Below are 72,089 nucleotides of genomic sequence, written 5' to 3'. Positions count from 1 at the left end.
AAGCATCAAGCTAGCGAACAATAAGCCAGCGAACAATAAGAAGCATCAAGCTAGCGAACAATAAGCCAGCAAACAATAAGAAGCATCAAGCCAGCGAAAAATAAGCCAGCGAACAATAAGAAGCATCAAGCCAGTAAACAATAAGCCAGCGAACAATAAGAAGCATCAAGCTAGCGAACAATAAGCCAGCGAACAATAAGAAGCATCAAGCTAGCGAACAATAAGCCAGCGAACAATAAGAAGCATCAAGCCAGTGAACAATAAGCCAGCGACCAATAAGCCAGCGAACAGTAAGCCAGTGAACAATAAGCTAGCGAACAATAAGCCAGCGAACAATAAGCCAGTGAACAATAAGCCAGCGAACAATAAGCTAGCGAACAATAAGCCAGTGAACAATAAGCCAGCGAACAATAAGCTAGCGAACAATAAGCCAGCGAACAATAAGCCAGTGAACAATAAGCCAGCGAACAATAAGCCAGCGAACAATAAGCTAGCGAACAATAAGAAGCATCAAGCTAGCGAACAATAAGAAGCATCAAGCTAGCGAACAATAAGCTAGCGAACAATAAGCCAGTGAACAATAAGCCAGCGAACAATAAGCTAGCGAACAATAAGCCAGCGAACAATAAGCCAGTGAACAATAAGCCAGCGAACAATAAGCTAGCGAACAATAAGCCAGCGAACAATAAGAAGCATCAAGCCAGCGCACAATAAGAAATACGCGCCAAACTGATCACGCATAAAATCCGATGACTTGCAATAACACCAAACGTTCATTGAAATCTAATGACAATCATTCCTAGTAGGAAGACCATTTTAACATAAAACAAAGTTAATTCGTTATTCCTGTATCTAACCAAAAAAAATCCGGGCATCTAAAATTCCATTATAGATAATGAATAATTTAAAGTTTTTCTTGTCGTAGAACACACCGAGGGGTGTCAGGAATGATCAAATGAAAGACCGACCGTAGGGAGGTCTTTCTTAGAGCAATCCTGACACCCCGAGGTGTGTACTACGACAAGAAAAACCTTAAAATATGCATTATCTGACTTATATACCATCAAAAAAATATCATTTTTTATAAAGATTTGCAAAATTTAGTATCCTATTTTAACACTAAAGTGGGATATTCCTTTCTAATGCGTTCATGTTTTAATACGCCCTACGGCTCATTGAGAATGTGAAATAAAACTCACTAATGAATCTAGATATAAACCTTTTAAAAAATATTATCTATACTCAATAACAATATTACTGTAACTGCATGAAGTAAGACACAAATGTATCGTTACCATCCGATAACGGTGTATGACAAATACAAGACACATTGTAAGTAATTTATTGTACCACTTAGTGTATGGAAAAGGGGGAGGGGTATGTTTTTCTTTTTATTTGCAATGTCATTTCTATCACGGAAAAGTGGTTATTTTTTTAACGATTTTAATTGAATCGAATGAAAAATTCAGAAAGATTGTCTTTTGAAAAGCAATACATTTTATTAACAGATAATCAGGATATAAGTATATACCCTCCGCACCTGACCCTTTTCTGAGGTACGTTAATGTTATTCAATAGAATATAAGATTATCTTATTAGTTGACCATTTGATAGAGTAAAAGGTATACATTTATTTAAAAAAGTTAAGAACTGACACGAAGACGAATATAAATACATGTAGGTCACAGTATGATTTCCTATTCGGCGTTTATCGTCCTGAACATGCATGAAATATTTGCCACTGGACGTTAAGCAAGCAACCAAAAACCAATCAACCTATTCAGTGTGACTCAATAATATTTTCAAAATCTAACAAACGAATATGTTAAATCTGGCTTTTTATTTATGAAAGTCTATATTAAAATCCATCTCACATATATGATAATGTTTCTTTATTGTAGCGATAAATTAACAAAACTTCATGTTACTTGTTTCTAAAATTAAAATGCGGGCAATGAATGTTTCTTTTTACATCTATCATCGATTGAACTTTAAAAAATAAATTTCCAAATCGGCAACAAAAAACTATCAGACGAATTAAATTTTGAAGTAAATTATAGATTGCATTTTTATCAAGGAAAACAATGACCTAACACAGGTCATTATTTTATGCCTTTGAGCATATTTCATTGAAACATGGTATCGTCCATGTTGATTCTGAAAAAGAATGACCTGTCGTTCTGAAAAAAAATAACTCCATATAGGTATATAAGTTTAGCTTATCCTTTCTCTTTTTGGTGTTCTCCGATTAGATGTTGGTTTTTTATAATTGTGTTTGCAAATAGATAACAAAGGTTCACACTGAACTAGTATAACGATACAATATAATCTTCTAGCTTATATATGCATTTGAAAAGAAAAGAAACAAAACCCGACTTGTTTGGGAACCACAAGTATTTTTTGTTGTTAGATTTCAATTAGAAATGAAAGCTGGCAACTATATTACGAGCAATTTTCTCTTTTGTAAGGGAACTTTTTTCTATTTAATCAAAAAGCATATCGTCACACTGAGAACTTATTTGTTGTATTTCGATAGGAAGAATGATTAGTTTAAGTGAGATATACAAAAATAACAAGAAAGGAATTAACATCATAATTTTTGTTAATCTAAAAGACCATTTTTTTTTTGCTCCAAGATTTTGTTAAATCTGGACTCAACCACCTCTCTTCTTTAATTCATAGAAAAATCCCTACGGCAACAATTTTGTCTCCACTAGGTAAAATGATAGGCAATTGCATAAGGTTCCCTTAACCTTAGGAAACGCTCGTTGATTTGATTTGGTTCTGACTGGTACGGTTGATAATTGAAAATATGTAAACAAATACAAAAATAATGACGTTTTCTCGCATAAAAAATAGAAGTAAGCAGTTGAGATGTTTTAATTTTGTTTCTTATGAGTTTATACACAGGCAAACTTAGTTCACATCAATTTCACGTGAATCTCACGTGAAATTTACATGAATTTTACCTCAAACGAGCTTATACATTAAACGCGCGTCAAATCAGTGTATGTGAGACCGCGCTGAAGTACGTCAATTATTCATAGTTCATTATTCATTATTCAATAATGAATAATGAAATAGTTCACTATTCACTATTCATTATTAACAAATGAATATTGAATAATGAAATAGTATATGTTTCAGTATTCAAATTGAAGCGGTGAATAGTGAAATAAATATAAAAAAAATTAACTGTGACACTATAGCTATATCTTGATTCGCAATGCCCATAAGAGGGTTTACGGAGGACCTAAATGCCACAATATGCGTTAAAATGAGAAAATAGCCAATTTGAATAATGAAATGGATATTTTGAATAATGGAATGGACTGCTATGACCTTTCAGTCCCTAATTACTGATATCTATAATACCTCAATCGAAAGCTTATCAAGAGAGGAACAAAAGGTATATAGTCAATATGTTCCGCAACGCATATTAGCATGATTAGAGGAGTAACGAAGGACTTAAATATCGAAATACGCGTGAACATTGAGAAATAGCCAATTTTGAATAAGGAAATGGTTATTTTGAATAATTATATGGACTGCTATGACCCTTCAGCCTCTAATAACATATATATTATATACCTCAATCGAAAGCTTATCAAGAGAGGAACACAATGTATATAGTCAATATGTTTTGCAACGCATATTAGAGGAGAAACGAAGGACTTAAATATCAACTTACTCGTGAACATTGAGAATTAGCCAGTTTTGAATAATGAAATGGATATTTTGAATAATGGAATGGACTGGTAGGACCCTAAGGCCCCTAATTACAGATATATATTACTAGTCTACCTCAATCGAAAGCTTATCAAAAGAGGAACAAAAGGTTTATAGTCAATATGTTCCGCAACGCATATTAGAGGAGTAACGAAGGGCTTAAATATCGAATTACGCGTGCAAATTAAGAAATAGCCCATTTTGAATAATGAAATGGATATTTTGAATAATGGAATGGACTGTTATGACCCTTCAGCCTCTAGTTACAGATATATATATTATACCTCAATTGAAAGCTTATCAAGAGGGAAACAAAAGGTATATAGTCAATATGTTTTGCAACGCATATTAGAGGAGAAACGAATGACTTAAATATCAACTTACTCGTGCAAATTAAGAAATAGCCCATTTTGAATAATGAAATGGATATTTTGAATAATGGAATGGACTGTTATGACCCTTCAGCCTCTAGTTACAGATATATATTATACCTCAATTGAAAGCTTATCAAGGGAGAAACAAAAGATATATAGGCAATATGTTTTGCAACGCATATCAGAGGAGAAACATAGGACTTAAATATCAACTTACTCGTGAACATTGAGAAATAGCCAATTTTGAATAATGAAATGGATATTTTGAATAATAGAATGGACTGGTAGGACCCTTCAGCCTCTAATAACATATATATAATATACCTCAATCGAAAGCTTATCAAGAGAGGAACAAAATGTATATCGTCAATATGTTTTGCAAAGCATATCAGAGGAGAAACATAGGACTTAAATATCAACTTACTCGTGAACATTGAGAAATAGCCAATTTTGAATAATGAAATGGATATTTTGAATAATATAATGGACTGGTAGTACCCTTCAGCCCATAGTTACAGATATGTATTGTACCTCAATCGAAAGTTTAACAAGAGAGGAACAAAAGGTTTATAGTCAATATGTTCCGCAACGCATATTAGAGGAGTAACGAAGGACTTAAATATCGAATTACGCGTGCAAATTAAGAAATAGCCAATTTTGAATAATGATATGGGTATTTTGAATAATGGAATGGACTGCTATGACCCTTCAGTCCCTAATTACACATATATATATTATACCTTAATCGAAAGCTTATCAAGAGAGAAACAAATGGTATATAGTCAATATGTTCCGCAACGCATATTAGAGGCGAAACGAAGGACTTAAATATCGAATTACGCGTGAACATTGAGAAATAGCCAATTTTGAATAATGAAATGGATATTTTGAATAATGGAATGCACTGGTAGGACCCTTCAGCCTCTAATAACATATATAAAATATACCTCAATCGAAAGCTTATCAAGAGAGTAACAAAATGTATATAGTCAATATGTTTTGCAACGCATATTAGAGGAGAAACGAAGGACTTAAATATCAACTTACTCGTGAACATTGAGAATTAGCCAATTTTGAATAATGAAATGGATATTTTGAATAATCATATGGACTGCTATGACCCTTCAGCCTCTAATAACATATATATATTATACCTCAATCGAAAGCTTATCAAGAGAGGAACAAAATGTATCTAGTCAATAAGTTTTGCAACGCATATTAGAGGAAAAACGAAGGACTTAAATATCAACTTACTCGTGAACATTTAGAATTAGCCAATTTTGAATAATACAATGTATATTTTGAATGATTGAATGGACTGGTATGACCCTTCAGCCCCTTATTACAGATATATATTATACCTCAATCGAAAGCTTATTAAGAGAGAAACAAAAGGTATATAGTCAATATGTTCCGAAACGCATATTAGAGGAGTAACGAAATACTTAAATATCAAATTACGCGTGAACATTGAGAAATAGCCAATTTTGAATAATGAAATGGATATTTTGAATAATGGAATGGACTGCTATGACCCTTCAGTCCCTAATTACAGATATATATTAAACCTTAATCGAAAGCTTAGCAAAAGAGGAACAAAGGTATATAGTCAATATGTTCCCCAACGTATATTAGAGGAGTAACGAAGGACTTAAATATCGAATTACGCGTGCAAATTAAGAAATAGCCAATATTGAATAATGGATTAGACTGCTATGTCCCTTCAGCCCCTTATTACAGATATATATTATACCTCAATCGAAAGCTTATCAAGAGAGGAACAAAAGGTATCAAGTCAATATGTTCCACAACGCATATTAGAGGAGAAACGAAGTACTTAAATATCAAATTACGCTTGAACATTGAGAAATAGCCGATTTTGAATAATGAAATGGATATTTTGAATAATGGAATGGACTGGTAGGACCCTTCAACCCTTAATTACAGATATATATTATACTTCAATCGAAAGCTTATCAAGAGAGGAACAAAAGGTCTAGAGGCAATATGTTCCGCAACGCATATTAGAGGAGTAACGAAGGACTTAAATATCGAATTACGCATGCAAATTAAGAAATAGCTAACTTTGAATAATGAAATGGATATTTTGAATAATAAAATGGACTGCTATGACCCTTAAGTCCCTAATAACATATATATAATATACCTCAATCGAAAGCTAATCAAGAATGGAACAAAAGGTATATAGTCAATATGTTCCGCAACGCATATTAGAGGAGTAACGAAGGACTTAACTATCGAATTACGCGTGCAAATTAAGAAATAGCCAATTTTGAATAATGAAATGGATATTTTGAATAATAAAATGGACTGCTATGACCCTTAAGTCCCTAATAACATATATATAATATACCTCAATCGAAAGCTAATCAAGAATGGAACAAAAGGTATATAGTCAATATGTTCCGCAACGCATATTAGAGGAGTAACGAAGGACTTAACTATCGAATTACGCGTGCAAATTAAGAAATAGCCAATTTTGAATAATGAAATGGATATTTTGAATAATCCTATGGACTGCTATGACCCTTCAGCCTCTAATAACATATATATATTATACCTCAATCGAAAGCTTATCAAGAGAGGAACAAAATGTATCTAGTCAATAAGTTTTGCAACGCATATTAGAGGAAAAACGAAGGACTTAAATATCAACTTACTCGTGAACATTTAGAATTAGCCAATTTTGAATAATACAATGTATATTTTGAATGATTGAATGGACTGGTATGACCCTTCAGCCCCTTATTACAGATATATATTATACCTCAATCGAAAGCTTATTAAGAGAGAAACAAAAGTATATAGTCAATATGTTCCGAAACGCATATTAGAGGAGAAACGAAGTACTTAAATATCAAATTACGCGTGAACATTGAGAAATAGCCAATTTTGAATAATGAAATGGATATTTTGAATAATGGAATGGACTGCTATGACCCTTCAGTCCCTAATTACAGATATATATTAAACCTTAATCGAAAGCTTAGCAAAAGAGGAACAAAGGTATATAGTCAATATGTTCCCCAACGTATATTAGAGGAGTAACGAAGGACTTAAGGTTACAATGTACCAAATAAAATTACATGGGCGCAGCCATTTTATGAAGGGAACATGACATAGAGATAAAAATAGATGGCTCTCTGTGATTGGTTGTTATATCTTTTATAATTTTTTCTTCTGGAAAGCATTATGAATGAAGTTTCATGCAAGCACAAATTTGTCCTAAAATGTATAGTATGAAATGCCGAAAATATTTTTTTTATGTTGCTCAAAATTAGGGAAAATTTTCTGCGAAATCGTCAGGTATCGTGAAAAACCCCAAAATTCACCAAGAAAAGCCATGGGACCATATATATTTGAGTGCGGTAAAATCACAAATAGATATAGAGCTTCAATTAGACAACAACAGATTTTCCATAATTAGTTTAATGAAAACGCCTTATTAGGAGATAATTGCTAAAAATAGCATTGCCGGCAACGGGGCCACCATTTAGTTCTTTATATCCTATAATGGTCTCAAAATATGTCAAAAATTGTATTTACAGAAAGATTTAGACATCAAAAACGCTTTACTAGTGTTGTGATTTGTGTGAATAATTCCGTTTTCATGCTATAGTCTGTTTCTTATTTGCTTTCAAAATACGGGTAGGTACAGGATTTCATCGCCTTGGTGTGTCTTTTTTTTTTTTTCCAAAATTTGTCTTACAAGCTTGATAGCCATACATAGGCCTAACTTTTGGCGATACTTGTTTGATCTTGTCACATCACATGACACAGAAATCTTCGGATTTAACCCTCCCCTTTTTTTGGTAAAAACGGCTCCAAGGGTATTTGCATACGCTTAACGATTTCGCATCATTCAAAACATTTACCATACTATTTGTATAGCTAATATAGACCACCAGAAGATGTTTTTTACGAAAAGAAGCTAAAATGTGCACATGTATCCGATTTATAAAGCTATAGTCCGTTTCAAAATAGTGAATTTATTTCATATTGAACTGGTCCGAATTTTTTATTTGTTTTTCAGTACAGTGTCACTCAAATTAAATTTTCTGTTGATCAATATCAGAAGCACATGATTACTTCGAAAAGGCAATACTAACAAAGAGGCAAAATATTACACCTGCAACAAACAGTACCGTAATGTCTATAAAAATCAGTGTAATCTTTTACCAATTTTTAAACAGGGGTAGGCTCCAGAAATTAATTCCTGTGTATTATACAGTTAACAATGAAATATTTTGCATAGTAGAATGAAGTCAAGCCATGTTCAAGTAACTAATGCGGCAAAAAAAAACAAATTTCAAAAATTGTTTATTACCGTATAGGTTACAATGTACCAAATAAAATTACATGGGCGCAGCCATTTTATGAAGGGAACATGACATAGAGATAAAAATAGATGGCTCTCTGTGATTGGTTGTTATATCTTTTATAATTTTTTCTTCTGGAAAGCATTATGAATGAAGTTTCATGCAAGCACAAATTTGTCCTAAAATGTATAGTATGAAATGCCGAAAATATTTTTTTTATGTTGCTCAAAATTAGGGAAAATTTTCTGCGAAATCGTCAGGTATCGTGAAAAACCCCAAAATTCACCAAGAAAAGCCATGGGACCATATATATTTGAGTGCGGTAAAATCACAAATAGATATAGAGCTTCAATTAGACAACAACAGATTTTCCATAATTAGTTTAATGAAAACGCCTTATTAGGAGATAATTGCTAAAAATAGCATTGCCGGCAACGGGGCCACCATTTAGTTCTTTATATCCTTAAATATCGAATTACGCGTGCAAATTAAGAAATAGCCAATATTGAATAATGGATTAGACTGCTATGTCCCTTCAGCCCCTTATTACAGATATATATTATACCTCAATCGAAAGCTTATCAAGAGAGGAACAAAAGGTATCAAGTCAATATGTTCCACAACGCATATTAGAGGAGAAACGAAGTACTTAAATATCAAATTACGCTTGAACATTGAGAAATAGCCGATTTTGAATAATGAAATGGATATTTTGAATAATGGAATGGACTGGTAGGACCCTTCAACCCTTAATTACAGATATATATTATACTTCAATCGAAAGCTTATCAAGAGAGGAACAAAAGGTCTAGAGGCAATATGTTCCGCAACGCATATTAGAGGAGTAACGAAGGACTTAAATATCGAATTACGCATGCAAATTAAGAAATAGCTAACTTTGAATAATGAAATGGATATTTTGAATAATAAAATGGACTGCTATGACCCTTAAGTCCCTAATAACATATATATAATATACCTCAATCGAAAGCTAATCAAGAATGGAACAAAAGGTATATAGTCAATATGTTCCGCAACGCATATTAGAGGAGTAACGAAGGACTTAACTATCGAATTACGCGTGCAAATTAAGAAATAGCCAATTTTGAATAATGAAATGGATATTTTGAATTATAAAATGGACTGCTATGACCCTTAAGTCCCTAATAACATATATATAATATACCTCAATCGAAAGCTAATCAAGAATGGAACAAAAGGTATATAGTCAATATGTTCCGCAACGCATATTAGAGGAGTAACGAAGGACTTAAATATCGAATTACGCGTGCAAATTAAGAAATAGCCAATTTTGAATAATGAAATGGATATTTTGAATAATAAAATGGACTGCTATTACCCTTTAGTCCCTAATTACAGATATATATTATACCTCAATCGAAAGCTTGTCAAGAATGGAACAAAAGTTATATAGTCAATATGTTCCGCAACGCATATACTAGTAAGAGGAGTAACGAAGGACTTAAATATCGAATTACGCGTGCAAATTAAGAAATAGCCAATTTTAAATAATGAAATGGATATTTTTTAAAATAATGGAATGGACTGATATGACCCTTCAGTCCCTTATTACAGATATATATTATACCTTAATCAAAAGCTTATCAAGAGAGGAACAAAAGGTATATAGTCAATATGTTCCGCAACTCATATTGGAGGAGAAACGAAGGACTTAAATATCGAATTACGCGTGAACATTGAGAAATAGCCAATTTTGAATAATGAAATGGATATTTTCAATAATGGAATGGACTGGTAGGACCCTTCAGCCTCTAATAACATATATATATAATATACCTCAATCGAAAGCTTATCAAGAGAGGAACAAAATGTATATAGTCAATATGTTCCGCAACGCATATTAGCATGATTAGAGGAGTAACGAAGGACTTAAATATCGAAATACGCGTGAACATTGATAAATAGCCGATTTTGAATAAGGAAATGGATATTTTGAATAATGATATGGACTGCTATGACCCTTCAGCCTCTAATAACATATACATAATATACCTCAATCGAAAGCTTATCAAGAGAGGAACACAATGTATATAGTCAATATGTTTTGCAACACATATTAGAGGAGAAACGAAGGACTTAAATATCAACTTACTCGTGAACATTGAGAATTAGCCAGTTTTGAATAATGAAATGGATATTTTGAATAATGGAATGGACTGGTAGGACCCTTCAGCCCCTAATTACAGATATATATTGCTAGTATACCTCAATCGAAAGCTTATCAAAAGAGGAACAAAAGGTTTATAGTCAATATGTTCCGCAACGCATATTAGAGGAGTAACGAAGGACTTAAATATCGAATAAAGCGTGCAAATTAAGAAATAGCCCATTTTGAATAATGAAATGGATATTTTGAATAATGGAATGGACTGTTATGACCCTTCAGCCTCTAGTTACAGATATATATATTATACCTCAATTGAAAGCTTATCAAGAGGGAAACAAAAGGTATATAGTCAATATGTTTTGCAACGCATATTAGAGGAGAAACGAATGACTTAAATATCAACTTACTCGTGCAAATTAAGAAAAAGCCCATTTTGAATAATGAAATGGATATTTTGAATAATGGAATGGACTGTTATGACCCTTCAGCCTCTAGTTACAGATATATATTATTCCTCAATTGAAAGCTTATCAAGAGAGAAACAAAAGGTATATAGTCAATATGTTTTGCAACGCATATTAGAGAAGAAACGAAGGACTTAAATATCGAATTACGCGTGAACATTGAGAAATAGCCAATTTTGAATAATGAAATGGATATTTTGAATAAAGGAATGGACTGGTAGGACCCTTCAGCCTCTAATAACATATATATAATATACCTCAATCGAAAGCTTATCAAGAGAGGAACAAAATGTATATCGTCAATATGTTTTGCAAAGCATATCAGAGGAGAAACATAGGACTTAAATATCAACTTACTCGTGAATATTGAGAAATAGCCAATTTTGAATAATGAAATGGATATTTTGAATAATAGAATGGACTGGTAGTACCCTTCAGCCCATAGTTACAGATATGTATTGTACCTCAATCGAAAACTTAACAAGAGAGGAACAAAAGGTATATAGTCAATATGTTCCGCAACGCATATTAGAGGAGTAACGAAGGACTTAAATATCGAATTACGCGTGCAAATTAAGAAATAGCCAATTTTGAATAATGATATGGGTATTTTGAATAATGGAATGGACTGCTATGACCCTTCAGTCCCTAATTACACATATATATATTATACCTTAATCGAAAGCTTATCAAGAGAGAAACAAAAGGTATATAGTCAATATGTTCCGCAACGCATATTAGAGGCGAAACGAAGGACTTAAATATCGAATTACGCGTGAACATTGAGAAATAGCCAATTTTGAATAATGAAATGGATATTTTGAATAATGGAATGGACTGGTAGGACCCGTCAGCCTCTAATAACAGATATATTATATACCTCAATCGAAATCTTATCAAGAGAGTAACAAAATGTATATAGTCAATATGTTTTGCAACGCATATTAGAGGAGAAACGAAGGACTTAAATATCAACTTACTCGTGAACATTGAGATATAGCCAATTTTGAATAATGAAATGGATATTTTGAATAATCATATGGACTGTTATGACCCTTCAGCCTCTAATAACATATATATATTATACCTCAATCGAAAGTTTATCAAGAGAGGAACAAATTGTATCTAGTCAATAAGTTTTGCAACGCATATTAGAGGAGAAACGAAGGACTTAAATATCAACTTACTCGTGAACATTTAGAATTAGCCAATTTTGAATAATGAAATGGATATTTTTAATAATGGAATGGACTGGTAGGACCCTTCAGCCCCTAATTACAGATATATATATTATGCCTCAATCGAAAGCTTATCAAAAGAGGAACAAAAGGTTTATAGTCAATATGTTCCGCAACGCATATTAGAGGAGTAACAAAGGACTTAAATATCGAATTACGCGTGCAAATTAAGAAATAACCAATTTTGAAAAATTAAATGGATATTTTGAATAATGGAATGGACTGCTATGACCCTTAAGCCCCTAAAAACATATATATATATTAAACCTCAATCGAAAGCTTATCAAAAGAGGAACAACAGGTTTATAGTCAATATGTTCCGCAACGCATATTAGAGGAGTAACAAAAGACTTAAATATCGAAATACGCGTGAACATTGAGAAATAGCCAATTTTGAATAATGAAATGGATATTTTGAATAATGGAATGGACTGCTATGACCCTTTAGTCCCTAATTACAGATATATATTAAACCTTAATCGAAAGCTTAGCAAAAGAGGAACAAAGGTATATAGTCAATATGTTCCCCAACGTATATTAGAGGAGTAACGAAGGACTTAAATATCGAATTACGCGTGCAAATTAAGAAATAGCCAATATTGAATAATGGATTAGACTGCTATGTCCCTTCAGCCCCTTATTACAGATATATATTATACCTCAATCGAAAGCTTATCAAGAGAGGACCAAAAGGTATAAAGTCAATATGTTCCACAACGCATATTAGAGGAGAAACGAAGTACTTAAATATCAAATTACGCTTGAACATTGAGAAAAAGCCGATTTTGAATAATGAAATGGATATTTTGCATAATGGAATGGACTGGTAGGACCCTTCAACCCTTAATTACAGATATATATTATACTTCAATCGAAAGCTTATCAAGAGAGGAACAAAAGGTCTATAGGCAATATGTTCCGCAACGCATATTAGAGGAGTAACGAAAGACTTAACTATCGAATTACGCGTGCAAATTAAGAAATAGCTAACTTTGAATAATGAAATGGATATTTTGAATAATAAAATGGACTGCTATGACCCTTTAGTCCCTAATAACAGATAAATATTATACCTCAATCGAAAGCTTGTCAAGAATGGAACAAAAGGTATAGAGTCAATATGTTCCGCAACGCATATTAGAGGAGTAACGAAAGACTTAACTATCGAATTACGCGTGCAAATTAAGAAATAGCCAATTTTGAATAATGAAATGGATATTTTGAATAATAAAATGGACTGCTATGACCCTTAAGTCCCTAATAACATATATATAATATACCTCAATCGGAAGCTAATCAAGAATGGAACAAAAGGTATATAGTCAATATGTTCCGCAACGCATATTAGAGGAGTAACGAAGGACTTAAATATCGAATTACGCGTGCAAATTAAGAAATAGCCAATTTTGAATAATGAAATGGATATTTTGAATAATAAAATGGACTGCTATTACCTTTTAGTCCCTAATTACAGATATATATTATACCTCAATCGAAAGCTTGTCAAGAATGGAACAAAAGTTATATAGTCAATATGTTCCGCAACGCATATAAGAGGAGTAACGAAGGACTTAAATATCGAATTACGCGTGCAAATTAAGAAATAGCCAATTTTAAATAATGAAATGGATATTTTTTAAAATAATGGAATGGACTGATATGACCCTTCAGTCCCTTATTACAGATATATATTATACCTTAATCAAAAGCTTATCAAGAGAGGAACAAAAGGTATATAGTCAATATGTTCCGCAACTCATATTGGAGGAGAAACGAAGGACTTAAATATCGAATTACGCGTGAACATTGAGAAATAGCCAATTTTGAATAATGAAATGGATATTTTCAATAATGGAATGGACTGGTAGGACCCTTCAACCCTTAATTACAGATATATATTATACTTCAATCGAAAGCTTATCAAGAGAGGAACAAAAGGTCTATAGGCAATATGTTCCGCAACGCATATTAGAGGAGTAACGAAGGACTTAAATATCGAATTACGCGTGCAAATTAAGAAATAGCTAACTTTGAATAATGAAATGGATATTTTGAATAATAAAATGGACTGCTATGACCCTTTAGTCCCTAATTACAGATATATATTATACCTCAATCGAAAGCTTGTCAAGAATGGAACAAAAGGTATATAGTCAATATGTTCCGCAACGCATATTAGAGGAGTAACGAAAGACTTAACTATCGAATTACGCGTGCAAATTAAGAAATAGCCAATTTTGAATAACGAAATGGATATTTTGAATAATAAAATGGACTGCTATGACCCTTAAGTCCCTAATAACATATATATAATATACCTCAATCGAAAGCTAATCAAGAATGGAACAAAAGGTATATAGTCAATATGTTCCGCAACGCATATTAGAGGAGTAACGAAGGACTTAAATATCGAATTACGCGTGCAAATTAAGAAATAGCCAATTTTGAATAATGAAATAGATATTTTGAATAATAAAATGGACTGCTATTACCCTTTAGTCCCTAATTACAGATATATATTATACCTCAATCGAAAGCTTGTCAAGAATGGAACAAAAGTTATATAGTCAATATGTTCCGCAACGCATATAAGAGGAGTAACGAAGGACTTAAATATAGAATTACGCGTGCAAATTAAGAAATAGCCAATTTTAAATAATGAAATGGATATTTTTTAAAATAATGGAATGGACTGATATGACCCTTCAGTCCCTTATTACAGATATATATTATACCTTAATCAAAAGCTTATCAAGAGAGGAACAAAAGGTATATAGTCAATATGTTCCGCAACTCATATTGGAGGAGAAACGAAGGACTTAAATATCGAATTACGCGTGAACATTGAGAAATAGCCAATTTTGAATAATGAAATGGATATTTTCAATAATGGAATGGACTGGTAGGACCCTTCAGCCTCTAATAACATATATATATAATATACCTCAATCGAAAGCTTATCAAGAGAGGAACAAAAGGTATATAGTCAATATGTTCCGCAACGCATATTAGCATGATTAGAGGAGTAACGAAGGACTTAAATATCGAAATACGCGTGAACATTGAGAAATAGCCAATTTTGAATAAGGAAATGGATATTTTGAATAATGATATGGACTGCTATGACCCTTCAGCCTCTAATAACATATACATAATATACCTCAATCGAAAGCTTATCAAGAGAGGAACACAATGTATATTGTCAATATGTTTTGCAACGCATATTAGAGGAGAAACGAAGGACTTAAATATCAACTTACTCGTGAACATTGAGAATTAGCCAGTTTTGAATAATGAAATGGATATTTTGATTAATGGAATGGACTGGTAGGACCCTTCAGCCCCTAATTACAGATATATATTGCTAGTATACCTCAATCGAAAGCTTATCAAAAGAGGAACAAAAGGTTTATAGTCAATATGTTCCGCAACGCATATTAGAGGAGTAACGAAGGACTTAAATATCGAATAAAGCGTGCAAATTAAGAAATAGCCCATTTTGAATAATGAAATGGATATTTTGAATAATGGAATGGACTGTTATGACCCTTCAGCCTCTAGTTACAGATATATATATTATACCTCAATTGAAAGCTTATCAAGAGGGAAACAAAAGGTATATAGTCAATATGTTTTGCAACGCATATTAGAGGAGAAACGAATGACTTAAATATCAACTTACTCGTGCAAATTAAGAAAAAGCCCATTTTGAATAATGAAATGGATATTTTGAATAATGGAATGGACTGTTATGACCCTTCAGCCTCTAGTTACAGATATATATTATACCTCAATTGAAAGCTTATCAAGAGAGAAACAAAAGGTATATAGTCAATATGTTTTGCAACGCATATTAGAGAAGAAACGAAGGACTTAAATATCGAATTACGCGTGAACATTGAGAAATAGCCAATTTTGAATAATGAAATGGATATTTTGAATAAAGGAATGGACTGGTAGGACCCTTCAGCCTCTAATAACATATATATAATATACCTCAATCGAAAGCTTATCAAGAGAGGAACAAAATGTATATCGTCAATATGTTTTGCAAAGCATATCAGAGGAGAAACATAGGACTTAAATATCAACTTACTCGTGAACATTGAGAAATAGCCAATTTTGAATAATGAAATGGATATTTTGAATAATAGAATGGACTGGTAGTACCCTTCAGCCCATAGTTACAGATATGTATTGTACCTCAATCGAAAGCTTAACAAGAGAGGAACAAAAGGTATATAGTCAATATGTTCCGCAACTCATATTGGAGGAGAAACGAAGGACTTAAATATCGAATTACGCGTGAACATTGAGAAATAGCCAATTTTGAATAATGAAATGGATATTTTCAATAATGGAATGGACTGGTAGGACCCTTCAGCCTCTAATAACATATATATATAATATACCTCAATCGAAAGCTTATCAAGAGAGGAACAAAAGGTATATAGTCAATATGTTCCGCAACGCATATTAGCATGATTAGAGGAGTAACGAAGGACTTAAATATCGAAATACGCGTGAACATTGAGAAATAGCCAATTTTGAATAAGGAAATGGATATTTTGAATAATGATATGGACTGCTATGACCCTTCAGCCTCTAATAACATATACATAATATACCTCAATCGAAAGCTTATCAAGAGAGGAACACAATGTATATTGTCAATATGTTTTGCAAAGCATATCAGAGGAGAAACATAGGACTTAAATATCAACTTACTCGTGAACATTGAGAAATAGCCAATTTTGAATAATGAAATGGATATTTTGAATAATAGAATGGACTGGTAGTACCCTTCAGCCCATAGTTACAGATATGTATTGTACCTCAATCGAAAGCTTAACAAGAGAGGAACAAAAGGTATATAGTCAATATGTTCCGCAACGCATATTAGAGGAGTAACGAAGGACTTACATATCGAATTACGCGTGCAAATTAAGAAATAGCCAATTTTGAATAATGATATGGGTATTTTGAATAATGGAATGGACTGCTATGACCCTTCAGTCCCTAATTACACATATATATATTATACCTTAATCGAAAGCTTATCAAGAGAGAAACAAAAGGTATATAGTCAATATGTTCCGCAACGCATATTAGAGGCGAAACGAAGGACTTAAATATCGAATTACACGTGAACATGGAGAAATAGCCAATTTTGAATAATGAAATGGATATTTTGAATAATGGAATGGACTGGTAGGACCCTTCAGCCTCTACTAACAGATATATAATATACCTCAATCGAAAGCTTATCAAGAAAGTAACAAAATGTATATAGTCAATATGTTTTGAAACGCATATTAGAGGAGAAACGAAGGACTTAAATATCAACTTACTCGTGAACATTGAGAAATAGCCAATTTTGAATAATGAAATGGATATTTTGAATAATCATATGGACTGCTATGACCCTTCAGCCTCTAATAACATATATATATTATACCTCAATCGAAAGTTTATCAAGAGAGGAACAAATTGTATCTAGTCAATAAGTTTTGCAACGCATATTAGAGGAGAAACGAAGGACTTAAATATCAATTTACTCGTGAACATTTAGAATTAGCCAATTTTGAATAATGAAATGGATATTTTTAATAATGGAATGGACTGGTAGGACCCTTCAGCCCCTAATTACAGATATATATATTATGCCTCAATCGAAAGCTTATCAAAAGAGGAACAAAAGGTTTATAGTCAATATGTTCCGCAACGCATATTAGAGGAGTAACAAAGGACTTAAATATCGAATTACGCGTGCAAATTAAGAAATAACCAATTTTGAAAAATTAAATGGATATTTTGAATAATGGAATGGACTGCTATGACCCTTAAGCCCCTAAATACATATATATATATATTAAACCTCAATCGAAAGCTTATCAAAAGAGAAACAACAGGTTTATAGTCAATATGTTCCGCAACGCATATTAGAGGAGTAACAAAAGACTTAAATATCGAAATACGCGTGAACATTGAGAAATAGCCGATTTTGAATAATGAAATAGATGTTTTGAATAAAGGAATGGACTGTTATGACCCTTCAGCCTCTAATAACAGATATATATTATACCTCAATCGAAAGCTTATCAAGAGAGGAACAAAAGGTTGATAGTCAATATGTTCCGCAACGCATATTAGAGGAGTAACGAAGGACTTAATTATCGAATTACGCGTGCAAATCAAGAAATAGCCGATTTTGAATAATGAAATGGATATTTTGAATAATGGAATGGACTGCTATGACCCTTCAGTCCCTAATTACAGATATATATATTATACCTCAATCGAAAGCTTATCAAGAGAGGAACAAAAGGTATCTGGTCAATATGTTCTGCAACGCATATTAGAGGAGAAACGAAGGACTAAAATGTCGAATTACACGTGAACATTGAGAAATAGCCAATTTTGAATAATGCAATGGATATTTTGAATAATTGAATGGACTGGTATGACCCTTCAGCCCCTAATTACAGATATATATTATACCTCAATCGAAAGCTTATCAAGAGAGGAACAAAAGCTATATAGTCAATATGTTCCGCAACGCATATTAGAGGAGTAACGAAGGACTTAAATATCGAATTACGGGTGCAAATTAAGAAATGGCCAATATTGAATAATGAAATAGACTGCTATGTCCCTTCAGCCCCTTATTACAGATATATATTATACCTCAATCGAAAGCTTATTAAGAGAGAAACAAAAGGTATATAGTCAATATGTTCCGAAACGCATATTAGAGGAGTAACGAAGTACTTAAATATCAAATTACGCGTGACCATTGAGAAATAGCCAATTTTGAATAATGAAATAGATATTTTGAATAATGGAATGGACTGCTATGACCTTTCAGTCCCTAATTACAGATATATATTAAACCTTAGTCGAAAGCTTAGCAAAAGAGGAACAAAGGTATATATAGATATAGGAAGATGTGGTGTGAGTGCCAATGAGACAACTCTCCATCCAAACAACAATTCAAAAATTAAACCATTATAGGTTAAAGTACGGCCTTCAACACGGAGCCTTGGCTCACACCGAACAACAAGCTATAAAGGGCCCCAAAATAACTAGTGTAAAACCATTCAAACGGGAAAACCAACGGTCTAATCTATATAAACAAAACGAGAAACGAGAAACAACACGTATATATTACATAAACAAACGACAACTACTGTACATCAGATTCCTGACTTAGGACAGGTGCAAACATTTGCAGCGGGATTAAACGTTTTAATGGGCCCAAACCTTCTCCCTTTTTCTGAAACAATAGCATAACATCACAACATATAAAAACATACGATAAAATATCAATTGGCAGACTTAACTCAATCAAAAAACGTATGATTACACAATGAACGAAAAAATTTGATCTGCGATATCTGAATACAAATGCACAGTTAATTAAATATTAGAGACAAACATTCATGACCAAAAGGCTAACAAACAAATTCAAACACACTAAGGAATATTTAACCAATCAATGTTCACTTTAGAAAAAAACCGTATATAGTCAATATGTTCCCCAACGTATATTAGAGGAGTAACGAAGGACTTAAATATCGAATTACGCGTGCAAATTAAGAAATAGCCAATATTGAATAATGGAATAGACTGCTATGTCCCTTCAGCCCCTTATTACAGATATATATTATACCTCAATCGAAAGCTTATCAAGAGAGGAACAAAAGGTATAAAGTCAATATGTTCCGCAACGCATATTAGAGGAGTAACGAAGGACTTAAATATCGAATTACGCGTGCAAATTAAGAAATAGCCAATTTTGAATAATGAAATGGATATTTTGAATAATAAAATGGACTGCTATGATCCTTTAGTCCCTAATTACAGATATATATTATACCTCAATCGAAAGCTTATCAAGAATGGAACAAAAGGTATATAGTCAATATGTTCCGCAACGCATATTAGAGGAGTAACGAAGGACCTAAATATCGAATTACGCGTGCAAATTAAGAAATAGCCAATTTTGAATAATGAAATGGATATTTTGAATAATAAAATGGACTGCTATGACCCTTTAGTCCCTAATTACAGATTTATATTATACCTCAATCGAAAGCTTGTCAAGAATGGAACAAAAGTTATATAGTCAATATGTTCCGCAACGCATATAAGAGGAGTAACGAAGGACTTAAATATCGAATTACGCGTGCAAATTAAGAAATAGCCAATTTTAAATAATGAAATGGATATTTTTTTAAATAATGGAATGGACTGATATGACCCTTCAGTCCCTTATTACAGATATATATTATACCTTAATCAAAAGCTTATCAAGAGAGGAACAAAAGGTATATAGTCAATATGTTCCGCAACTCATATTGGAGGAGACACGAAGGACTTAAATATCGAATTACGCGTGAACATTGAGAAATAGCCAATTTTGAATAATGAAATGGATATTTTCAGTAATGGAATGGACTAGTAGGACCCTTCAGCCTCTATTAACATATATATAATGTACCTCAATCGAAAGCTTATCAAGAGAGGAACAAAATGTATATAGTCAGTATGTTTTGAAACGCATATTAGAGGAGAAACGAAGGACTTAAATATCAACTTACTCGTGAACATTGAGAAATAGCCAATATTGAATAATGAAATGGATATTTTGAATAATAACATGGACTGCTATGACCCTTCAGCCTCTAATAACATATATATATAATATACCTCAATGGAAAGCTTATCAAGAGAGGAACAAAATGTATCTAGTCAATATGTTTTGCAACGCATATTAGAGGAGAAACGAAGGACTTTAATATCGAATTACGCGTGAACATTGAGAAATAGCCAATTTTGAATAATGAAATGGATATTTTGAATAATAAAATGGACTGCTATGACCCTTTAGTCCCTAATTACAGATATATATTATACCTCAATCGAAAGCTTATCAAAAATGGAACAAAAGGTATATAGTCAATATGTTCCGCAACACATATTAGAGGAGTAACGAAGGACCTAAATATCGAATTACGCGTGCAAATTAAGAAATAGCCAATTTTGAATAATGAAATGGATATTTTGAATAATAAAATGGACTGCTATGACCCTTTAGTCCCTAATTACAGATATATATTATACCTCAATCGAAAGCTTGTCAAGAATGGAACAAAAGTTATATAGTCAATATGTTCCGCAACGCATATAAGAGGAGTAACGAAGGACTTAAATATCGAATTACGCGTGCAAATTAAGAAATAGCCAATTTTAAATAATGAAATGGATATTTTTTTAAATAATGGAATGGACTGATATGACCCTTCAGTCCCTTATTACAGATATATATTATACCTTAATCAAAAGCTTATCAAGAGAGGAACAAAAGGTATATAGTCAATATGTTCCGCAACTCATATTGGAGGAGAAACGAAGGACTTAAATATCGAATTACGCGTGAACATTGAGAAATAGCCAATTTTGAATAATGAAATGGATATTTTCAATAATGGAATGGACTGGTAGGACCTTTCAGCCTCTATTAACATATATATAATGTACCTCAATCGAAAGCTTATCAAGAGAGGAACAAAATGTATATAGTCAGTATGTTTTGCAACGCATATTAGAGGAGAAACGAAGGACTTAAATATCAACTTACTCGTGAACATTGAGAAATAGCCAATATTGAATAATGAAATGGATATTTTGAATAATAACATGGACTGCTATGACCCTTCAGCCTCTAATAACATATATATATATAATATACCTCAATCGAAAGCTTATCAAGAGAGGAACAAAATGCATATAGTCAATATGTTTTGCAACGCATATTAGAGGAGAAACGAAGGACTTTAATATCGAATTACGCGTGAACATTGAGAAATAGCCAATTTTGAATAAGGAAAAGGATATTTTGAATAATGATATGGACTGCTATGACCCTTCAGCCTCTAATAACATATATATAATATACCTCAATCGAAAGCTTATCAAGAGAGGAACACAATGTATATAATCAATATGTTTTGCAACGCATATTAGAGGAGAAACGAAGGACTTAAATATCAACTTACTCGTGAACATTGAGAATTAGCCAGTTTTGAATAATGAAATGGATATTTTGAATAATGGAATGGACTGGTAGGACCCTTCAGCCCCTAATTACAGATATATATTACTAGTATACCTCAATCGAAAGCTTATCAAGAGAGGAACAAAATGTATGTAGTCAATATGTTTTGCAACGCATATTAGAGGAGAAACGAAGGACTTTAATATCGAATTACGCGTGAACATTGAGAAATAGCCAATTTTGAATAATGAAACGGATATTTTCAATAATGGAATGGACTGGTAGGACCCTTCAGTCTCTATTAACATATATATAATGTACCTCAATCGAAAGCTTATCAAGAGAGGAACAAAATGTATATAGTCAGTATGTTTTGCAACGCATATTAGAGGAGAAACGAAGGACTTAAATATCAACTTACTCGTGAACATTGAGAAATAGCCAATATTGAATAATGAAATGGATATTTTGAATAATAACATGGACTGCTATGACCCTTCAGCCTCTAATAACATATATATATAATATACCTCAATCGAAAGCTTATCAAGAGAGGAACAAAATGTATATAGTCAATATGTTTTGCAACGCATATAAGAGGAGAAACGAAGGACTTTAATATCGAATTACGCGTGAACATTGAGAAATAGCCAATTTTGAATAAGGAAATGGATATTTTGAATAATGATATGGACTGCTATGACCCTTCAGCCTCTAATAACATAAATATAATATACCTCAATCGAAAGCTTATCAAGAGAGGAACACAATGTATATAGTCAATATGTTTTGCAACGCATATTAGAGGAGAAACGAAGGACTTAAATATCAACTTACTCGTGAACATTGAGAATTAGCCAGTTTTGAATAATGAAATGGATATTTTGAATAATGGAATGGACTGGTAGGACCCTTCAGCCCCTAATTACAGATATATATTACTAGTATACCTCAATCGAAAGCTTATCAAAAGAGGAACAAAAGGTTTATAGTCAATATGTTCCGCAACGCATATTAGAGGAGTAACGAAGGACTTAAATATCGAATTACGCGTGCAAATTAAGAAATAGCCCATTTTGAATAATGACATGGATATTTTGAATAATGGAATGGACTGTTATGACCCTTCAGCCTCTAGTTACAGATATATATATATTATACCTTAATCGAAAGCTTATGAAGAGAGAAACAAAAGGTTTATAGTCAATATGTTCCGCAACGCATATTAGAGGAGTAACGAAGGACCTAAATATCGAATTACGCGTGCAAATTAAGAAATAGCCCCTTTTGAATAATGAAATGGATATTTTGAATAATGGAATGGAGTGTTATGACCTTTCAGTCTCTAGTTACAGATATATAGTATACCTCAATTGAAAGCTTATCAAGAGAGAAACAAAAGGTATATAGTCAATATGTTTTGCAACGCATATTAGAGAAGAAACGAAGGACTTAAATATCGAATTACGCGTGAACATTGAGAAATAGCCAATTTTGAATAATGAAATGGATATTTTGAATAATGATATGGACTGCTATGACCCTTCAGCCTCTAATAACATATATATATTATACCTCAATTGAAAGCTTATCAAGAGAGGAACAAAATGTATCTAGTCAATATGTTCTGCAACGCATATTAGAGGAGAAACGAAGGACTAAAATGTCGAATTACGCGTGAACATTGAGAAATAGCCAATTTTGAATAATGAAATAGACTGCTATGTCCCTTCAGCCCCTTATTACAGATATATATTATACCTCAATCGAAAGCTTATTAAGAGAGAAACAAAAGGTATATAGTCAATATGTTCCGAAACGCATATTAGAGGAGTAACGAAGTACTTAAATATCAAATTACGCGTGAACATTGAGAAATAGCCAATTTTGAATAATGAAATGGATATTTTGAATAATGGAATGGACTGCTATGACCCTTCAGTCCCTAATTACAGATATATATCAAATCTTAATCGAAAGCTTAGCAAAAGAGGAACAAAGGTATATAGTCAATATGTTCCCCAACGTATATTAGAGGAGTAACGAAGGACTTAAATATCGAATTACGCGTGCAAATTAAGAAATAGCCAATATTGAATAATGGAATAGACTGCTATGTCCCTTCAGCCCCTTATTACAGATACATATTATACCTCAATCGAAAGCTTATCAAGAGAGGAACAAAAGGTATAAAGTCAATATGTTCCGAATTGCATATTAGGGGAGAAACGAAGTACTTAAATATCAAATTACGCTTGAACATTGAGAAATAGCCAATTTTGAATAATGAAATGGATATTTTGAATAATGGAATGGACTGGTAAAACCTTTCAGCCGGTAATTACAGATATATATTATACTTCAATCGAAAGCTTATCAAGAGAGGAACAAAAGGTATATAGGCAATATGTTCCGCAACGCATATTAGAGGAGTAACGAAGGACTTAAATATCGAATTACGCGTGCAAATTAAGAAATAGCTAACTTTGAATAATGAAATGGATATTTTGAATAATAAAATGGACTGCTATGACCCTTTAGTCCTTAATTACAGATATATAATATACCTCAATCGAAAGCTTGTCAAGAATGGAACGAAAGGTATATAGTCAATATGTTCCGCAACGCATATTAGAGGAGTAACGAAGGACTTAAATATCGAATTACGCGTGCAAATTAAGAAATAGCCAATTTTGAATAATGAAATGGATATTTTGAATAATAAAATGGACTGCTATGACCCTTTAGTCCCTAATTACAGATATATATTATACCTCAATCGAAAGCTTATCAAGAATGGAACAAAAGGTATATAGTCAATATGTTCCACAACGCATATTAGAGGAGTAACGAAGGACTTAAATATCGAATTACGCGTGCAAATTAAGAAATAGCCAATTTTGAATAATGAAATGGATATTTTGAATAATAAAATGGACTGCTATGACCCTTTAGTCCCTAATTACAGATATATATTATACCTCAATCGAAAGCTTGTCAAGAATGGAACAAAAGTTATATAGTTAATATGTTCCGCAACGCATATAAGAGGAGTAACGAAGGACTTAAATATCGAATTACGCGTGCAAATTAAGAAATAGCCAATTTTAAATAATGAAATGGATATTTTTATAAATAATGGAATGGACTGATATGACCCTTCAGTCCCTTATTACAGATATATATTATACCTTAATCAAAAGCTTATCAAGAGAGGAACAAAAGGTATATAGTCAATATGTTCTGCAACTCATATTGGAGGAGAAACGAAGGACTTAGATATCGAATTACGCGTGAACATTGAGAAATAGCCAATTTTGAATAATGAAATAGATATTTTCAATAATGGAATGGACTGGTAGGACCCTTCAGCCTCTATTTACATATATATAATGTACCTCAATCGAAAGCTTATCAAGAGAGGAACAAAATATATATAGTCAGTATGTTTTGCAACGCATATTAGAGGAGAAACGAAGGACTTAAATATCAACTTACTCGTGAACATTGAGAAATAGCCAATTTTGAATAATGAAATGGATATTTTGAATAATGGAATGGACTGCTATGACCCTTCAGTCCAAAATAACAGATATATATTAAACCTTAATCGAAAGCTTATCAAGAGAGGAACAAAATGTATCTAGTCAATATGTTCTGCAACGCATATTAGAGGAGAAACGAAGGACTAAAATGTCGAATTACGCGTGAACATTGAGAAATAGCCAATTTTGAATAATGAAATAGACTGCTATGTCCCTTCAGCCCCTTATTACAGATATATATTATACCTCAATCGAAAGCTTATTAAGAGAGAAACAAAAGGTATATAGTCAATATGTTCCGAAACGCATATTAGAGGAGTAACGAAGTACTTAAATATCAAATTACGCGTGAACATTGAGAAATAGCCAATTTTGAATAATGAAATGGATATTTTGAATAATGGAATGGACTGCTATGACCCTTCAGTCCCTAATTACAGATATATATCAAATCTTAATCGAAAGCTTAGCAAAAGAGGAACAAAGGTATATAGTCAATATGTTCCCCAACGTATATTAGAGGAGTAACGAAGGACTTAAATATTGATATACGCGTGAACATTGAGAAATAGCTAATTTTGAATAATGAAATGGATATTTTGAATAATGGAATGGACTGCTGCTACCTTTTAACCCCTTATTAATGTATTTTGTCAATATGTTCCACTACGATTATTAGAGGAGTAACGAAAGATTTAAATATCGCAATCCGCGTGAACATGAAGAAATAGCTTATTTTGAATGATTGAATGGACTGCTGCAACCCTTCAGGCCCTAATCAAGGCAAAATTTATACCCAAAATTAAACGTATTTATAGAGGAATAAACTGAGTATAACCAATATGTGCAGCAATGTCCATTAGAGAGGTTACGGAGGACCTAAATGCCACAATACGCGTGTAAATTAAGAATTAGCCAATTTTGAATAATGAAATAGATATTGAAAAATGGAATGGAATGCTGCTACCCTTTAGCCCCAAGTTATAGATTAACATTATATCTCATTCGAAAGCTTTTTATAAGAGGAACAAAAGGTATATAGTCAACTTGGTCCGCAAAGCATTTTAGAGTAAAAACGAAGAACCTAAATATCGAAATACGCTTGAACATGAAGAAATAGCTTATTTTGAATAATGGATTGGACTGCTGCAACCCGTCAGCTCTTGATTAAGGAAATATTTATACATCACAACAAAGCTAATAAATAGAGGAATAAACTGAGAAGAAACAATATGTGCCGCAATGACCATTAGAGGGATTACGGGGGCCCTAAATGCCAAAATACGTGTGAAAAATAAGAAACAGTCAATTTTGAATAATGAAATGGATATTTTGAATAATGGAATGGACTGCAAGGACCATTCAGCTCTTAATTACAGATCTATATTCTATCTCATTCGGAAGCTTATAAAGAGAGGAACAAATGGTATATAGTCAATTTATTCCGCGGAGTAACGAAGGACTTAAATATCGAAATACACGTGAACATTTTGAGGGGAATTTCTGCCAGGACCGGACCTAAATATCCGTGGGTGGTTGGGGTTGAAGGGAAAAATGGGGGGTTGGGGTCGTGGGAAAATGTATCTTTGTTGAAGGAAGAAAGCACACCAAAACAAAATCCACAGATAAACACAATGGATTGTAAGATTACAAATATGTCTGATTAGAGAGAGAATATGGCACAAGAGGTAGACATTTTGGAAAATACTGATGAGGCAACTCTCAAATGGCGAGAAGTAGGTCAGGACTCACCCTGAATTGTCAAAGACATTAAAGATGTTGACACGAAGTGTGGGTACGCAAAATTATAACCCTGTGCTCGAAAGAGAAAAATATCCGTACTTGGGGATGTGAAAGACTAAACAAACAGCTGACCACCGTCTTCAGCTGTGCAAATCGTGAGCTATGGGATGAAATAAACACCATACTACCCACAGAACAAGCACTCAGTGCTACAGATACAGCTTTATCCAGACTTTTATAGGCGTTCAAGGTAGTTTGATACCTTCAAATTTCTGCATCGAGTTGATTCTACACACATTCGACTATAGTCTGCCGGTACCCAAAATCTAAATCGTTCATTTATTTTATAGGAGCATAGTGAGGAGGGGAATGTTTTTGAAGGGGCTGTTAGCATCTAAATATAAGATCAGACCGGCTCCGTCGTGAGATTGCTGACCACGCTTCAAGTAGAGTCCATAACCATAGGTAATCCGGGCGTTTGGTGATTTTAGTTAGAGACCGTTGCCACTGGGATTCACTGTGAAAACGCATTCATTACGTTTCAGGTATAATCCAGACCTTAAGGCCTTGTCGACAGCTACACCACCCAAACTGCGCAATACTTCAACAACCAAGGCTGGTAGAATAGTCTTTTGCTATCATGGGGAGTGCTCTCATTGCCAGCCCTGCCAACATGGGTAGGAATCCACATACTTTTTGCATGTTTACCTTCATTTGGGTGGTACTCAGCTCCCGATTCATACCACCAGTACCTTTTTTGGGGAAGCTTGGTAATCTTTTGGACCTGCCGAGAGGTGAGCAAGGTTTACATGGGACAAACGAATGGTGACTGGATAACCTTTCTTGGCAGCCCGTTGTAGATTACATGTATTACATTTTGAGTCCGATCGTACTTTAACCGGTCTGAAAGGCTACGATGATGTATCTCGGTTTCTCCCGACCGCTCTTGGCAGACAAACGCCAGTGGAACTGTAATGTTTGGGTAAAACTTGTAGAATCACACTGTCGTATTCGGAAACCACAATCAATCTTATTCTTGGTTTGAATGGTCTTGTACAACCGCAGTTTTTTTTCATCAAAAGAAAGGAAGGACGTGAGACACAAACCAAGAGTTCTTACTCAGGTTGATTTTCGCCACGTCCTCAGGTTGATTTTCACCACGTCGTTGACGACAACATCAGGATGGCATTGTCGTCCGAGGCGCGCACGAGTGACAATTCGTGCTTGAATTCATACACAATCTTCTTGTAATCGTCCGCAAAGCCAAAAATGTGTCTCCGGGGTATGATGAATGAAAACGATCCTTTGTTGGCGGGCTTGGTGATAATATACCCATGACGTGCTGCAAATCGTGTGTTTTCTGCCTCGGCTTCGGTTGATGAATCTTCGTACCACAGCTAGTTGAGACCTTGGGATTTGGAGGAATTATTGGGACAAATCAACATTCTCAGCATGGTGATGGAAACGACTGGGTCGCGATCGTTGATATGTTCGATCAGCTGGCCTGAAAGCTTACATTAATTGTAACTGATGGTCTTGAAGAGATACATCATTCCATTGTGAATGAGAGACACTAGATTCGCATTAGCATATGCACTACCGTGTTTCTTTTACAGTCGTCCCTCTGCCAAGAGATAACTTTTAGTGGGATGGAGTAACAAGTCTTGGGTTTCGATGTTGATTCGGATCTCACCTGGATTATTCAGGTTGGTACCAGCTTTAGGTTCGTATTCGTGAACCTGATATTCTTGGAGACTTTCGTCGAAGGCCAACCCTTCGGTGATTATAAGGATGTTGGACATTATGTATTTATTTATAGCGCTGCACGAAGTCGTGGATGGTAGCAATGCCAGAACCGGAGATCAGGTTGTTCAACTGGGTTTGCTGCGGTTGACTACGTTGAACATTGGACTGTTCAGAAGACATTCTGCGTTCTCGGAGAGGGTCACGTTATCAACCACATGGTCGACGGCTTTGGGGCCCCTTTTGTAACACCTTTCAAGGCTGCATTAGTGTTTGCACTCACGGTCTTACTTCCTATGGTTTTGGTGGCAGAGGAAGTAAACATGCGTCCAGCCAAACTGGCGATTGTGTCAAACAGTCCCCTACCACCGTATGCAAACTTTCAGCGTAACCTTTCTTGATTTACAACATTTACTAATAAAAGAGGGACGAAAGACACCAAAGGGACAGTCAAACTCGTAAATCTAAAACAAACTGACAACGCCATGGCTAAAAATGAAAAAGACAAACAGAAAAACAATAGTACACATGACACAACATAGAAAACTAAAGAATATAAGATGCTATGATGAAGCGCCATATATTCTTCGATGCTGATATGTCTACCCTTTTTCATAGCATGGATAATCGACACAATTTCGTTGCGTTCACCATTATTTCCTGCTCGGTATGCTGCACACAGTTCCAAGCGATCGAAAAGCTGATTGAAGTTGAAAAAAAACACGGTTTGCAGCTCACTGCCAAACTTATACTTCTGGTTGATGTGGGACACGAGACCCTTCCACTTGTAATTCTTATTCCCCTTCGGGCCCGGTTTCTTGAAAGGATGGAATTGCCTTTATACATAGCACCGGAACTTTTCAGGATCTCTGTATAGTCATCAAGGTTGTCGAGCTCGAAAGATTCTGGTTTCTTGTTCACAATGACTTCCTAGAGGCCAAGGGTTCCTTTGTACTTCACAATATCCATGAAAAAAGTATAGCCGTCAAAAGTAACTGGTGAGCTTCCGATGAAACTACCATCGTTTTCAGATCGCAATCAAAAAGTGTGGTCGGCGGAAGTAGTCATACTTCAGTTCCAGAAAGAAATCTTCGGGCTGATCCATTTTTTATCTTATACCTCATAGAACTCTTTTAACTTGCATCGATATTTTCCATTTGCCTTGGTGCTTGTAAAATCGATGGTTACGAATCCATAGGGATTGGACCAGCAATGATTACACAGAGCGTCAAACTGTTCCTTGGTGAAATCGTTGCAATGATCGCGTCGGATGTGGGCGATATTCTTAGCGTTCTGCTGGAAGAGGCAGAGGAAGTTGGCATTATCCCGGATCGACTGGCGGGGCAGTGTGAAGTAGTTCTGGCACAGGTAGAAACAATCGACTTTGTCTTCACACGTGTTCTGTTTTCTCAGCATCAAATCGTCGAACACCTGCGGCTGGGATCAAGTTTTCGGGGTCTGGTACATCGCTCCCTTGCTCGAAGAAAAAAGTGGGGTGACTTGCCCTTGTACTGTAGGAGGTCTCTTTAGGTAAGCTTTTTTCCAGCGCTTGTTCCAACAGCTGGTAGATGGTTTGGTGAAGCGATTATCGAAAGACGTACAATCGATTGTAGTCGGAGCCATCCATCGCGCAGGAATATGTTGTTCAGCAGCGTCGTCTTACCACAGTCCGACTTCCCAATGATCAACCGTCTTATCGATCGCTAAGGTAGGAGGTAGTGATTACTCCTCGTGGGGGCGTTGGCACTGTAGGAAATGTCTTCAACGTTCATTTATTAAAATAAAATAGCGATGATTTTCTGCGTGAAATTCGTAAGAAGACGGACACAGTTAACACCAGCGAGGTAATGACCAGCAACAGGAGACGGAGAAATGTTGGAAACTGCAAGGTGTGCGATGCCAAGAAAACTCAGTTTGTTGCTACAACCGGTACAGGGTTCATGAACAAACTAATTAACCGATTACCCATTGAAATGCATCTACACGGACACAACTTCACCGGGCCAGTAACTAAACTAAGCAAGCGACTACTTCCCGATGGCACCCCGAAGGCTTGGTCAAACCCATTAATCTAGTTGACCAGGCAGCATATCACCACGATCTTTCTTATGCCCAGCACAAGGATGCAACCGCACGCAACTCCATATGTGACCAAGCTATGCTAGCCTCGCATAACACCATTCCCAACACTACCACACGCGAACGCTTGAACTGCAGCATCGTCGGACCCATCATCGGTACCAAAGTTCGATTCGGTCTGGACCGATGAGCTAGCTGAGGAATTGCAAAAACCAGTTCGACGCTAGTTTCATAAACGCTGTGTAGCGGTGGGTGATGTGGATGAGACCTGGGCGGTCGACCTCGTTGATATGAGTGACTTCTCCAGAGACAACAAGGGAAATAAACTTATCCTGAGCATTATCTATGTCTTCTCCAAATATGGCTGGCTGATACCACTCAAGAACAAGAAGGGGTGACGGTGCGGGATGCCTTCTAAGCGGTGTACCCAAGAAGCTATGGACAGACAAAGGCACTTGGTTTTACAACAAACATGTAAATCAGCTGCTTTAAAAGCATGTTATCGATCTCTACTCCACCGGGAAGAGAAGTCGAGTATTTTCAATCGTTGGAATCGCACCATGAAAGAAAAAATGTTTAAATACATTTCAGCCAACTTTACATGCACCTATATCGATGTCCTGGGCGATCTTGTTCGCCAGTACAATACCACCAAACACCGCTATCAAGATCAAGATGGCATGTTGTCGCAAGTCATAAGGAGCATGAAAACAAGTTGTATTGGAACCTTAACGGCAGCATACCTCCCATGAAACCACCGCTATTTTCCGAATCACCAAGAAGAAAGGTACATTCAAGAAGGGATACTCCCCCCCCTGGACCGAGGAAGTATTCACCATTTCCCCAGTTTTGTAAGAGGTCCACGGGGAACCTTTTCTACGATATTTCCATCCATCTCCTCAAGGGTTTCAACCTAGTCCGTGGCCGCGGTGAAAATATAGTTTTTCGAATGAAAGTTCGGCGAATGTACCTCAATTTTATCCCCAATTGCTTTCCTATCTTCCCAAATCTTTTCATGCACCTTCTTTAGCAGTCGATCTATCGACAGCCTGCAAACCTCTTTCAACCCAAGTTGTTTTGCCTGGGTGATAATCTCCTTCCTCGTGTGAGGTTTGGGACGACGATGAAATTTAAGATTTGTGTTCGTTTCTATCAACTCTCAACCAACTGATCTTTCCTCAACCGGGAGTACCCTCGAAGGTGGTTCATTTTGGCTATACCTCTCAGGGCTTTGACGTTTTCAACTACTAACTTCATGTTCACTATTGGATCCATGTCTTTATCCTAACAATAAAAACAAATCAATTTAGGTTACCCCAAAACCACCATCCCCAATTCACTGGTTTTTAGACCCAGTTTTAGGGCCTACAAAACATATCCTAACACTTCCGATCCTACAATCCTTATAAAAAATAAGAAGTCGTGAAACGTACACGGTGCGTCTGTTTTTGTTCATCCCATGGCATACAATTTGCACAGCTCCATCGGTCTCTCTCTTTGCAGAAACGGTAGTCAGATGCTTGTTTAATCTCTCACATCCCCATGTGCAAAAAGTTTCCCCTTTCCAGCACAAGGTTATAATTTTGCAGACCTTTACTTCGTGTCAACATCTGTTAATGTCTTTGATAATCCAGGGTGAGTCCTGCCCTACTTCTCGCCATTTGAGAATTTCCATTGCAGCGCTGTTCTCGATTGGCAATAACAGCGGCCATTTTTTTTTTCAGAATTTCTACCTCTTGCGCCGTATTCTTTCTGTGATCAGACATATTTGTAATCTTAAAATCCGTTGTATTTTTTCTTTCTGTGAATTTTTACTTTTTTGTTTCTTTCTTCCACAAAGACACATTTTCCTTCGACCTCAACCTCAAAATGGGTGTGTGGCAGAACTCTCATCATCATACTACTGTTCAATTCTTAATAAGCTTTGGAATGAGGTAAAAGATATATCTGTAATTAGGGGCTAATGGGGCACAACAGTTCATTCCATTATTCAAAATATCTATTTCATTATTCAAAATTGGCTATTTCTTAATTTTCACGCGTATGTTGGCATTTAGGTCCTCCGTAACCCCTCTAATGGTCATTGCGGCATATATTGTTATACTCAGTCTATTTCTTTATCAAAAAGCTTCTATTTGGTGTATACGGTTTGCCTTGATTAGGGACTGAAGGTTTGCAGCAGTCCATTCCATTTTTCAAAATAAGCTACTCCTCAATGTTCACGCGTATTTCGATATTTAAATCCTTCGTTACTCCTCTAATATTCGTTGCGAAACATATTGACTATATACATTTTGTTCCTCTCGTAATAAACTTTCGAATGAAGTATAAGGTATATCTATAATTAGGGGTTAAAGGGTCGCAGCATTCCATTATATTATTCAAAATATCCATTTCATTATTCAAAATTGGCTATTTCTTAATTTTCACGCGTATTTAGGCATTTAGGTCCACCGTAACCCCTCCAATGGTCATTGCGGCACATATCGTTTATACTCAGTTTATACTTCTATTAATAAGCTTTAATTTGGTGTATAAATTTTGGCTTGATTAGGACCTGAAGGGTTGTAAAAGTCCATTCCATTATTCGAAATGAGCTTTTTCTTCATGTTTAAGCGTATTTCGATATTTAGGCCCTTCGTTTCTCCTCTAATATGCGTTGTGGAACATGTTGACTATATACCTTTTGTTCCTCTCGTAATAAGCTTTCGAATGGGGTATAAAGTTTATCTATAATTAGGGGCTAAAGGGTCGCAGAATTCCGTTCCATTATTCAAAATATCTATTTCATTATTTAAAATTGGCTATTTCTTAATTTTCGCGCGTATTTTGTCATTTAGGTCCTCTGTAACCCCTCTAATGGTCATTGCGGCACCTATCGTTGTACTCAGTCTATTTCTCTATCAAAAAGCTTTTATTTGATGTATAATGTTTGCCTTGATTAGGGATTGAAGGGTTGCAGCAGTTCAATCTATTTTTCAAAATAAGCTACTTCTCAATGTTCACGCGTATTTCGATATTTAAATCCTTCGTTACTCCTCTAATATTCGTTGCGGAACATATTGACTATTGACATTTTGTTCCTCTCTTGATAAGCTTCCGATTGAGGTATACTATATATATATATCTGTAATTAGAGGCTGAAGGGTCATAACAGTCCATTTCATTATTCAAAATTTGCTATTTCTTAATTTTCACGCGTATTTTGGCATTTAGGGCCTCCGGAACCCCTCTAATGGTCATTGCGGCACATATCGTTTATACTCAGTTTATTCCTCTATCAATAAGCTTTAATTTGGTGTATACCTTTTGACTTGATTAGGGCCTGAAGGGTTGTAATAGTCCATTCCATTATTCAAAAATGAGCTTTTTCTTCATGTTCAAGCGTATTTCGATATTTAGGCCCTTCGTTTCTCCTCTAATATGCGTTATGGAACATATTGACTATATACATATTTTGTTCCTCTCTTGATAAGCTTTCGATTGAGGTATAATATATATTTGTAATTAGGGGCTGAAGGGTAATAACAGTCCATTTCATTATTCAAAATTGGCTATTTCTTAATTTGCACGCGTATTTCAATATTTAAGTCTATTGTTACTCCTCTAATATGCGTTGCGAAACATATTGCCTACATACCTTTTGTTCCTCTCTTTATAAGCTTTCGATTGAGGTTTAATATATATCTGTAATTAGGGGCTGAAGGGTCATAGCAGTTCAATCCATTATTCAAAATATCCATTTCATTATTCAAAATTGGCTATTTCTTAATTTGCACGCGTAATTCGATAATTAAGTCCTTCGTTACTCCTCTAATATGCGATGCTGAACATATTTACTACACACCTTTTGTTTCTCTCTTGATAAGCTTTCGATTGAGGTATAATAATTATCTGTAATTAGGGGCTGAAAGGTCATAGCAGTCCATTCCATTATTCAAAATATCCATTTCATTATTCAAAATTGTCTATTTTTCAATGTTCACGCGTAATTCGATATTTAAGTCCTTCATTTCTTCTCTAATATGCGTTGCAAAACATATTGACTAGATACCTTTTGTTCCTCTCGTAATAAGCTTTCGAATGGGGTATAAAGTTAATCCATAATTAGGGGCTAAAGGGTCGCATAATTCCGTTCCATTATTCAAAATATCTATTTCATTATTTAAAATTGGCTATTTCTTAATTTTCGCGCGTATTTTGTCATTTAGGTCCTCTGTAAACCCTCTAATGGTCATTGCGGCACCTATCGTTGTACTCAGTCTATTTCTCTATCAAAAAGCTTTTATTTGATGTATAATGTTTGCCTTGATTAGGGATTGAAGGGTTGCAGCAGTTCAATCTATTTTTCAAAATAAGCTACTTCTCAATGTTCACGCGTATTTCGATATTTAAATCCTTCGTTACTCCTCTAATATTCGTTGCGGAACATATTGACTATTGACATTTTGTTCCTCTCTTGATAAGCTTCCGATTGAGGTATACTATATATATATATATCTGTAATTAGAGGCTGAAGGGTCATAACAGTCCATTTCATTATTCAAAATTGGCTATTTCTTAATTTTTACACGTATTTTGGCATTTAGGGCCTCCGTAACCCCTCTAATGGTCATTGCGGCACATATCGTTTATACTCAGTTTATTCCTCTATCAATAAGCTTTAATTTGGTGTATACATTTTGACTTGATAAGGGCCTGAAGGGTTGTAATAGTCCATTCCATTATTCAAAATTGGCTATTTCTAAATGGTCACGCGTATTTCGATATTTTAGTCCTTCGTTACTCCTCTAATATGCGTTGCGGAACATATTGACTATATACCTTTTGTTCCTCGCTTGATCAGCTTTCGATTGAGGTATAATATATATCTGTTATCAGGGACTGAAGGGTGATAGCAGTTCATTCCATTATTCAAAATATACATTTCATTATTCAATATTGTCTATTTCTTAATTTGCACGCGTAATTCGATATTTAAGTCCTTTGTTACTCCTCTAATATGCATTTCGGAACATATTGACTATATAACTTTTGTTCCTCTCTTTATAAGCTTTCGATTGAGGTATAATATATATATGTGATTAGAGTCTGAAGGGTCATAACAGTCCATTTCATTATTCAAAATATCTATTTCATTATTCAAAATTGGCTATTTCTCAATGTTCAGGCCTATTTCGATATTTAAGTCTTTTTTTACTCCTCTAATATGCGTTGCGAAACATATCGACTATATACCTTTTGTTCCTCTCTCGATAAGCTTTCGATTGAGGTATATTTTATATCTGTAATTAGGGGCTGAAGGGTCATAGCAGTCCATTCCATTATTCAAAATATCCATTTCATTATTCAAAATTGGCTATTTCTTAATTTGCACGCGTAATTCGATATTTAAGTACTTCGTTACTCCTTTAATATTCGTTGTGGAACATATTGACTGTATACCTTTTATTCTTCTCTTGATAATCTTACTATTGAGGTATAATATATCTCTGTAATTAGGGACTGAAGGATCATAGCAGTCCAGCTTGCGATTGAGGTATAATATATATCTGTAATTAGGGACTGAAGGGTCATAGCAGTCCATTCCATTATTCAAAATATCCATTTCATTATTCAAAATTGGCTATTTCTCAATGTTCACACGTATTTCGATATTTAAGTCCTTCATTACTCCTCTAATATGCGTTGCGGAACATATTGCCTATATACCCTTTGTTCCTCTCTTGATAAGCTTTTGATTTAAGTATAATATATATCTGTTATTAGGGGCTGAAGCGTCCTATTAGTCCATTCCATTATTAAAAATATCCATTTCATTATTCAAAATTGGCTATTTCTCAATGCTCACGTGTAATTTGATATTTAAGTACTTCGTTTCTCCTCTAATATGCGTTTTGGAACATATTGACTATATACCTTTTGTTCTTCTCTTGATAAGCTTTCGATTGAGGTATAATATATATCTGTAATTAGGGATTGAAGGGTCATAGCAGTCCATTCCATTATTTAAAATATCCATTTCATTATTAAAAATTAGCTATTTCTCAATGTTCACGCGTATTTCGATATTTAAGTCCTTCGTTTCTCCTCCAATATCGTTGCGGAACATATTGACTATATTCCTTTTGTTCCTCTCTTGATAAGCTTTCGATTGAGGTATAATATATATCTGTAATAAGGGGCTGACGGGACATAGCAGTCTATTCCATTATTAAATATTGGCTATTTCTTAATTTGCACGCGTAATTCGATATTTAAGTCCTTCGTTACTCTTCTAATATGCGTTGCGGAACATATTGACTATATACCTTTTGTTCCTCTCTTGATAAGCTTCCGATTGAAGTATAATATATATCTGTAATTAGGGACTGAAGGGTCATAGCAGTCCATTCCATTATTCAAAATATCCATTTCATTATTCAAAATTGGCTATTTCTAAATGTTCACGCGTATTTCGATATTTTAGTCCTTCGTTACTCCTCTAATATGCGTTGCAGAACATATTTACTATATACCTTTTGTTCCTCGCTTGATCAGCTTTCGATTGAGGTATAATATATATCTGTTATCAGGGACTGAAGGGTCATAGCAGTTCATTCCATTATTCAAAATATACATTTCATTATTCAATATTGTCTATATGTTAATTTGCACGCGTAATTCGATATTTAAGTCCTTCGTTACTCCTCGAATGTGCGTTGCGGAACATATTGACTATAAACCTTTTATTCCTCTCCTGATAAGCTTTCCATTGAGGTATAATATATATCTGTAACAGGGACTGAAGGGTTATAGCAGTCCATTCCATTATTCAAAATATCCATTTCATTACTCAAAATTGGCTTTTTTGTTAATTTGCACGCGTCATTCGATATTTAAGTCCTTCGTTTCTCCTCTAATATGCGTTGCGGAACATATTGACTATAAACCTTTTGTTCCTCGCTTGATAAGCTTTCGATTGAGGTATAATAGATATCTGTAATTAGGGACTGAAGGGTCATAGCAGTCCATTACATTACTCAAAATATCCATGTCATTATTCAAAATTGGCTTTTTGTTAATTTGCACGCGTAATTCGATATGTAAGTCATTCGGTACTCCTCTAATATGCGTTGCGGAACATATTGACTATACACCTTTTGTTCCTCGCTTGATAAGCTTTCGATTGAGGTTTAATATATATCTGTAATTAGGGGCTGAAGGGTCCTACCAGTCCATTCCATTATTCAAAATATCCATTTCATTATTCAAAATTGGCTAATTCTCAATGTTCACGCGTAATTTGATATTTAAGTCCTTCGTTTCTCCTCTAATATGCGTTGCAAAGCTTATTGACTATATACCTTTTGTTCCTCTCTTGATAAGCTTTCGATTGAGGTATACTATATATCAGTAATTAGGGACTGAAGGGTCATTGAAGTCCATTCCATTATTCAAAATATCCATTTCATTATTCAAAATTGGCTATTTCCTCATTTTTACGCATATTGTGGCATTAATGTCCTCCGTAAACGCTCTTATGTGCATTGCGAATCAGGATATAGCTATAGTGTCACAGTCAATTTTTTTATATGTATTTCACTATTCTCCGCTTTAATTTAAATAATGAAACATAAACTATTTCATTATTCATTATTAATTTTTTAATATTGAATAGTGAATAGTGAACTATTTCATTATTTATTATTGAATAATTAATAATGAACTATGAATAATGGACGTACTTCAGCGCGTGAATCTCATGTGATAATCATGTGAATTTCACAAAATTCACATAAATTTTTGTTCACGTGGACTTCACAATCATTTTTAAAATCAAGTTATTCAACCAACATTTATATTTTCAAATTTCAATAAATTCATGAAAAAATATCGTACTTATTTTTAAATTCACGTGGTATTCATGTGAATTTTTTAAAGTGAGAATCTTGTGAATCTCAATTCACGTAAAATTCACATGAAAATGTTCACGTGAGTTTCATGTATAAGATCGTTTGAGATACATTTTTCATGGGAGATTCATGTGAAATTCACGTGAGCAAATTCTTAGACATGTCCTGCTTCTGTACTGGTGGGTCCTGTCATTGTTCTGGTGGGTCCTGATACGGTGCTGGTGATTATTAGTAAAAAAATTGGTCGTATTTAACACAAACGTATCAAAATCAATAAAATTGGGCAGATAATTGTATGTAATCGGATTTTTGACTCATATTTTTACTTATGTGCATCCATTTTAGTATTTTTAAAATAAGCGTTTTCAAATAACTTAAGGTAAAGCGACATTTATCACGACAATAAGCATTTGACTGGTTTCTTTGAAATAAATATACGAGGTTAGATGATCTAACTACTGGTGTCTCTAATCTCTTCCTTTTTATAAACAGTCTCCAATACATTTTGACTGGATAAACAAAACGACCAAGACTTGCTTATCATATATAGATATAGGAAGATGTGGAATGAGTGCTAATAAGACAACTCTCCATCCAAGTAACAATTTATATAAGTAAACCATTATAGGTCAAGGTACTGCCTTTAACACGGAACCTTGGCTCACACCAAATATCAATTTATAAAGGCCCCAACAAATTACTAGTGTAAAACCACGAACAAATTGGAACAAGATGTAAACAAAATGACCTTCAACAACAAGCAAAAACCATAACGCATGCTAGTTATAAAAATATAAACGATAAAAACAATATGATAGCGTTCGACCTCATTCAAAATATGACGGATAGCAACCATCGACAACTACTGGTTTTAGGCATTCCAGACATATTTAACATGTTTGTTTGTGCTTCACCTTCTCGCCCCACCTAAAATGAACAAACCTCTTCTCCTTTCCACCCTTATTGGTACAGTTGTGTAACGACACAACACTTAAAACAGAGACTGGATATGGGGAAAATGTAAAAAAAATAACAAACCGACCAAAGAGCAGATCACTTAGCACATCAAACATTTTGTATATAGAGATATAAAGACACAAATTATTAAACCACGAGTACTTTCAGCTACTAGAAGCTCATGTTCTATTAGACTTAAGTCGCAATCGGTACTTAATCAAACAAAATTTCGCAAAACTTGAAGTTCACATTTTAATTTTTGGTTTAGTAGAATCTTGTGCACACAACAGTTATTGTCATACATTGTAGATATGTATACATCAAATATTATAAATGATTTGTGAAAGATAGTAAGTAGGTTTTTTTTGCTACCAATGAATCGAACATTTTAAGTTAAAAAAAAAATCCACAATACTATATTAATTTAATTGTCAATTTGTTTAGATAAAACAAAAATTGCAAAAACTTCGAATACAAGAGAGTAATTTTTTGAATGAAATTAGTATGTGTCGATTTGGAGATCTACATGTACTGCATAGTTTTTCTTTCGGGTGACATTTTTTTATGAGGGGGAGGGGGGCTTAGAATCGGCAAATATATTATCGTTAAAAGACAGTTGTGTTTGAGTTGATTGTGTTGTCCTGAAAACGTATTAAATAAGAAGAAAAAAATATTAAGTAATCTGTCTTAAGATTCGATTCTTTAAAATATATATTTAGGCTACATGTTAATAAAAATAGTATTGAGAATTCACATTAAAAAAGAATTGAAATAAATTGGTGCAGTGATATAACTTTTTAAAACTCATTATAATGTTACATCAGAGAAGGTATGTTTGAAACACAAACATTAAAAGCTTCGTGTTTATATTACAAGTATTTAACTTAAAGAATATTTCTTATTGGTATTGTTTTTTTTATTTCGTTCGCTCATTTTCATAAAAATGTAGGCATATTTTATTTTCATTCATGAAATATAGTTAAGGAATGACACAATGTAAATAAACGCTACCAGCACAGAGTCAGGACCTAAAAGCACATGTCAGGACAAAATCACCAGCACAAAACGTTATCTCGCTGGACAACCTTACCCACCGTGAAAATGCCCTCATTTCAGCTATTTTAAATTACTCATACGGAAGCCAAATATTATAGTTCCCATTGACGCAATGTATTTATTTTATTTTAGTTATATTGGTGGTTGTGTACGTGATATATAATAGTGAGTATGATAACACATATTCCAAGTTTTAATTTTCTGTTATAAGGCATACATGTTGACTTGCATTGAATGTTTAAGGTCCTGTGCGATAAGGGAATATCGGTACCTATACGTTTTAATGACCATCGATACTTATAAGAACAAAAAAATAAATACAAATCTTTGATACATGTCTTGTGCATGTTTTAAGATTTTTCCTGTCATATAGCACACCGAGGAGTGTCTGGATTGATGAAAAGAAAGGTTCTGTGAACTATGGATTATCGTACTTATTTATATTCGTAAAATAATATTATGTTTGCTAAAAAATAGAGGACATTGTCTGACGTTTCACCGTTCACATTAAAGTTGTATTTTACATCCTGAAAAGTTTAGTATAACGCCCAACAGTTGAATTAAATGATGTTCTTAACCACGTCCACTTGTATTTTTGTCCTTTTGAGTTGAGCCTTTTTCAACTGATTTTTATATTTCGATCTTAGGTTGTTCTGTTATACCCCTGTCTCAGAAGAGACATGTATTATCGAAATGTGCATCTTGTGCAAGACAATTGGTACCGTTAATGTTATAAGAGAGGGTTGGGATCTCGCTAACATGTTTAACCCTACCACATTATGTGTGTATGAGCTGTTCAAATTCAGAAGCCTTAAATCCAGTGGTTGTCGATTGTGTATGTGTGACATATTTGTTTTTCGTTAATTTTCTATACATAAATAAGGCCGTAAGTTTTCTCTTTTGAATTGTTTTACATTGTCATTTCAATGCCCTTTTTAACGGACTATGCGGTATGGGTTTTATTCATTGTAGAAGGCTGTACGATGGCGGCCTATGATTGTTAAGTGCAATGAATATATTTTTGATAAAAGCACAATTAGAAATAGAACTCACTTATCAACTCTCTTATCTAGATAAACACTTTTAATTCAGTAATCACTCAACAAGTTATTATATTAACATTCTGAAAAGGGGATGCTAAGTTTTTGAGCTTAAAATTGACTGTTTTCTCGTGATTGTTTGATAATATTTTTAATGAAATATTAAAAAAAAATGTTTTCTTTTATTCTTTTTTTCTGCTGCTAATACACATAAAAAGGAATATTATACCCCACCCCCTTTTTTATTAGCGTGGCGGTTCTATAGAAAATAAGGATATTAGGTAATTTGCCTGGCGGGAACAAAACACAAAGTCTTAATTTTCAATCCACACCGAACACAGATATTCAAAGGTCATAATAGTACGTTCCATTAAGGTGTGATTCAGCAGAATTGTGTACTGTTTTCTTATAATCATACATTTTCATGCAAATACTTAACTAGCAAATAGTTTCTTTAATAAACAATAGTTTGATATGTTTACGACCAATGGCTTATAAATAGTCATTTAATTGAGATTAATGTGCCCTTCAAAATCAATAATTGTGATAAAACATATGATACCACCTAGGTACAGAATTTATCAGAATGGTAACTTTAATTTGTAACATAAAGAAAGGCAGCTTAAAATACATCATTGTAAATGATTATCATGAGAAAAATTTTGGTAAATAAAAAATACTGAACGCATATCGTTTTATCCAAAACAACAATTCTTAAGTTTAAATTTTTTTCTGCAGGAATTAGTGTAGACCAGAGAGGTTTGAAACATAACAACGGCAAGAAAATTAAATCAAACAACAGTTATGCACATAGCTTAAATATTAAGAGTCTGTCAAATGAAGCTTTTCCTACAACAAATGATAACTCGTTGTTGTCAGAATCTGATATAAAGGTTATTCGTCAACCTAACAATATTGAGATCAGTTTACTAAGTGCTTGTCGAGAAGGAGATTTATCAAAAATTAACAGTCTTATTGAGAGAGGTGGTGATATTAACATTACCGACAAGAATGGAGACACGCCGATTAGCTGGGCCTGTTTCAGTGGTAATATTGATATAGTAAACTTACTGATAGATAAAGGTTGTGATATAGATAAACCTAACAATGATGGAATGACATCTCTAATGCAAGCTTGTATTGATGGACATATACCGATAGTTGCTCGTCTTATTGAGAAAGGTGCTGACATTAACACTACCGACAAGGATGGAGACACGTCATTGTCATGGTCCTGTGATAATGGTAACATTGATATAGTAGACTTTCTGATAGATAAAGGTTGTGATATAAATAAACCTAACAAAGATGGAATGGCACCTCTAATGAATGCTTGTCTTTGTGGACGTCTACCGATAGTAGTCCGTCTTATTGAGAGAGGTGCTGACATAAACACTACCGACAAGGATGGAAACACTCCATTGTTATTGTCATTTGATAATGATAACATTGATATAGTTAACTTACTGATAGATAAAGGTTGTGATATAAATAAACCTAACAATGCTGGAATGACACCTCTAATGAAAGCTTGTGTTAATGGACGTCTACCGATAGTAACCCGTCTTATTGAGATAGGTTCTGACATTAACACTACCGACAAGAATGGAAACACTCCATTGTCATTGTCCTGTGATAATGATTACATTGATATAGTAAACTTACTGATAGATAAAGGTTGTGATATAAATAAACCTGGCTATGCTGGAATGACACCTTTAATGGAAGCTTGTCGTCGAGGACATCTACCGATAGTAGTCCGTCTTATTGAGAGAGGAGCTGACATTAACGCTACCGACAAGTATGGAAACACTCCATTGTCATTGTCCTGTTATAATGATAACATTGATATAGTAAACTTACTGATAGATAAAGGTTTTGATATAAATAAACCGAACAATGCTGGAAATACACCTCTAATGGAAGCTTGTCGTGGAGGACATCCACCGATAGAAGCTCGTCTTATTGAGAAAGGTGCTGACATTAACGCTACCGACAAGGATGGAGACACACCATTGTCATGGGCCTGTACATATGGTGTCATTGAAATAGCAAACTTACTGATAGATAAAGGTTGTGATATAAATAAACCTAACAATGATGGAATGACACCTCTAATGAATGCTTGTTTTTATGGACATCTACCGATAGTAGTCCGTCTTATTGAGATAGGTGCTGACATTAACACTACCAACAAGGATGGAAACACTCCATTGTTATTGTCCTGTGATACTGATAACATTGATATCGTAAACTTACTGATAGATAATGGTTGTGATATAAATAAACCTAACAATAATGGAAGGACTCCTCAAATGAAAGCTTGTCTTAATGGAAATCTACCAATAGTAGTCCGTCTTGTTGAGAGAGGTGCTGACATTAACATTACCGACAAAAAAGGAGACACACCATTGTCATTGTCCTGTTATAATGGTAACATTGATATAGTAAACTTACTGATAGATAAAGGTTGTGATATAAATAAACCTAACAATGATGGAAAGACACCTTTAATGTATGCTTGTGATAAAGGACATCTACCGATAGTTGCTCGTCTTATTGAGATAGGTGCTGACATTAACACTACCGACAAGAATGGAGACACGCCATTGTCATTGTCCTGTTATAATGGTTATATTGATATAGTAAACTTACTGATAGATAATGATTGTGATATAAATAAAACTAACATTGATGGAATGACACCTCTAATGAATGCTTGTCGTCGAGAACATCTGCCGATAGTAGCTCGTCTTATTGAGAGAGGTGTTGACATTAACACTACCGACAAGACAGGAAACACTCCATTGTCATTGTCCTGTATGAATGGTTACATTGGTATAGTAAACTTACTGATAGATAATGGTTGTGATATAAATAAACCTAGCTATGCTGGAATGACACCTTTAATGGAAGCTTGTAGTGGAGGACATCTACCGATAGTAGTCCGTCTTATTGAGAGAGGAGCTGACATTAACGCTACCGACAAGTATGGACAAACCGCACTTTCATTGGCCTCGACAGGTGGTAACAACGATATAGTTAACTTACTTTTGGATAAAGTTTCTGATGAACTCAAATCTAACGTTGATAAAAAACCACAACTTACGAAGGGTACTGAAAACGAAGATATGGTTATTGAGAAAGGCCTTGACATACACACGCAAGAACTAAATGTAGCAGGTATGTTGCAAATATTAGCTTATCTGAACTATTTCAAAATACTAATACAAACTGCTGTTTTGATATTATTATAATTGTGTTTGTATTTGGTATATAGGTTATGAAATTAGCAAATTTGGAAAACTATTTATAAAAGCATCTGATTTTTTTTCAAATTAAAAATCGAACACATCCTAATTTATGATCTTATAATATCCGATGGATTTCCAGAGAATGATCTTTAAATAGAAATACTGATGCATACTACAAATGAAATCTTGATGAAACTCAGCTTTCTGACTTATTGAAATTAGATTACGTGTATATACGAATTTTACAAAATTTATTATCAGTGTCCAAATTACGGTAAACACTGCAATGTTTTTCTAAAATAAAATCACAATAGTGTAGAAGTATATTTGTGTTTTCAAGATTCAAGTTGACAAACTTATTCGTTGGCTTCCTGTTTTGAAATGACTGTCATGCTATTTGTTTGCATTTGGTATACTGTTGATATAGTTTTTTTGAAATGACTGTCATAATAATTCATAAAAGAGATTTAATAGATTAATAACGTTTCAGTATTCGCAAGCTTCAAACGAAACTAACGTACGTTAACGCAAGTAACTTAAGTGAAATTAAATAAATCAAGAATCTAAAATTGATTCTATAAGCCGGAAAAACATTGGTTTAGGATCAAAATACGCTAACAAATATTGATAGCTCATGGAGCTCCTTTTGGAGATGTTTGAGATTTAAAATATGGCGGGAAAAGGCTGACTTGGACTTTTACCTTATATTTGCAATGGTATTATTTGGGTCTCAAATCAAAACAGAGAAAATTAAAAAGCATCTAAATATTTGGTAAATGACCTTTTATGAGCTATTGAGTCTTACAATGTATATGAAAAAAATAAATGGGTGTTATTGGGCAAAATATTTTACATTGTATTGTATGGAAAACACCAAGGAGTTTGACACGAATTCCAAAACCTCACCTAAGTACATCCTAAAGCATACAATTATATGACTTTATATATGTATATGGTTATCTCCCATTGTCTGTTTTCTGTTCTGTTTATGCGTAAAAGTAATTGTGCTTCATCAATATTTTGGCAGGAAGAGTCTCGCGACGGTAAACAAAGAATATCAAAAATTGCAAATATCACGACTAGAGGGGAATTTGAGACGTATTCTCCGATAGTGGTGAAAAACAAGTAGATTCGTTTTAAATGAAGAAACAATGTAAGAATACGCAAAAAAATACACTGTCTATCAAACAATCAAAATCTGGCCTTCCAATATAAGGTGTAATGAATTTAGATATACCTGTGTGATATGCAAACACATTGTACCCAAATCCCTCTATTAAGGAATACGCTAATTTGAAATAGATTTGAAATAAATGGAGAAAAGGAAACAAGACGAATTTTACGTACGTCTACATATACCAGTTTTGTTTAACATACAAACCCAATAGCAAAAGAGCGATGACAATAAACGTTGATGAGAAATGTTATGGTAAATTACGTTAATGTTCATCAAATACAGATCATTCTTAATCCCACGCAATTTATTAAATGCCCAAACCTGGTTACGGTTTGGATAAGAACGCATATTTCAACATCTACTTGTGTATTATGCACACTTTCTTTGTAAAACTCCCTGAACATACATTGTATTTCTATTCTGCTGCGACAAGTTGCAGAATACGTGACATAAGGGTTACAATCCGTCGACGGCGGCGACGTCGTAGACTATTTGTATATACCTTTATATTACAGAAGGCAGAATTCTTGGTTGCATCGCACCTTGTACAATGTGTGCAGATACAATGTACCTTATGTTACGAAAATGTACATATGCACTATACAAAAAACAATAACTGATAGTTCCAAATTCGCCCATTTAGTAAATTTTTGTAAACTTCCCGTTACTTTGATATCATTTCCTACGTTAAAAAAAACATAGTTTATCTTTTGTAAACAATAAGAATTGATGTTGCATTTTTTTTAATCATCGTAAATTCCAGTCATTTATTTCGTTTAAAAATGTAAATATTTGAGTAATTCACAATTAAAACTCGACTCGATTTCAAGAAGAATTTTGACATTTTTAATTTACACAACATTAACACTTATAATGAATCTGACATTCATTTTAGACAATCCTGAGTATTTACTTCCTTTTGCTGGTAGTTCTGAGGATTTTAACAAACTGCTATCTACTGGAACATATGAATCATTTGAAAATAGAGTTTTCCTTTGTGGAAGTTGCGCATGTGGAAAGTCAACCCTAGCAAGTGTTCTTATTGGTAGTACAATACCACTTACTTGGAAATCAACAGATGGATTAGTCATACACTTTGGACGTAATGGTATTAACTTGGAAACTCATGAGATGGTTCCTTTAACAGGAGGTACTGTAGTCTAAAAAATTATAAAAGAATAAATCTGTTTAATATGAATAGCATATTCGTATACTTAATGAATGGCTATTATTAATTTTCGAATTTATTTAACCATAAAATTAATTATCGACTCTTTATATTGAATACTCCGAAAAGGGTATTATGTTAAATTTGAAGAGTCAAAAACTAATTTTATGGTACAATAAATTCTAAATAAATTATTGCCATTCATTATAAATACATATATATAAAAAATAAGTCGCAAAAATCTTTTTATATTATTTATAGTAACAATAGCAACGTACACACATGTTGGCGTATACGTATGAATACACAACGTCAGAGTGGGCGTGTCGCCATAAAAATTGACAACATTGAAAATAGAAGTTATACTTTTAACCAACCAGGAGACATTAAAACACCAAATATATTTATAAGTAATTGCTTAGAAGGAGTTGCATACATTTACAATTGAATACACAAACGATATATGGATGATTTTCGGATACGAAAAAGAAAACCCCACACCTGGCAATGGCAAAATCTAAGCGTTTAGGACTTTCGGTTTATAATTGTCCCCGGAAATCAGTATGTTTGTGATATAAAATCGCATATGTAGACGAACGGACTTCGTAATTAACATAAAACTGAGCTCTAGATAGCAGAGGCATCTGATTCGATCGTCGTGATACAAAGGTTTCGCCAGTTTTCCGATAAAATTTGAATAAACAAAATTCTTTGTTTCAAAACTGCTGCTTTCTGACTTATGAATGCATCTTTAAAATACTGCTTTATAAACGTTTTTATCATTTGTGTTTTCATTAAATGAACATTTTTGAAATGAAGGTTATTTTTTGTCAAGCATGTGTAGATTAAATAACTGCAACAAGTGTGTTACATTTGTAGGTAATTTTTCCACTCGACACCGTAAATGTTTTAATATTTTAAGCGAGATTTTGTCGAGCTTTTTAAAGAAAATTATGAATTTTAAAGAAAATTATAAATTTAAATGTGGAGAGTTGGGAAATATCGTTATACACCAGTCATAATGAGTGAATATGTTTCGTGAATGATTTGTATCCTTCTCTTTCAAATATTTTCAAGTCCTTTATATGTGACGTCATCAGACATGGTCGTCTTTTTTATGACGTCACAATAGGATATTCAGAAAAAATCAAGAATAAAGTTCAAAATCAGATTAAGAACAATCATTTCCTGAGAACAGATACTTTACTAGTGAAGGAAAATATTTTCTCCCACCACTAAAGAAATGTGAAAATAGCACAAACATAAGAGAAAAGTATTTCGTACTTCAGTGATCAATTATCTATATTGTTTTTCTTGTTATTTCTACATTTTATTTTCACAAATAAATATTCTAACTCTGTATCAACATTTGACATAAAATAATATTAACAAAGGTCTTTGTTGTAGGTGTAATAGATCAACATGTGTTGACAAAGGTGGTAATCGGTAAGCCGAATCGTGAGACAGTCATACGTCAAAGTGTTGATACCAACCAGGACAAGCACATTAGGCCATCATCTACTGACTTGACTAAGTCAATTCAACAGAAGTTAAAGAAAGACACAGATTGCAGTTTCACAGTTCCTCATTCATCCGATGTTTTTGTCGAGAAATCTAAAGATTTACCGGTTAAAAGTACTTTGACATCCGACGATGCAAAAGATGTATCAGTTAGTCTGCCTGAGATACACAAAATTGAAGCCTACGCTGTACGGGAAGACATTTTGAAAGAAATTAAGAGTGGTAAATACAAAATCAAGATTGCTCCTTCTGATTTAGTCGACTTTGGTGGTCAACGATCGTATGATATGACTCATCAGCTATTTGTTCAGCACGGAGGGACATTTGTCGTGATGTTTGATGGTAGTAGGGATTTTCAAGAACCACTGAAGGAATATCCTACGGGAGATATTTCTAATAAAAGTATGTATAACATTTAAAAATGTATGACTATACAAAATATATATTTCGCTTCTACAAAAATGTGCAATCATTGAAAACAATACATATTTGTGATTCGTTTGGGCTTTTATAGCTGACTATGCGGTTTGGGCTTTGCTCATTGTTGAATATGTACGATGATCTATAATCGTTAATTTCTCTGTCAATTGGTCTCTTGTGGATAGTTGTCTCATTGGCAATGATATCACATCTTCTTGTATATCTATATGGCATTTAAAAAACATATATAAAAAAACTATGCTTGACTTTGAATTCAATGCACAATTCAAATGCCTATAAACGTTTTTTGATGCCAATTACTTCTATGCAAATTTTATTGTAGGTCCGCGTTTTATGTATAAAAAATACAGCTTTAAAAATAATATCATATTGATGATGCCTTAAACTAAAACATCTTAGAGAATAAAAAAATAAAAAAATGCTACATAGAAGAAAAATTAAATGTTCATATCATGTTTTTTCTAATGTGAAATGTGATTTAATCGAAAAAAAAGTGGGTCATGCCACGAAGAATAAATAGTTACGTCACCCTGAAGTCAAAACAATTTTTTTCTACTTTCTGTTTGCTGTTATTACTAGGCCGCACCATTTCCAGTAAGCATGATATCTTTCCACTTTCTTTTTGATGTCCCCAAAAACATGCAAGATTTTTTTTAAATCTATATATATGTTTTCAATTTAGCATAAACCTATAATCAAACAGAAAAATTTAGTCCAGAAAACAATTCAGCCAAATTGAATTATTTTGTTTCCCTTCATTTTTCGATGCACCAGAAACTGGAGTTATACAATACTGGTATCTAAATGTCAAGTTAAAGGCTTACATTATCAATAAAACCCACCAATATAGTAAGCATCAAGTTTCAGAGACACAAACAATGAAAACATTAGTGAAACGCTAGTTTAACTTTTATCTATTGTAAATAGTACAATCTGCTTTTAAAAAGTAAAATCACAAAAATACTGAACTCCGAGGAAAATTCAAAACGTGAAGTCCTTGATAAAATTGCAAAATCGAAAAAGGAAACTTTAGTGTCTCAATATTAAGGATTTATTGATTTATTTAAAGATGATATTTTTGTTTGAAAACAGACATCATATGTAGACAGGATATGCATTGTATATTCTTATTTTTCTTCTAGCTATTGTGAAGCATTGGGTCAATTCAATACTAACTTATTGTGTTGAGGAGAGTGACGTTGATGATCCTATGCCTCTGATCGTGTTCGCTGCAACGCACAGCGACCTAATTCATGAGGTAAGTATCTCTTTCATATTCATTTGAAAAAAAATTTATTGTTTACAATAGCATTAATTGTTCTAAATAATAAGGATGTTCTTATCCCAAGTATAAAAACTACGCCGTCTTTGGGACAACCTTTTTCAACTTTTGATCTTCAGTGCTGTACAACTTTTTTTAACTTTCGATCGTTTATATCTGGGCGTCACTGGTAAGTCTTTTGTTGACGAGGCGCGTTTTTGACGTATTGAATTTTAACCTGATTCTTTTTGTTATCTATTAATCATGTGTTTCTTTGTCTAATATGTTCTTCTATTTATTTGTATTGTAGTCCTGTAATATTATGTTGTCATTTCAATGTTACATTTGCCATTAAAGTGGGAGGTTCAACCCAGTCCCACCATTTGTATTGCCCTTTAAACATGTCCTGTACCAAGTCAGGAAGATGGCCATTGTTATATTATTGTTCGTTTCTGTGTTTGTTGCATTTTAATGTTGTGTCGTTTGTTTTCTCTTATTTTTGAGATATTAATATAAGACGTGGCACAGTACTTGTTTATCCCAAATTCGTGTATTTGGTTTAATTGCTTTATTTGTTATTCTCGTGGGATTTTGTCTGATGCTTGGTCCGTTTCTGTGTGTGTAGCTTTTCGGTGTTGTGTCGTTTTTCTCCTCTTATATGTAATGCGCTTCCCTCGGTTTAAGTTTTTTACCCCGATTTTGTTTTTTGTCCCTGGATATAAGAGTTTTGAACAGTGGTATACTAGTATTTACATGTAGTACGAACAAGTTGATATCGAAAACACATTTGTTGACGAAATAAAACAAGATACGGATAAATACCTTTATTTTTTTTCTAAAACCTCAATCTTAACACAGTGTAGAATCGGTTATACTAGTATAATTTTTTTCCATATCAAAATTAAATCTTGATTTGTAAAATGCTGATGACCCCATTTTTATTTGATATCTTATATGTTGTTCCTTTGTTCTAAGCAGTATATAATTCCGTCTACGGTAAGATTTGGACTAAACTGAACTCACCTTCGTCTGTCTCATCATTGAATGAAATTGTTAATGGAAATGGGGAATGTGTCAAAGAGACAACCCGACCAAATAAAAAAAAAACAGCAGCAGAAGGTCACCAACAGGTCTTCAATGTAGCGCGAAATTTCCGCACCCGGAAGCGTCCTTCAGCTGGCCCCTAAACAGATATATACTAGTTCAGTGATAATGAACGCCATACTTATTTCCAAATTGTACACAAGAAACTAAAATTAAAATAATACAAGACTAACAAAGGCCAGAGGCCCCTGACTTGAACAGGCGCAAAAATGCGGCGGTGTTAAACATGTTTGTGAGATCCCAACCCTCCCCCTATATCTCTAACCAATGTAGAAAAGTAAACGCATAATAATACGCACATTAAAATTCAGTTCAAGAGAATACATATTTCTGCAACACTTTCGGTAGAACTTTGAGCAAAGTTTCTATTTGGTAAACAGCTGCAATTTTTTTAGATGTAATGTGTGCATACTGTTCTGATCCGCTAGACCTTAATTTTTTCTATATGTTCAATGATCTTTAGTTATTTGTCACATTTTTCAATTATTTTGAACTAAAACTGAACAGAATGACTTCGACATCAAATGAAGTTTTGCATTGATAAGGAGTCATGTTTGGGTAATTTTCGGATCCAATAGTGACCTTTTTCCTGTTTTCAGATTCTATGAATTACGATCGAAGAGGGAGTCAATCATTTCCCTTTGTGTTATATACAACTGATGAAGCCTATTTTCTGATGATATTATAGATTTTGTAAAATGTTTAAACCCTTATAATAGCAGCGTTGTGAAAAGACCAATATTTGGATGCTGTGCTATTTTCGGCTGTTTATGTATGATGTGCCCTCAACTAAGTTTGTTGATACATTCGTCATCGATAATTAATCAATATTTTTCATACGAACATCCACCTAAAAATAAACCTAATATACTTGAGTAAAAATAGAAATCACAAAATACTAAATATCGATGATAAATCAACACGGTATGTCCATAATCCAATGAAAAAAATTAAAATCCCAAACACACTAAAATGAATGGATAATAACTGCCATATTCCTGACTTGGTTCAGGCATTTTCTTATTACGAAATAGTCGAATTTACCATAGCAAGAAGCTTCAATAATGAATTCATTATATAACTTTATCTTCAAATACTTAACTGAAAATAAGTTAAAAATATACAGATGGAAACTACTACAGGTTTTTGTACCAACCAAAAAGCATTTATTACAAAGGAAAATAACTAATAACAGTTTGTGTTATTTTTGTAAAATAGAAAAAGACTATGCTCATTATTTTTTCAATTGCTCTTATTTAACAATATTTTGGCAACAAATAGACGATCTCTAAAAAAAAGTAGTTTACATTCTTCAATAAAATTACAACACATGATATTTGGATACAAAATTAAAGACAGCAATTCTTAATTTTTCCAATGTATAAGTCGTACTATGTATCTGAGCAGAAAACAAAAAACATAAACGTATATAGAATTTTTATCAATGAATAAACCAAGAGAGTAGATACCAATATAAATAGAAATACAGATTAATAAGTCCAATGTTACTTTCAATTAGAGAGAAACATAATCAATACTTTTTTAAATTGTAAATATTGAGTTTTGTAAACAAAATATATGTCAATTAATTTAATCAGCTAATTATTCCCTGGGTAGGCAGTGGATTGTAACAGGGTACGTCAAGAGAAGCTTGGAATCTTGATGGTTTCTGTAACCAGCAATATTTGATAAACAAAATTATTATGTAGTTAAAAAAGGTGGATTAACGTTGGTTTTATAGCTAGCTAAACCTGTCACTTGTATTACAGTCAAATTTCAACAATTGACAACAATGTGTGAATAAAACAGAGAGGCATGATAGGAAAAAAAATGTTAAAAAAACAGCATTCGATATTGTGTTATAATCTTAATCACTAATATTTATGTTTTTACATGGAAAATTTAACTTCCAGAATAAGCAAGAGAAGATGAAAAAAGAATTCGCTAAAAAAGTCACTGAAATGTTTGGTACCCATGAAATGAAGAAACACATCGTGTTCGATCCAGTTTACTTCATAAATGGTACAGACAAAGAGGATAATGAAATTAAGAATTTGAAAAACCAACTTGTCAGTATTGCCGTGAACCAGCCATCTTGGGGACAACGACGGCCTATGATTTGGGTTCCTCTTGAACTTCTTATTGATAATATGAAAAAAGATAAAATAAATGTTATACTAAAAACACAATTAGCTGAGGCAAACACCCAGAATGGAGATTTGTCACTCTCTGACAAACAGCTAGACGATTTTCTCTTAACACAACACGCATTGGGTAAACTTATGTATTTCAATCAACCAGAACTAAACAGTTTCATTATTCTCTATCCTCCTGCATTGGTCAATATCCTCAAGTCATTCGTCACTGATGAAATGTTTTGGCCCGAAGATGAAACCCTGAAAGATATCCTTCGAAAAATGACGAATACTGGAATTATAAAAAAACGTGATCTCCTGAAACTATGGCAACAAAAACAAGTCAACCAGTACTTATCATGTGATGAGTTCAAAGAGTATGTTATTCAAGTTCTCGTACATCTGGATATTTTGGTCCTTCCAAAACGGTACTTAGGCACGACAGTCACAGACGATTGTTTCTTGGTTCCGTGCACAGCTAAAAACAAAATGCCGATGTCATTTTTGGATGACGATTCATTTGAAAACAAAACCATTTCTTTGGTCTATCGATTACAGAATAGAACCATACCGTCTTCATTGGCCTTCAAACTTATTGGTGCTGTAAGTAGTATTTGGCCTATTAAAGAGGAGAACAAATGTTCACTATTATATCACTCCTCAGCTGTGTTATATGTTGATAGTAACACCGAGTTTAGAATAATAATAGAGGACACTAGAGTCGTCGTCTACCTCACACATATGCCATCTAAGTTTACCATCTCCCCAGATATTGCAGCCAGCATCCAAGAATGCTTGACATTCACTTTAAACGATGTTCTTAAATTCTATCTAACAAGTATTGGAAAGAGTCATAAAAATAAAGATATATCAAACCTCTTTCAAATTGAAGTCGGGGAAGTTTGTGACAGATCCCCCTGTGTGTTTTCTGTTTCCGAGGCGAAACGAACTTCTAGCTGGAGTTGCAGTAGAAATCAACATTTTACCAAATATCCGCTGCTTTGGATTTTTGACAAGGTATGTAAAATCAACAAGTGATTGTGTTTGAAAAGTATTTTTTGCAGAATATGTATTATCCATGTTAGATTGTTTTAAACATTGTTTCCGATATGATGTTTTTTTCAGAATGTGCAATGACTTGTTTATGTTCATGTCTGTCAAGCAAAATATTAATAGAGGTTTTCATGTATATTTTGCATCTTCTGGCTGTATCTATAATTTAATTACTCAGCACATTCATAAATATCATAAACAAACACGGAATAACTCAAACAGATCACATAACATTGCTAGTTTCATGGTAAACGCCTTTGGCAGTTTATTTTGAAAATTAATGTTTCTTCATTAGCAGAAGTGTAAAATGTAACACTATATTAAGAGGGAGCATGAATCAGATGTGTATTATATAAATGATGCACATCAGTCGATTGTAACATATGCTGAAATATAACGATGTGTACTAACGACAAAAGCCGAAAACAGAGAAATGCATGCGGTAAATGATTTCAAAAATTTTAAGACAACAACCCTGAATGCAACAATTTATTTTTTTCTTACCAGAGGTGAAGTTTTGATTCATCACTTGGGATACATTTATCAACACAGCGGTAGTAATGGTGCATTTTATAAATATAAACGGTTGATTAGAGAACTCTTAAATTGCCACGTGCAAAAACTCTTTGATATTTAATGTTCTAGTACTTACTGACAGCGAAAATAAATCTAATTCAATAGCCTACGTCAAATCGTTCCAAAAATGGCATATATTTATTGATATTATAAAATACATTGAGTTTCTCTTTCTTTTACCAGACACAGGAAGAATGTCCACAAGATTGTACAGGTAAAGTAAGGTTTGATTGAACATGATTGTGCTTTGTAATTTTTGTTTGTAGTTATTTATGTGATTCAAACCGATCATTTGATTAAAGTCAATTGTAACTACTTGTACAGTTTATTTCCATGTTTTGCTGTAACGACACTGCTCCAGAGTGGATGGTTCAGCATTCACACACATGTACAACCCACCTACATTTGTAATATGCCGGTCTGGAGCCTGGTACTCAGTTGTTTTTGTTGGTTAATGTCTGTCATATTCATTTTTTATGTTTTAGTTTGTATGAGTACGGACTTTCGTATAGTCTCTTAAATTGCTTCACATTTTAGCTGAATTAACAGTTACGAATTTGTTAATTAATGAAGTTATGACGATGACGTAGCAATTCATATATTTACTCATTTGAACCCTGGAGGAAAGTTGACCAAAGAGTCATACCAATTTGTTTCGTTTTGTCAGCATTTTATTTTGAGATAGTTTTTTATGTCCATCAATCAATGTCAATCAATTCAAAAATATGTTTGTAAAGTCATTCAACAAAGGCCGACTAACAAATGTTTTTTTAACGGAAACTTTATTTCTACCAATGTCTTTATGATTATATAACTCTGTGTTTAATCTTTATATGCTTCAGGCCTTCACGTTGATGCCCTGGAAATGTTGCCAAGCGACAAACATCTGGTAAGACTTGCCAGCCAGCTTGATATTTATAGTTGTAAAAAATTGGTCCTTCAACTCGGGTTACAAGAAATACATTGGAAAAATGTAAATTACGCGTACGGCAAGGATGCTCTGACGCTAAATACCATGGTGTTATATACCTGGATGAATACAAAGATAAAAGGAAAATCAACGACAAAATCATTAAATCATTTGCACGCAGGATTGAAAGCAATTGGTGCTGATAAGCATGTTCTTTGCAAGGTTTGTACTTTTTACAGTTTATTTAAATGTTTGAACTTTGTTTTTCACACGGGGGTCTTAACATGGGTTTTTGGGTACAGATGTACAGCTGGGATTTTAAAAACACACCCCATTCATATATTGTAGTCTTGTGATATCTGACCCATACAAATATTTCCAAGCGTAATCATAACCCATTCATTTATTCCTCAGTTATCACATATTTTTTACATCTTGACTTGATTTTAAACGATACAAAAGAACATTAATACAAAAATCTAATCGAAAGATAAAAATGATTGACCAATTGACAAATTACTTTTGTGAAATTTCAACCCATTGATATATTTGATATGTCAAAAGAAGGGACCTTTTCCCGCGGCACATCTGTATAAACCTTCATATAGGAAGTGCCTGCCCCCCATGTGATTTTTCAATAGTTGGTTTAAAAGTGAAATTTATATATGGCGTTTTGTTCGCTCTGGAACATTATCAATTGGGAGATATATAATTCATATGCAGGCGCTGCTACAATTTTGCTCCATCGCAATGTAAAGGTCACAGTTTCGAAGCTGAAGTCATCGAATCATAAGATATATATTTTTCATGATTAACTGAATATTTAATATGGTTGATAAAAAAGAAATCGAAAAGATAGTAAATAATCTTTATTTAGTACATTTTTCTAGTTCACATTTGTTCTTTTAAATTCATGTTCCAAATTATATAAGGTTATTTCATTTTGAGGCTTCGGTCTATTATGGTTTCGTGTACAAATACATTTGTAAATAGTACACAACATTAAGAAGTAGTCTTCTTGCGTATATTGCAGAAATTGAATTGTTTACAAGGCGATTTTTGATATAAACCATGTCAAGTTTTGCCCCTGTGTTTATTTACAATTTTAATTTCTCAATTTTAATTTCAGGTATTCAGAGAATACACAGATTTTTCTGGTAAGAATACAAAAGCATTCAGTTGAATATGCAACATCCTTATATCTATGTATCATTTATTATAGTGTTCCAAATGATTGCAGACATATGGAAATATTCTTTATAAAGCACAAACATGTCAGTTTTCACCTCAGAAGCTAACAAAATCTTTAAATAGACTTATTAAGAAGGGATATAGTTACGATCCTGTTGTCAGTCATTAAAGATTGCATATTTCGGCTTTAATATTGATTCACTCATAGGGTCTTTGCATCGGATTTAAAAACCAGTTATTGGCATGATATGGGTTATATTTTTCTCATATCTGTTATGATGGTTTGATAATAAACTCCTAACGGGAGGTATTGTGCCTGATATTCATATGATGACGACATAATATTTAAATCAGTTTAAGTTTGGAGCTGGCATGTCAGTTAAGTGCTAGTAGTCTGTTGTTATTTATGTATTTTTGTCATTTTATTTATTTTCTTTTGTTACATCTTCTGACATCAGACTCGGACTTCTCTTGAGCTGACTGAATTTAAATGTGCGTTTTGTTATGCATTTACTTTTCTACATTGGCTAGAGGTATAGGGGAAGGGTTGAGATCTCACACACATGTTTAACTCCAACGCATTTTTGCGCCTGTCTTAAGTCAGGAGCCTGTGGCCTTTGTTATTTTTAGTGTCTTGTGTATAATTTGGAGTTTAGTATGGCGTTCACTATCACTGAACTAGTATATATATTTGTTAAGGGCCAGCTTAAAGACGCGTCTGCATTGAAGATATATTGCTGACCTTCTGCTGTTCTTTCACGAATACAACCCGGCCTTACTTCGTATGGAGTACATGTTATTCCCTTACTACATTGTGTATTTTTGTGTGTTGCCTAAATTTGTATCCTTAATCTTTTTCCGAGATTTGAACAACAGTTTACTACTATAGTTGCCTATGCACTCACAGCATAAATATATTTAAAACTAATACCAAATGATACAAAGAAATTGTTTTTTTTTATTTCTTATATTTCCTCTTACTGTCTCAAGTGTAAGCAAAACAACTATTGAAAAATGTACTTAATCGTATTACACATTCATATATGTTTAATTCTTACAGTGAAGTTATGGGATGAACATTACAAGAATTGCCGTGTTATGATTAACAAAACCTAGTCAAACCCAATGTCATATCAAGACTGTTGCATTAACCCTTATAGTAATAGCCTTTCAATACATCAACGTCTTTGTCCTTTAGCATTTAAAAAAAACAATAATCGTTTGTACTTCATACTGGACATTGTTAACATGTTTTGTACCAACCTTTATAACATAAGGTTATATATTGTTGAATACCGTAAGATAAAATTTTAAAACGTTATTTTCGTTTTGGTCATCTATTTTATCGGATACCTTGTTGTTCAATCCGCGGTTTTCTATTGACTTCGTAAAAGTAAACCATAATTCATGATTCTTTATTGGTTCAATCAGCTGCTTCCTATCGTTTAAAGATTACTTATATGCAAGTAATGCAACAATTAATAATAAGTATTGAACTATATATCCTTTGTGCTGAATAAATTTGATACCCTGATATCTAAAACCATCAACGACTTTGTTATCATTACAAGTAGAAAGGAAATCTAAGTTATCATAGATACCCTGCGCTATAGCAACTTGTTGAAGATATCATCACTAGTATCACTCTTTAATATAGCGTGCTGGTAAGTTGTTCTTGGTAGAGGATTCCGAAACCACCAATTGTTTTGCAATAACATATTAATGATATAAATAACCGATTTATCATTTTGAAACCAAACACGTCCCCCCCAACATTCAGGTACAATATCTCTAGAACGATAAAAGTTAAAACGCAAAAAATCGACATTAACTTGTCTGATGTGTGCTAGCACAATCTATTACTTTGTACGTTTGTGGCTTCATAAATATTTTAATGTGGGCGTCACTGGTGGGTCTTATGTAAACGAAACGCGCGTCTGGCGTACTTAATTATAATCCTGGGACCTTTGATAACTATCACAATGTCAATTTATTCAAAACACAGTTATCTATTTATCATATGAACACCAAAATATCTGAATGTTTCCAACAATCAGGTACAATTACTCTAGGAAGTGATCGCTGAAGAACACAATCATATTTAAAAACAAAATATCTGCAGTGTTGCAACTCTTTGGATTCGAGCGTCACCGATGGGTCGTTAGTCTTTTGTATCCGAAACGTGCGCCTGGCGTATATATAAAATGTAGATCTGGTATCTATGATGAGTTTAGTTGCATTAAAATTTGAAACAATTTCAAAAAGTTGCGTCCTTTTTAGTACAAGTATCTTGAGACAAACACATTTAAAATGTCCACACTCAATTACATGTTCATTTGCTCTAAAACGGTAACATTTCAAATGATGAACACCAAACATACCCTCATTTTGGTGATTTGAATCATTAAATGAAATAGTTTTCAGGTAATGAAAATGTGTAATTAAGAAATGGAAACTAATGATAGATACAATTTTGTCGATGTATTTTTAATAATATCTATATTATTTTACAGAATTTCCAAATGTCGGACCAGACGAAGTTCCAAATGATGATGTACTAAAAAATCTACCTTCAAAACTCGGTAACTGCAGTTTACAACTTGGTGTAGAACTAGGAATAGCTTTAAGCTCGATAGAGCAGACAAAAGCAGATCACCGAAAGATGTACGACCAAACTGAAGACATCTTAAGAAAATGGAAAAATTCAACTGAAGAAAAACCTACCGTATTCAAATTACTGGTTTGTCTGGAACGCGTTCATCTTGGCGGCTTCCAGTTTGTAAAAGACATGTATCTCCGCAAATGATTTTGTAAATAACGAATTTCTATCACTGAATGTTGTTTTTACATTTTACTCGACATACACTGAGTTCGGCAACAGTATATGTCAAACATTTTTGTTCTACTGAATCCAATATACAAAGATTTCATCTACAATATATGTCGTACCATTTGATGCGCCTCTACACAAATTACATAGTATGCGTAAAACAATATTGATTAAAAACAAATTAATTTCCTCGGTATTTGTAATACAAATTTATTTAATTCAACTTCTTTCCCTTAGTAAAATACAAACATTTTTATTCATTAACATGTAACAAACTTTACACAGTATGTGTCGTACATTTTGGTTCAACCATCCAGTCGATATGCTAGCCTTAGGGAAATATTTAAATTATAAAGCTTTGCAATTTATAAAAGAATCATTTATACAGGCCAGTGCTTTTCTGTTTGTTTGTTGTTTTTTATTTATTGCATCTCATTGGTTTGATAGTCTTCAAGCACTTTTCTGGATTAAGTTACCTTTATCGAAATCGTTCAGAGCCATACATTTGAAGTCAATGATCTGAAACATTTTTTTGTACTTAGTCGTCTCCTTTTGAGATTGTTTTCTTGTTGTTAATGATAGAATAGTTAAACATCATTTTATATTTTTAGAGCAAATTATTATAGCTCTTTCAAACACATATTTCATTTACATGTAATCATCTAAATATAATATTTGTGTAGTATTTACAGCTAAATAATTAGCATAATTAAAAATTGATAAGTATTGCATTGTATTTTAGTCCAAATTTTAATTAGACACTGACACTATTACTATCTTTTTCAAACACATATTTCATTTACATGTAATCATCTAAATATAATATGTTTGTAATATTAACAGTTAAATGATTAGCATAATTAAAAATTGATAAGTATTGCATTGTATTTTAGTCCATATTTAAGTAGACACTGACAATATTACTACATGCTTTAATCCTTTCAATTAATAATGTACATATTTTCGTTCAGATTTTATCTTTTAATTCATTCTTGTTATACTTCTGGTTTATTTATCTATTTGTATTTAACCTAAAATATATTGATACTAATAACAACTCATGTCAAGTAATCTTCTTTTCATATTTTAACAATGATTGCAAAATTTACCAAAAAAGTAACAAGACTTATATAGAATGCTATTTATCTGTCATGATATTGTAACAAGTTAGAGATTATGAGAGTGGATTGTTTTTTGCCGTCTGAATTTCAGCTTTTATCTAAGGCTGTTGCCTTAATGTATCCGAGCTTTTTTGGCCAAGAGGTTCATGTTGTTCGAGTATTTGATAATTTATGTGTGAAAACTAAGGTCTGTAAGGTTGACTCCAATCTTTGTTAACTTGGATTGCCAGTTTTTCACAAGCATCTCTAAGGCACTCCTATTTGCTACACCAAGCCAAACATTCAAATAATCTAACTTCCATCTTAATTTCCTTCATTTATTACAATATTTTATGTTTTCAAAAATATTTTGAGTTGAATGTGTATGTGAGTGTTTTTGTAATTTTTACTTCAACCTAACAGAAAAAGTGTATTAATATGTTTGTGCAGTTGTGATCTTGGTTTCAAGTTCAATGTGTTTATTGTCAATACATTACTGTGCTATCAAGTTGAACTTTGAACTTGGTTTAAAAATATATCACTAATGTATGAATAAATTAATGCATAATAAAATTAAAAAAAAAACTCATTCAATGATTTTAATCCTACTCTTTTAATTGTTTGTTATAAGTTCTGGTTCAAAAATTTATTGTATAACCACTTGACAATGTGCTATAAAAGATGGAAATGACACTTTTTAGGTGAAGATTGCATAAAAATGCAATTCAAACCTTATGGAACTAACTTGATACCTAAATGTTCCAAGGCTAATCACCTCCTTTTATATACACAAAATATAGTTCATAAAATTCTATACATCTTATCCATGAACATTTCACGAAATATATCGATTTAATTTATGCTCAGATATTCAAGGCACAAAATGATGAAATAATGGTAAAAAAAATACATAACTTTTGCAAGTGCGGAAATCTAACAACTGTTCTAAGAGAAGCATGATGTCATTGTTAAAGTAATCTTAAAAAATTTAGTGTTATCTTCCTTTGTCTAGAATTGCTGTGAAATCAACTACACTACAACCAATGCAAAAATTACCACTCACTGATAAATTGAAGCAATTTTTGCGGTTCAGTCAACGACAGACGCCACAGGAACATAAACAGTGACGTTCTTGTGTAACAAATATGTAATCTAGAACTTCACACAACTATTTTCATAACACCAATACAAACGATTTTCACGATACTAATGGTATCATAAGGCTATATTAAAATTATTTAGACAAAGACAAAACAATCTAAATTCACCTTTGCAGGCTGAAGTTGAAATCTGAGTTTTATTTTGTTATTTAAATTTATAAACATACACTTTTAGAAAGGTTTGCTACAAATCATGTCAGTATCAAATTACTAACCACTGAGCTAATGACACCCTCTGGGTACGCATAGCAAATCAACATAGGTATCGATCCAGACATTAAATTGAATTTTGTGTTATTTCAAGTGTTGCCAACACTTGAAACATGAGAAGTGATGAATAAAAAGTGACTATGTAGAACTGAACTTTTATTTCAACATTTACTTGCGTTTTTTTTTAATACTCATAAAACAGAACATGAACTTGAACTGTTGTCGTTGTCATCCTCCTTTACACTGGTACCCTTTACATCACATTGATCAGTCTTATTATAACCCCCTTTACCGGAACAATTGTCCTTGTGTGCTTGTTGCCGAGTAGGACAGGCACCAGAAGAATTATTTTCGTACTTTTTAAGTATTGTTGTCGCTCTGTCTTTTGCAAATTCACGTGTTGTCACGTCATCAGGGAGGTATGGAGGAAACCTTTTCAAATCGTCCAAGTCCCGAATTTGCCATCCCCAAAATTCGAAAACGAGGCTTAGATTCCTCTTGACCACATTGGAAAAAGTCTGTATCCACATGTTCTCTTTTTCTTGCTGGTTTGATGGTCGTTTATCTTTTGGAAGTTTATCATAAGTCCTCAATACAGATGTGTAAGTACCCAAGCCAAAGTCCTTCGCCAACTGTGCGTACACTAAGAACGCTGTACCAGGATTTGTACACCATTTGTCATACTTTGCCCCTTCCGGTAAACAAAAGTGTGTGTATGTCTATACAAATTAAAACCTTTAAAATTACGGATTTTAGAATAGGTTTCTTGTAATGAATTATGACAGAGTAATATTGCTCATCGCCGCCATATTTAAACCACATTTAGTTATGATAGGAACATAAAGTTCAAATGTATTCTTTTGTTAGTTGACACAAATCAATCAAGTTTTGTTGATACAATATATTAATCAGCAGAGGTATGAATACGAAGCCGTATTTTTCAAGTTACAAAAGCACGTTTTGAACACCGTTTATTTTTCTTGGCATTACAAAGTGATGAAACAAGAAATAGGATTGTGTATAAATTTAAGAAAAAACACTCATAGACTTATCTCACCCGGAGATCCCATGATCCCATGGTTTCACATTGCAAACTACGTCCTAACATGCAAAGTAAATATATTACAAGTGACCTCCTTCGTTACACCCCACCTCCACAAAGAATCCTGAAAATTATGTCCCAGCTCATGGAACATTCCCCAACTTCTTTTCCAGTTGTTGACGTTTAAAATGTGGTCTCGTAGATCTAATTACAAATGTAAAATGGTTCATGTTATAATAAAACTTTTTCTTGAATAAATACTACAATGTAAACATATTGGTATTTGATACAATTCTAATACGTTTGAGGCATAGGGTACAAAATCTTCATACTATTTGCAAATCAGGATTTTCGTTAATGAGAATGATAATGCAATTGAGAATGAAAATGGGGGATGTGTCAAAGAAAGAACATCCCGATCATAGAGCAGACAACAGCTGAAGGCCACCAATTGGTCTGCAATGCAGCTAGAAACTCTCGTAACCGGAGGCGTTCTTCATCTGGCCCCTTAACAAATATGTTTACTAGTTCAGTGAAAGGATGTCATTTTGTCAGATATGTTAGGAATGCAATTTGAAATTATGATGCTTGGTTTGTATGGAAATACAACTTTAAGAGATAAACTATATCTAAAACGTCATGTGTGTAAAAGGAAAGTATCAACAGACAAACAAACAAACATTAGTGCTCAACCAAAACATGGACAACATAAAAAAAATATCAACTGAGCAACACAAACCCCCTAAAACCTGAGAATGATAACATGTAGCTGGACGTGTGAGCAGATAAAACTCCACATGTGACACTCTTCAATATAACTTCATATTTGTGTTACAGTAAACATGAATCACGTTAAAAGAAGGAATGTCAAAAGACTAAAAAAGTACAGAATATACAAAATTCTAACATATGTTCTTGGTCAATTTTAAACCGAACCTTATTAGGATCTGCCATGTCCAGATGGGTGACGATTGGATAACCAGAATGCATGTAACAAATGGGCAGCTGTTCATCTGTAACTACCCATTGTCCTACCATTGGATAGATCCTTCCCAAGTAGGTCAATGTGGGCAGATACTACAGAATCCCAAATTTTCATCGTCATTGTTGGATCTGAGAGCTGTCTTACTGACGCGGATGGTAAGGTCAAGGCTATTTTGTCACCAATGATATCACACCATAACCCTGGCTTGTAACGTTCTACAGTTTCCCATGTATCTGCTGTTTTGTATGTAAATATTGGAGCAGGTACGACATTGTGTAGTTTCAACTGCAATTTATCCTTTGTACTTTTAGGCGACTGTAAATAAATCAGTCCTCCAAATGGACTGCAAACGTTTAGTAGTGTTGAAGAAAAATTTCCCAATTCGTTTGTTTTAAGCTCTTTCTTTATTCGGATCTTAGGCCATCGTCTTAGCTTAGAATCAGTATTGTAAAGCTCGTCACCATGCAGACCAATTATGATATTCCATATTTTTTTCGTCTTGCTCCACGACAATTCCATGACAGTACCAGCAGGAAGGTAACATCCCGTTGAATGAAATTTGTGTGTCTGTGAGGAAAATTCTAATTCGATAGACTGAACTTCCGGTGCATTCTCAAATCTTCCAGGAAATTCATGAATTCCTTCTGCTAATACTGCATTCCCTTCTAAGCCATCTCGGATCATGATATCGCACATAAGCATCGCAGCTTTTTTGGCGCCATGTGACTCAACAGGTTTACTCCGTGTTGGTATATGGTCGTTATCTGGTGATAATTTCTGAATCATTTCCACAACATGTTGTTTGTGTTTGATATAAAGTTCCTCTGGTAAGTGTACTACACTGTGTATTAATCCCCCTAATCTGTTTATCTTTTCTGGGTGATTGTTAATTGCTGAAACTAGATCACTGGGCTTTGCATAATCCGCCATATTGTCTTTTACAAAAAGTTCTGCTAAATCGCTATCATTCTTGTACATTAATTTACCAGCATAAGCGACACCTATTGCCCTGAAGATGATGTTAAGTGGTATATTTTCAACGTCTATTTTATAAACCTCTGCAAATCCCCATGGGCACACTCCACATATCAACCCACCTCCTCTCTCTACCCAATCAAGTAATTTCAATACACTGTTACCTTCTGTCCGAATTTCCCTTGTCTGTGTTTTTCGTTATCCAATTTCTGATATTTTCGTTGAATCGTTTTTTTTGCGTTTCGTATCTTTCTTTTCAAAACTGTTAACAAATACATTGTGCGAAATACAATTATTCTTCCTTTACCAAATTCAGCTGAAAAAATACACAATATTAAAGGATAAAAGGTTAATTTTTACATTTACAAAAACCATTCAAATAGGAAAACCAACGATCTAACCTATTTAATTTAAAAACAAAACACTTATTACCACACAAACAAAGACAACCACTGAACATCAGGTTTCTGACTTAGGACAGGTGCATTAGTGAAACATCTCATCATACATGTGACATAGAAAGATACACTATACAATCCTGATTTAGGACAGGTGCATTAGTGAAACATCACATCATACATGTGACATAGAAAGATACACTATACAATCCTGACTTAGGACAGGTGCATTAGTGAAACATCTCATCATACATGTGACATAGAAAGATACACTATACAATCCTGATTTAGGACAGGTGCATTAGTGAAACATCACATCATACATGTGACATAGAAAGATACACTATACAATCCTGACTTAGGACAGGTGCATTAGTGAAACATCTCATCATACATGTGACATAGAAAGATACACTATAAAATATGAATGTATTGATGTTCTTTTCAAACTTAAATATGAGTACAATTGAATATCAACAAAAATATCGAAGTCGTTTTTATCAGTATTTTAAGAGAAATAAATGATTATGACAGAAAGTAGGAACATATGTTATAGATTATCAGTGTTGCTTTTATAATATTCGTCCTCGCTTTTAGGAGATGTAATGATTTTTTGTTGTATTTTGCTATCCCTATGTCAGCGTCGACACTGAAAGTATTTTCCGATATCTGTTTCAAAGTTTGTTAGAAACATCGACTGTACGTTGTTCAAACACACAGAAAAAACAATGAATCGAATCAAATGTAACAATAACATAGCAAAAATACAATTGTAAAACCCTTTTAAATTGAAATTCGTATAATATCGATAGAAACGTAACCAGCAAGAGAAAAACAAATGTATATACTTATTTGTATTCAATATAGAACATGTAGAAGAATCAGCGCAATATAACAATAAAGAATACAAACCTGCCGCACATAAAACGTGTCCTTTCTTGTTGGCAAGGATTGCTTGTGAATTCTCTCCGTAAACAAAGATGACTCCAGGGACACAGCCAGTAAATGATACCATTTCAACACCATCCAGAATTTTTCTTTTCCAGTCTTTCATTTCGATTGTCTTCTACAACAAAATAATAAGTATCATAAAAATACTATTATGAAATATATTATGTAATTTCGCAGCTAACCTTTTTTACATCAAATTTTAAGCACACAATTGATTGGACAAGTACAATGTATGTGCGCACCAACGAAAAACAACCATTTTATTTTGGTGTGAATATGTAATAATAGTTATCAAAGGTACCAGGATTATAGTTTAGTACGCCAGACGCGCGTTTCGTCTACATAAGACTCATCAGTGACGCTCATATCAAAATATTTATAAAGCCAAATAAGTACAAAGTTGAAGAGCATTGGGGATTCAAAATTTCAAAACGTTGTGCCAAATACGGCTAAGGTGATCTATGCCTGGGATAAGAAAATCCTTAGTTTTTCGAAAAATTTAAAGTTTTGTAAACAGGAAATTTATAAAAATGACCACATTATTGATATTCATGTCAACACCAAAATGTTGACTACTGGGCTGGTGATACCCTCGGGGACTAAACGTCCACCAGCAGTGGAATCGACCCAGTGGTGTAAATAGTTATTAAAGGTACCAGGATTATAGTTAAGTACGCCAGACGCGCGTTTCGTCTACATAAGAATCATCAGTGACGCTCATATCAAAATATTTATAACCCTCGGGGACGAAACGTCCACCAGCAGTGGCATCGACCCAGTGGTGTAAATAGTTATCAAAGGTACCAGGATTATAGTTTAGTACGCCAGACGCGCGTTTCGTCTACATAAGACTCATCAGTGACGCTCATATCAAAATATTTATAAAGCCAAATAAGTACAAAGTTGAAGAGCATTGAGGATCCAAAATTCCAACATCTCCTACAATATTTTGTTGTTTCCTTTTAGAAAACTGTGTTGGAAAATTGTGTTGGAAAACTGCATAAACTCCTTGTTTTCAGTAAAATGGTGCATTTTTTCACGATATTGTGACAAAAAACTTATGGAATTCATTTAAATTTCTTGATTGATCGTATTTCCAAACAATATGCGCACATTTGAAATACGTATAAAAAAGATCTTACTACTACTATGTGTAGACTTATTGAATTCAAAACAATCTAAGCAAACAAGAACTGTTTACCATGTTAACTTATTTGAAAAGTAAAATCACAAAAATACTGAACTCAAAGGAAAATCAAATCGGAAAGTCCCTAATCACATGGCAAAATCAATTGACAAAACACATAACGAATGGACAAGAACTGTCGTATTCCTGAATTGGTACAGGCATTTTCAAATGTAGAAAATGGTGGATTAAACCTGTTTTTTTATAGCGTTGAACCTCTCACTTGTACGTTTAATGCACTACATTACTTTTACCAATCCTTGTCTTGAACATTTTCAAAGATGAAACAACAACGTATTGTGATGATATTGTAGAAAAAAACAATTGTAACATAGCCAAATACGACTAACAATCGAAGATTTTGCCTTGAGAATTACAAGAGTCACTAGGGATGTGGAATTACTATCTATACGGCAGCACGGTGTTCACCTTTCGTTTTGAATGTGGATCGTGCTATTTAACATGTTTAATATTTATGTTTGTTTTTAGCTCACCTGGCCCGAAGGGCCAAGTGAGCTTTTCTCATCACTTTGCGTCCGTCGTCGTCGTCGTCGTCTGTTAATTTTTACAAAAATCTTCTCCTCTGAAACTACTGGGTCCAATTAAACCAAACTTCGTCACAATCATCATTGGGGTATCTAATTTAAAAAATGTGTTCGGTGACCCGGCCAACCAACCAAGAATACCGCCATGGCTAAAAATAGAACATAGGGGTAAAATGTAGATTTTGGCTTATAACTCTGAAACCACAGCATTTAGAGCAAATCATACCTGCTATAAATAAAGGCAACAGTAGTATACCGCTGTTCCAAACTCATAAATCCATGGACAAAAAACATCGGGGTAACAAACCAAAACAGAGGGAAACGCATTAAATATAAGAGAACAACGACACAACACCGAAACGCAACACGCAGAGAAACGGACCAATCATCAGACAAAACACCACGAGAATAACAAATATAACATGAAAACCAAATACATGAATTTGGGATAGACAAGTACCGTGCCACGTCTTATCTCAATATCTCAAAAATAAGAGAAAACACAAATGACTCAACGTTAAAATGCAACACACACAGAAACGAACAATAATATAACAATGGCCATTTTCCTGACTTGGTACAGGACACTTTTAAAGGGGAATAAAAGTGGTGGGCTGAACCTGGTTCAAAATATAAAATTGTGTATAAGGTCAAAATTTATTTGCCCTGAAATTTTCAGATGAATCGGACAACCGCTTGTTGGGTTGCTGCCCCTGATTTGGAAATTTTAAGGACATTTTTTGTTTATTATCTTGAATATTATTATAGATTGAGATAAACTGTAAACAGCAATAATGTTCAGCAAGTTAGATCTACAAATAATTCAACATGACCAAAATGGTCAGTTGACCCTTAAGGAGTTATTGCCCTTTATAGTAATTTTTTACCAAATTTTCGTAAATTTTTGTAATCTTTTACAAAAATCTTCTCCTCTGAAACTATTTGTTCAAATTTAACCAAACTTAGCCACAACCATCATTCGGGTATCTAGTTCAAAAATGTGTGCGGTGATTCAGCAAACCAAATCAGGATGGCCGCCAAGGCTAAAAATAGATCATAGTGGCAAAATTTAGATTTTGGCTTATACCTCTGAAACCAAAGCATTTAGAGCAAACCTAACAAAGGGGTTATATTGTTTATCAAGTCAATATATATTTGCCATGACATTTCAGATGAATTGGACAACTGGTTGTTGGGTTGCTGCTCCCCAAATGGTAATTTTTATAGAATATTTTTATTTTTTGTTTTTATCTTGATACTTTAATAGATAGAGATAAACTGTAAACAGCAATAATGTTCAGCAAAGTAAAATCTAAAAATAAGTCAACAAGACCAAAATGGTCAGTTTACTATTTAAGGAGTTATTGCCCTTTAGAGTAAATTTTTAACAATTTTCAACAAAGGAATTTTGGATTCTCAATGCTCTTCAACTTTGTACTTGTTTGGCTTTATGAATATTTTGATATGAGCGTCACTGATGAGTCTTATGAAGACGAAACGCGCGTCTGGCGTACTACATTATAATCCTGGTACCTTTGATAACTATTCATTAATTTGGTATTTTTTTTGTAAATTTTTACAAAATGTTTCCTTCTGTATCTAAAGAGCAAAGTTTATCATAGATGAAGAAAGTTGTGAGTAGCAAGAATGTTCAGTACAGTAAGATCTACAATCCATCAACATCACCAAAACACAATTTTGTCATGAATCCATCTATGTCCTTTGTTTAATATGCACATGACCACGGTGAGCGACACAGGCTCTTTAGAGTCTCTAGTTTTGTGATCTCCTCATTTTTCCGTTTTTGTTTTAAACAACTTTCTGTAAGGAAAACGTATTTATTACTCGAGTGGGGATTTCATAATGCAATAACTTTACCAAACCAACAGGTGCACATATGTTATTACCGAAAAGATATATATATACAACTCGTCTAAACATCAACCCAACAATGTTAGATCTGTAAATTTGCTTTATATATATATATAACGTAGTTTTCAATTTAGACTCGTATATATATATATATATATATCACAGTAGCATGGGTTCGAATCCCGGCGAGGGAAGAACCAAAAATTTGCGAAAGCAAATTTACAGATCTAACATTGTTGGGTTGATGTTTAGACGAGTTGTATATATATATATATATATACACCGACACCAATAGATAGAAATATAACATACCTTACACAATGCTTATACAAAGTATACACAGTAAACCGAATGTGTGCCTGAAATCATTATATTAACAGCTGTTAGAACATGATGTCATTTTTATTGTATGATTTTGTCAATATCAAGAATGTCGAGTCCAATATTCAAAACGATGTATCTGATTTATACATATAAAAGTTATTTATTATATCGAGTAACCTGAACAATACACATGGTCTTCATACTATTATATCGCACTCAGATATATAATTTTATTTACGGAACAATGCACAATCGATTCTAAAAGATAAAAACGTGTACTGATATGTGACAATTGTGTCAATTTTTAG

The 72,089-nt window shown here is 33.5% G+C and overlaps 2 protein-coding genes across 3 annotated transcripts; both read left to right on the top strand.

Annotated features, from left to right (window-relative positions):
• Positions 1-31,232: 31,232 nt before the first annotated feature.
• Positions 31,233-49,951, top strand: LOC134696886 (ankyrin repeat and KH domain-containing protein 1-like). Its single transcript, XM_063558844.1, has 4 exons — positions 31,233-31,314; positions 43,151-45,595; positions 47,739-47,993; positions 49,419-49,951. The coding sequence occupies exons 1-4, from the start codon at positions 31,233-31,235 to the stop codon at positions 49,949-49,951; spliced, it is 3,315 nt and encodes a 1,104-aa protein (XP_063414914.1).
• Positions 49,952-51,121: 1,170 nt separating this feature from the next.
• On the top strand, positions 51,122-61,764 carry LOC134697035 (uncharacterized). Of its 2 annotated transcripts, none has more exons than XM_063559054.1 (6): positions 51,122-51,231; positions 54,252-55,490; positions 56,286-56,316; positions 56,945-56,991; positions 58,142-58,169; positions 60,717-61,764. In XM_063559054.1, exons 1-6 carry the CDS (start codon positions 51,184-51,186, stop codon positions 61,007-61,009), a joined length of 1,686 nt encoding a protein of 561 aa, XP_063415124.1. In that variant the 5' UTR covers positions 51,122-51,183; the 3' UTR covers positions 61,010-61,764. The 2 variants fall into 2 exon arrangements, with proteins under 2 accessions (XP_063415124.1, XP_063415123.1); XM_063559053.1 differs by having other exon boundaries at positions 56,945-57,234.
• The last annotated feature ends 10,325 nt before the right edge of the window (positions 61,765-72,089 follow it).

Source organism: Mytilus trossulus, chromosome 14 (genome assembly GCF_036588685.1).
Source record: "Mytilus trossulus isolate FHL-02 chromosome 14, PNRI_Mtr1.1.1.hap1, whole genome shotgun sequence".
NCBI lineage: Eukaryota > Metazoa > Mollusca > Bivalvia > Mytilida > Mytilidae > Mytilus > Mytilus trossulus.
The sequence above is the reverse complement of the archived record's forward strand: the minus strand, read 5'-3'. Positions and strand labels throughout refer to the sequence as shown.

What these genes read in the sequence shown, in the direction of transcription:
- LOC134696886 (XM_063558844.1), top strand. Translation starts at nt 31,233, where the DNA reads ATGACCAGCAACAGGAGACGGAGAAATGTTGGAAACTGCAAGGTGTGC. An exon ending in GCAAGAACTAAATGTAGCAG is followed by an intron (nt 45,596 to 47,738) that starts GTATGTTGCAAA and finishes CATTCATTTTAG; the next exon opens with ACAATCCTGAGTATTTACTT. An exon ending in GATGGTTCCTTTAACAGGAG is followed by an intron (nt 47,994 to 49,418) that starts GTACTGTAGTCT and finishes TCTTTGTTGTAG; the next exon opens with GTGTAATAGATCAACATGTG.
- LOC134697035 (XM_063559053.1), top strand. Translation starts at nt 51,184, where the DNA reads ATGCCTCTGATCGTGTTCGCTGCAACGCACAGCGACCTAATTCATGAG. An exon ending in ACAGCGACCTAATTCATGAG is followed by an intron (nt 51,232 to 54,251) that starts GTAAGTATCTCT and finishes TTTAACTTCCAG; the next exon opens with AATAAGCAAGAGAAGATGAA. An exon ending in AGAATACACAGATTTTTCTG is followed by an intron (nt 58,170 to 60,716) that starts GTAAGAATACAA and finishes ATTATTTTACAG; the next exon opens with AATTTCCAAATGTCGGACCA.